Genomic DNA, 72089 nt, shown 5'->3' on the forward strand with positions numbered 1-72089 from the left:
TATTGATTCACTCTGTATATACGCGTTTATATTTCGTAGAATTTTCAATACGATTTTCACCACACTATGGCAAAATTTCCATCATGTGTGGGCTATTATTTCTCCAAACTGAAACTCACTTTCCAAATGTAACTGATATATCAATCGCAAACGTGTTATGATTTCGATATATTTTGAAGTAATAATATTTAATATTGAACGAATAGTCATGAAGAAAATTATTTGCATTGTATTCCGAAAGCTTTGGACACCGAATGAATTCCTCAATACCTGTTGATGATCTTGACCTTCCCTAATATTTATAAACATTCATATTATGCTGAAGTTGTAACTTTGCCCCGGTCACCGTACTACGACAAAATGCTTGATGTGCATTCATGCAACTGTATTTGAAGATAGTTTTATATTCCTATAAATATTATAATCGTATCAATTTTGATGACTATGAACTTGGTATAACGAAAGATGGAATTGTGAATACTGTGTGTCAACTTTCGATGTGACCACGCCCTACTTGATTAATTCGTCCTGAATGTAGTTTTAGTTTCTGAAATTTATAATCGAGATAAAAAACCCAATATTATTCATGAGAATATTTATCGCTTTAAACCACACATGATAACTCGATTCACCGAGTATTATAAAGTGGTTTCACAACAGATGAAAACTTTGATATGAAAAAATTGAAAAAATAGGTCACACAGAAATAGCAAAATATTTACTTCGAACTTGTCAAAAACCTGTAATCCGTGTCGTCATATCCAACTTTTTGATACGATCACACCTCGTGTAAAATGAATTCGTCGTATTTACTGGAACTTTGACAGAAACCCCCTCATAATGGACTAAGCCAACGCTCAACTTTCGATGTGGCCACACCCTGCGTGATAAACTCGTCCAGAATCTAAAAACCACAACACAAAATAAATTCCTGAAATTTATAATCAAGTACACATAACATGCATAATATTTTTCCGGAATAAATTCTAAAGGATATTTATAGCTGTAAAACGCCAAGTGATAACTCGAACGAAGTTGCCTGTCTACACCCGAGAATTTCGAAATTTAGGTTAAAACACTTTCGAGAAAATGATCACATGACATCTTTAGACCACGCCCACTTTTTATCTTTATAAAAATGATAGCGCGCTAGGGATGAGCTCATTGTGCTCTTACAGTATCTTCTGATAAGATCGCGCTTCGAGTAGAATTTTAAATTTCTCAAAAATTTCCAAAAATGGAGAAATTTTTAATTGTTAAAGATACGGTGAAGAAAATTCGTAAATTCACTTTGGCTGGTAGAACTTTAGAGTTCAAACTCAAACCCGCACCAAGGGTGTAGATCCTCTTATTTGGACGAAAAATAGCATAAAAGAGATTGTACAAGAAGTAACACAAGATGCAGAAGTTACGGACCAAGTCGGTTTTACATTTTGCTCGAAAGAGTTTAGCCGTGGTGAAGGATGGTTACAATTCAAGCCCGTTTCCGAAGTATCGTATGAGGACATATGGAATATGATATGCTCTGTTTATCAGTCGAACTCGACAGGTTTAGATACTGAGACTTTTTGTCTTGGGGCTACTACTGTGAAAATGCCCAAAGGTCAAGGAAAATATAATACATTTGACGAAGAATGTGCCAAACGCCAGGGAATTATAGTGATTAAAAATAATGACCATCTTTGTCTTGCTAGAGCTTTGGTGGTTGCTAAAGCATATGCAGACAAAGCCACAGATAAGAAAAAAATCCGACAGGTCATGAATGTGCAAACGTGTCTTACCCTAGATTTGTTGGAGAAGAGTGGTGTGGATATACCTAAAGAGGGTGGCGGCATAAGGGAACCCAAAAATTCCAGGATTATTTGTCAGATTACAAAATCACAGTATATGAATATGGAAATAAAGGTCGCACTGTTATTTACGAGGGTGTTGGCGGGACTGAAAAAATCAACCTCTTACATCACAATAACCACTACAATGTAATAGTTTCGCTGACTGCTGCATTCTGTTGTAAGAATTACTGTGAAGCATGCCACGTACCCTTCGATCATAAGGAGAAACACAAGTGTAACCAAACTTGTCCAGCATGTCAGCAAAGCCCACCCTGCCACAACGAAAAGAAAATATTATGTACCGCTTGTAACAAAGGTTTTAGGGGCCAAGAATGTTTTGACAATCATAAAACTGCCAAGATCTGTGAACAGATAAGGTGTTGTGAAAAGTGCCTTAAAAACTGTTCCTAAAAACAGACAACATGTTTGTGGGGAAGTTTTTTGTAAACTATGTAAAGAATTCAAAGCTACTCCACACAAATGCTTCATGTCTGTGGATAATGGCAAACCATCAATGTCAAGAGTACTTTTCATATTTTACGACCTGGAAAGTACTCAAGAAGAAATATTATCAGATGGATCTTTACGACATAAACCCAATCTGTGTGTATATCAACAACACTGTGAACATTGTCTGGGTACAAACATAAAAGTATGCTGTTGTGGTGTCAGAAAACAAGTTTTGAAGATACAACCTGTGGACCGGTTCATGGAGTACGTAATGAATCAACGTGTACAATTCAAACAAATTATTGTTGTTGGGCATGCCTCAGGTCTTTATGACAACCAATTCCTTTTGAACTATTTACTGACATCAACAAATCTGAAACCAGAGTTGATAACCCAGGGAACGAAACTATTGTTGATGTCTGTAGAAAATGTGAAATTCATCGACTCGCTCAATTATTTCCCGATGCCTTTAGCTAAATTACCCAAGGCTTTTGGGCTGGATGGTGTAAAGAAGGGTTACTTCCCACACCTTTTCAATAAAGCTGAAAACTGGAATTATGTTGGACCACTACCTGCTCTAGGATATTATGACCCAGAATCAATCAAATATACAACCAATCTTGAAGAAGACAAGGATCCTAAAAAACAACTCATTGAATGGCATAAACAATTATCTGAACAAGGCTATGTCTTTGACTTTCAGAAAGAACTGGTGGAATATTGTCAAAGTGATGTGGATATATTGTCTCGAGCATGTCTTAAGTTCAGAGAACTGATGATACAAGAAGGCGGCGTGGATCCTTTCACAGAGGCCATTACATTACCAGGGACGTGTAACAAAATATTCAGGAGAAACTTTTTGAAACCCAATACCATAGGTCTCATACCTAAAAATGGATATAGATGGTGTGACAATCAGTCGAAAATAGCCGTCCAATGGCTGCTGTGGGAAGAAAGACAAAGAGGTATTGAGATTCAGCATGCTGGTCGAGGGTCTGAAGCATCCATATTCAATATGAAAGTGAATGGTTTCTGTGAGAAAACAAAACAAATTTTCGAGTTTCATGGTTGTTATTTCCACGGATGTCCTAAATGTATAAAATACAAACGCAATGACCACACTTTCGAAGACCCTACTGTTACTATAGAAATGCGTTTTGAGGCAACCTTGGCGAAAACTGCACGTTTGCGACAACTTGACTATGAAGTCATAGAAAAATGGGAGTGTTCTTTTCGAAAAGAGCTTTTGGAAAATCCAGAATTGTGTATTTTCACCGAAAAACACCCCTTACTCGCTCAATTACCTTTGAATCCCCGTGATGCTTTCTATGGTGACCGAACTGATGCTACGAAATTATATTACAAATGTGAAGAAGGTGAAAAAATCAAGTACGTCGATGTGTGCAGCCTATATCCATTCATAAATAAATACGGAAAGTACCCTGTAGGACACCCGGAAGTTTTTGTTGGGGAAGAATGTAATACTTTGAATTTGAATGACGTTGATGGAATTATAAAATGTAAAGTTCTTCCTCCTCAAAACCTATATCACCCCGTATTACCGGTGAAAATGAATGGCAAATTGATGTTTCCCCTTTGTCGATCGTGTTGTGAACATATGGCTGTTGAATGTACTCACATATGTGAAGAAGAACGGTCTCTCTCCGGTACTTGGGTGATAGATGAGGTTTTAAAAGCTTTGGAAAAAGGGTACAAACTCATGGAAATCTATGAAATCTGGAAATACAAAGTTGTACAATATGACCCTGCTATCAAGTCAGGCGGTCTATTTTCTGAATATATTTCCAAGTTTTTGAAAATCAAACAACAAGCTTCAGGTTGGCCCTCCGATTGTATATCAGAACAACAAAAAAATAAATATATTCAAGATTACTATGACAAAGAGGGTGTTACCTTGTGTGCCAAAGAAATTGAATTCAATCCAGGACGTCGACAAATTGGCAAAAGTGTTATAACAAGTTTTTGGGGAAAATTAGGTCAAAGGGAAAACCAACAAAAAACTTCCATAGTTTCTGAGGCTGCTGAACTTTTTGACATGTTATCAAAACCATTCATTGTAGTGAACAGCATTTTTCCAGTGAATGAAAACACTTTAATTGTCAATTGGACTTTCAAAGATGAAGCTTATAAGCCTCTTCCAACTGTTAACGTTGTGCTGGCTGCATATACTACAGCCCAAGCAAGACTAGAATTATATAAATATTTGGAAAAACTAGATATAAGAGTTTTGTATCACGACACAGATTCAGTTATTTATATTTCACGTCCCGGAATGTATGATGTACCTTTAGGTAGTTTTTTAGGTGAAATGACTGATGAATTGTCTGAATATGGAAATGGTAGCTACATAACAGACTTTGTCTCTGGTGGTCCAAAATTATACGCATATCGTGTATATTCCCCAATGCGGAATAAAACATTTGATATAATCAAAGTCAAAGGGATCACCTTGAATTATAACACGTATAAGCAAGCTAATTTTGAAAAACTCAGAGACATGGTTATCAACGAAAACGCTTCCGACGAGTTTATAACAACAAAAAATATTTTAAGGAATCCTGATCACTCAGTCATCACAAAAAATGTAACAAAAGTCTTTCGAACCAACTTTACCAAACGAAAACGTGTTGAAAATTTCGATTCTGTACCTTATGGATATAAAAAAATAATAAAACATTTTAATTGAAATTACCAATATTTGAATAAAAACTCGCCATGTAGCTGAAAACACTTTTTTATTATCCATTTAAAGATTGATGTTGGCCAATAAAAACACTATTATGTTTTGTTTTATTCAAATATTATCAATTCTTCATCAAGGTGTACAGTGTTAACAAATACACCACATATATCCACACCTTTCTTCGTATGACTCAAATATCCACAATATCAACATTTCGAAATCACTCATTCTCAATATGTTGGTGATTTTTTCAATTTTCAGACATGATGGGATTTCCAAAAAAAATTTTTACAAACCTATTTTTCTCACTCTGTATAATTTTCATATTGATGTTATAAATTTCATAGTGGAGTTCAAAAACCGATGTACAAGGTTTGTTGTGTCACTCTGTATAATTTTGTTTAGGAGTTATTGGAAAATGTTGTTAATTGTACACTCTAACATTTTTTGTGGTTCTTTAAACTGATTTACGAGACTTGTTGGTGTCACTCTGTATAATTTTGTTGAGGAATTATTGAAAATCATTCTGAATTGTATACCCTAACATTTTATAGTGGTTCTCTGAACTGATTTACAAGACTTGTTGGTGTCACTCTGTATAATTTTGTAGTGAAATTATTGAAAAAAATGTACACCTCGACATTTTCGTTGTGTAATTTTTAAAAACCGATTTGTTGTTGACACTCTGTGTTGAAATTATTGTAACTGGAAATATAAAAAATGTTTTAATTTGTAGTGTGTGATTTTGAATACCTTTACCTTTTATTATTACTATCACCCAAATTCAAATAAACCAATCAAAAAGACTAATTATTATTATCATGAAAACTCCTTTCAGTTGGTTATTTTTCATAGTTTTTTGTTGTTTTTCAACAACTTTTCAATTATTATCCACTCTTGGAATACAAAAAATGCTACTTATAATTTCAATCAATCAATTTAAATATTTATGTTCAGAATATTCCTATACCTCAATTTATGTCACGAACATTGGTAATATAATTAAAATAAAAATCTAACTCACCTCAAATTATCCTCTGCGTTTTTCACTACTACCAAATGAATACTTTACTTCACCAAACTCGCGCACAAATGAATTTCATATTATCACACATACACACCAACAGGAAGTTATACGAGATAACTCGCTACCCGACGGATTTCTTATCAAAAGCCAACACGTAAATAACAATACATGGTCCGGCATCAGGACTTTGTACGAAATCCATTTTCCGGATTCAAATTTCTGCACACACAGCGTATACGAAGGATATGCTAAATACCATTCTGTCTCAAACGACACCCTATATACATTTTTACCTACAGTTATTCAAGCTGTTGATGGTACCTTAGTTGACGAAACTCTGTGTCCTTCTGACACACATGGAATCGTTACCTCCCTTCCACTCTACTAGTTCAAGTCCACAGTGAGTCCCCATCGCAACCCGCAAGGACTTATTGTGGCTCACATGTTCTAATGGATATGCTTAACTCTAAAAACCTGATTCAGTGCCCAGCGGGTCAATCATATGTAATGCTGTTTCGTTATTTTTTCCCCAAAAGCACTAATTTTTCTCTACTCTATACTGATGTCATCACCTTCTTCTCATATTACATCTTTTTCACACATCTACCTCTAGTCAGGGGTATTCCACAAGGTTCCGCTATGAGATCTGAAGCTCCAAAGCATAAATGAGTCAGAAACGGAGTTTTTTATTAAATGATGAGACACCCTGTACACATTGAAGAATCGCAGGCTAAAACGATAGAGCCCCATTGCCATGTTCCCTAAATAAAACACCCTATACACCCACATGTTGGGGAAATAGTCAAAAACGCACGAAAAACGTACGGAAAATGGTAACACGTAAAACGGTCACACGAAAAACGGTCAAAAGCGCACGAAAAACGGTCGAAAACATACGGAAAACGATCGAAAACGCACGAAAAATACGGTCGCACGCAAAAACGATAGAGTCCCCCTACCTTGTGACGTATTTGAGACACCCTGTACACACGGGAATCGTTCGCTGAACCGATACACCCTCTGACATTTTACACCCTATAAACATTGATTTGCACCCTGTATGACATGTTTATTCCGCCTCATGTTTTTTTCTTTAATCCCATTCGTGATTATGTCATTATTTTTATAACAGCCAACTTATCATTACGCGCTTATTAACCACAACCCATATCTACCAACTATTCGCATTCACTTTCAATATACCTCGCTAGCGATGAGATTATACTCAAAAGCTACGATACCAAACGTCCCGCGTTCAACTCCTCAACAAAACTTTTTTTTTATAGCGTATTAACTACCCGCTCATTCTGAATTATTCCACAGATCAAATCTCCCGCCACTATGATGCACGCTCTACGCGTGACAATGGTTCGCCGCTCTATTGGATGCCTGACAACCTGTCTCGCGTGACAATTTAGTTGTAAGCCTGGCTGTTGACGTCACTGTTCGTCACTGGTACACCACGCCACGGTTGGATGCCTGGCTGTCTGTCTCGCTCCGGCTGTCTGTCTGGCTCAATCGGGGCCGATTCTACTATTCTCCGTTACTCGTCTCGAATTTATGTCAAAAATTGTAGAAACTCATGAATATATCACGCAAACCTCACATGTTTCGAACGAATTCCACAATTCTACCAATAATTCACGCTTTGAACCCAAAATTAAGAAATTTCCACCAACTTCATTCAGTTTTGAGATACTCATCACAAATTGATATAAATGATAAAGAAACGTTTAAAAGAGTGAAATTGTGCATTTCTCACAATATTCACAAAATAATTCACCGAATAACACGAACTCGTATAAAAAAAAAATCCAATTTTTTTCTATTCTCTGTCACTCGTCTCGAATTCATTTCAAAAATTTTAGAAACTCACACATTTCTCACAAAATTCACAAGAATTCTTCAATTTTTCTCATGATTCATGTATCACAAAATCATTCACCGAATAACACAAACTCAAATGAATCAAAATTTCCCAAATTTTACTCTATTCTCTATTACTCGTCTCGAATCCATTTTGAAAATTATAGAAACTCAAACATATCACGCATACCTAACATGTTTCACACGAATTCCTTCATTCTTCCCATAATTCACGCTTCAAACCCAAAATTAGGGAATTTCCATAAACTTCCTCCAGTTTTGAGATACCATCTCAAACTGTTACAAATAATGTAGAAACATTTGACAAGAGTAAAATTTCGCATTTCTCACTAGTAAACTGACAAAATCATTCATCGAATGACGCAAACTCAAATAAAACAGAATTTCCAATTTTTTTTTCAATTCTCCGTTACTCGTCTCTAATTCAGTTCGAAAATTGTAGAAACTTATGAATATATTCAATTCTTTTCATAATTCGTGTATCACAAAACTAAGAAATATCCATACTTCCTTTAGTCTTGAGATAATCTTCTCAATATGTTACAAATAATGTAGAAACGCTTGACAAGAGTGAAATTGTACATTTCTCACATGATTATCAAAATCATTCACCGAATAACACAAACTCAAATAAAACAGAATTTCCCAAATTTCATTCAATTCTCCGTTACTTGTCTCGAATTCACTTAAAAAATTGTAGAAATGAATATATCACACATTTCTCACATAATTCACAGGAATTATTTGATTCTTCTCATAATTCATGTATCACACAACTAAGAAATATCCAAACTTCCTTTAGTTTTGAGATACTCTTCTCAAATTGTTACAAATAATGTAGAAACGTTTGACAAAAGTGAAATTGACCGAAGTGAAAAACCAGGCCACCAAACGCGCCTGCGATTCCAAGAATTGCATTTACTGATACCCTGCGAGTGCGGAGAATCATACATCGGTAAAACTAAGAGGCCTTCGAAAGTTCGCATTGCCGAGCACAAAAAACACACAGCGAGTGGGCTCAAGCTGAAATCATCCCAAAGGAGGAACACTCATTCAGGAGGAAATTCAAAGAAGCCGCATATATGTTGTACAACAACGCATTTAGCCAAGCCGGCGTAGAGATACGCAACATATGGAAACCACTAATCAAGCGAAACACTACCAACTCACGCCAATCGGTCAGCTTTCACTAAAACCGATGAAGCGGGTAGAGGATAGTCAGATCTCTGAGGAATAAGTCCAGTTATCACCCGAAGAAGATTATGGATAGTAACAATCGAAACGTCGTGGTATCTTTCGATTTTTAATTTCCATTTCTTGTTAATATTTGTTTATTTTCATCCCGTGTTATTCAATTTTTTTTTTACTTTTGTTGTTAGTTGTGAATTATATTATTGTAATTTCAGTTTTTTTGCTTGATATAATTGTTATTTTTCAGCTAACCTTTTTAATCTTTAACAGATCCTTTCAGGGATATCAAATCAATTTATATCATAATAAACAATGAACGTTCGAATTAATGAAATGCACAATGAAACATTGCCAACCACCTTCAAACAAACATTGAATTAGATTAATATCACTTTCCGTAATGGAAAATAAACAGATATAATCACAGCTTCATATATATCTGTATCTGTATATTAGGGAGGGTGAGTGTAAGCCCACAGCACTTAAGCCACATGTGACGCATAGTAATCCTCCCGAAGAGTTGTCCTCCTAGGTCATCGTCCATCCTGTCCTTTCAAGGACAGGATCACCTGGAGACATCTCCTTTATATCGGCAGGTGTAGGCCAAGACCCTTCGAACACACACTCTCTCATTGACGATAGCTCCGAGCACTCGCATAGGACATGCCTGACAGTCTCATCGTCATATATTTTTTTAGCGACAGCTTCCCAGAGTCGCCTAGGGTGATCCTGGCAGGATTGCATCCTGTGATTCCATCCCATCTCTTTAGGGATTAGGCATGGGTGTAACATTTGGCTAGTTCCGCAATTGTCGAAGTCATCAGGCGTATGTGCCACTGGGTCCTAAAATTCCCACCTCAGGATAATGTTATTTATTATTTAACGAGGCTTTGACTAAATCTCGGTGGCACTCAAGCACTAGCCCTGAGGTAACACTGTTCAAGGAAAATAGGGCTTGTCTGCTGTCAGTGCAGATTGTTATATTTTTGGCAGAAATTCCTTTCCTGGTTATTTCTTTTGTGGCGATTGATATACCAGCCTGTTCTGTTTGGATCACGCTGTTATTTTTTCCATTCCCCACTTAATCCTTAGGCTTAGTGACTTGGAGTACACTCCACATCCTGAACCTTCTTTGGTTTTTGAGCGGTCTGTATATATATACGTATTGCATTTGTAGCATCTGACTCTGTGTTCTGTTTTATTTGTATTTTGTAGGGTTTATTAAACACAAAACTGGGTTCAATTGCATCACTGGTTGCCTGCAGCAGAGGTTGAGCAGTAAGAGCATTTGTCCATAGGCTCAGCCTCAATTGACCCAACTTCATATGTAAAAGACTATTGATATACAATTCAACTCAAATGAAAAGTTATCAATCTCTGGTTCACTTCAAAGTTCATATCAATACTATTTCACATATCACATCGTGTGGCGTTTCTGTGAATAATATATTTTCATTTTTATTATCATTATCATTATTTCCAGTACCAACTGAATGAGAAAACACTTTTTCTTCATTCTATGTTCGTGAGTAGTTGTTCATGATGATTTTTTTCTTGTGATTTGTATCTGAAATGCTTTTCTGGGCGACATCCAGACATGTTTGTGAAGACTTCTTATTACTTACTTCCTATTTTTTTACAGTGATGAAGGAGTGGATAACAAAAAAGCGTTTTTTTAATAATTTCATTTTTGAGAAGTATCCTTTTTTCAATTTAAATGGTTAATACTCATTAATCAACAAATTGTTTGATTCATATGAGTCATTATTTATATAAACAACACGTCGATTGGTTCAGATTGTAAAGTTTGAATAATAATCACAAACATTTTTGTGGGTTTCTGATCATAAATTTTCGTGATTTGTATAGGTTCTCTTCATGTTTTAAACATGAATAGTTGATGTACTAACCCCTCCTATACATTCATTCCAGGGAATCGGTGAATTTTTTGAAATAGTTTATTTTAATTTTCGAAAATATATGGGTACACAGAAATATTATATTTATATTTGTTTCAATGACACTTCAAATCCTTGGTCTACATTGCGCTGCAGAGAACGAAACTGAACCTAGAAATCAGAACCGTTTATTTACCAAGAACTATAGTTACACGTTCATCGTTTTTTCGAAGTAGTTCTTCAGTTTTTTTTCTGAGAAGCCCCCTTAATTGTTTTCCGGGTGAATTTTGCAGGTATTTTTTTTGTTCCTTATAGAACGATTTATAAGAAACTTGAATTGAATTATTTTACGGTGTGGAATATCAATTTAATATTTTTTTGAAAAATATCATTAATTATATTCGAAACAATGAAAAATGACTGTCACTAATGAAAGAATAGAAAAATTAATTAAAATCAAAAAAATATCAAGTTCAATAAAAACTAAAAAGAGAAATCCGTAAGATTCCAGACGCTGAACTCTTCTACGTGAAAGCAGTAACCTTATTTAGATAGGATCATATCGCTTATCCTGTAGAACAGCAGGTTTTTCATCTTCAGTATAATATTCAACCAACTCATTTAGCTCAAACAGTTCATCATTGAGCCCATTCAAAAAAAGCTAGAAACTCTTCTGCATCTTGTTGTTTACCATCGATCCAGTCAGCCCGCATGTTATGCAACGTCGGACCGAATGGGATGCCAATGTTGATTGAAACTTTTTGGTCATTCTTGGAATTTGTATCTACTCTCCCGTCTTTTGTCAAAATGTAGTAAGGTAGGTGAACAAACTGTTCCACAAAACGGCACATTCAAAATATAACCGGGGTAGATGTCATTCTCTCGTTCGAAGAGATGTTTTTACTCAGACTGTTTAGTAAGTTGTTGAGTGGTCGACATGCGATCAGGGCTGGCAAAATCGGGTTGATATAACAGTAATTGTTTTGATTAAGCAGACTCTTTGGCTGCAAGTTCTCTGCCCTACCGTCGATCATGTAGATAAAAACATACCCATCCTATAACAGTCTGGATCTACAAACTGGTGGGACCTTCTGGAGAGCTTATAGAGGCATATAGGAAGATTGTCGTTGAACTCGTTTTTGGCGACCTGGTCAATAGCGACTTCGTCGAATTTGTTGACGGGTTCATACATAGGAGGATGATGGTGGTTCATCGTCGGGTATATTACAGTGTGCGGATAGTTGGCATAAAGTGGAGATTCGACTGTTTGATGAATCACTGCAAAAATTTTCTGAGTTTGAACTTTTTTTCCCTTCTGCATTCGTCCTTTCATGATGTTGGAACTATTAGTGTTGAGTTTTCTTCCACAATTTATTTAAAACTGAAGTCTAATTCACTCTCATTAACGTTTGGATAATTCTTAACAGAAGAAGCTGGGATGAAATCTGTTGTATCAGGAAACTCAGTTTTGTGGGCTGAAGAAAATTTCATCAAGACTTTGAGAAGAAGAATAGTGCCTCTAGAATCGTTACTGTAATTAGTTTTTGACCAATATCTCTGAAAAAATTGGAAGAAAAGGAACCAAAGCTACCAAATATTTCAATGGCAATTGGATATAAAATATATCGATCTTCCAGACAAATGTATTTTCGCTGTTTCATTTTTTCAGCGGCCCCACCAGATGTTTGCGAAGTTAAATTGAGATGAGAGCGAGCCAAGGTATCAACACACGTGAAGTCCCAACCAAAGGTTTTCCATGTCTCCAAGGAATGAGAGACATTCCATCACAGGTTCAATCACAGAAGGGACATTGGCTGTTGAAAATGCACGTTAGAAGATGTCATTTACTGCATGATGTCGGGAGGAGCGACCTGCACTAAATATACAACTGAGGCCATGAGTACCATTTTCATCAATAACGAAACCGCACCGACATTGGTGATTACCACAAATCAAACATCCTAAACGAATACCTATTGAAATTCTGAAACTTTCGTCGTCTAATAATGGTCCCAATGAAGCAATGGTAATTGCATTGAGCCAGGCGGCAGATTCCTTAGTTGTTACGGCTTTGAGACAAGCTTGATCTGTAAGGGAGTCCTAAGCTGCAACCATGAGTTCTGTAGATAACATATGCAATAAAGGAAGATCCCAAGATTTTTGAGAGCTCTTGTTATCAGGTATTAGTGCATTTGATTTTTCCATCCATCAGAAGCTTGCAGAAAGTGCTTGGAATCGATTCAAGGCGAATGACGCATCTATTGGAGAGAAAGGAGCCGCTTGGCTAATTACGAATATAATGAAGGGAAAACGGCGATTTGGTATGTGTTGCAAGTCACCATCTAAGCAGTCACGAATACAGAAAAAAAACGGTCCTACCAAGGAAAAAAAATCAAAAAAACTATTGAAAGATTCTGTGATAGGAATCGTTAAGAAAGTGCGTGATGTTCTACACAAAGCGGCCGGAAGTGAGTTTGTTGTCAAAAATTCTAAAAGAGCAGCTGAAATTGCACTAAAAGCAGCACGCAAATATACGAGGGCTGCGGGTAGGAAAAAGAAAATTCGCACATCGCGAATCATACCAATTCCTAAAATTGGTAGAATACTACTACTCATGCCAATTTTTGCTGGTTTATCGGCACTAGGTAGTTTAGCCGGTGCTATAGCTGGGATAACAAAAGTAGTACAAGCAGCGAAAGCGAGTAGGGAGCAATTGAGTGAGGTAAATCGACAAAATAAAATCATGGAGGCAATCGCTCTAGGTAAACGAGGAAGCGTTATGTACTTGAAGCCTTACCGTGAAGAATTAGGAGTCTATTTGAAACCTCAAATTTCAAAAAACTCAAAGATTGCTACCTCAAAGAGCTCTCTCCAACATCGACCTCAACTATTATGCTAAGAAAATGATGTTTCCATATTTTCGGGTGGTATATATGCGTGACGATTTGCCAAAATCGGGACCACTCCGATATGAATCTGCCATAGTGAATTTGGATAGTCGACATGGTCAAGGGACACATTGGGTAGCAGAAAAAGTGACACTTCAGTGGAATATTTTTATAGTTTCGGTGATTTACCCCCTCAAAAAAAATTGATTCACTATTTTTATAGGGTTCAAATCCTATCAATATTATCACATATAACTATGAGCATAAACAACAATTCAACACAGTATGGTGTGGTCATTTGTGTTCGGAATTTCTACAGAGCAAGACATGGAGATAACACCAGCGCAGGACAGGGTAAGTATCAAGGGGATGAGTCATTCATTGATGGCATATTCCAGAGTACGCACTTTACGAGAAATGAATAAAAGACAACTCGCTGATATGTCGAAAGAGGTGTTGATGGGTGTGCATCACATGAAATTACATCTGTATGTGAATACGTTACCACAAAATCTACAAATGATATTGATGTCTTAAAGTATCAGTACTGCGAAGACCATCAAAATCATTCCAGCGGCAATAGCAATAATTCCGATGTGAATGATAGGCCACCTACAATTTTCTGTTGTTCATTGTAAAGTGAATGATGTGAATGTAGTCACACATAATGCGATGGATCATCTGAACAGACCACCTAAAAACGACAATTACTCCACAATTTCTGCTGTCAGCAATGAAAAGACATGAATCAGTGAAAATTCGTCAGTCATGTCACGCACGTTTCATTGTCGAGACACTCTAGCGAGTTGAGCGCCAACTTCTACTCACCCATCGAATTGGATAGTGACGCTAATTATGGTCTGGGCTTGCACGGTTTCTATTCCTAAAACTACATATTCAATGTGGATGTGAAAAATAAGGTAATCGCCTATTCTAAAGAAGCTAACTCACCTCCTATCATTATGAAAATTCAATCTGGAGCATATGAAATTGATGAAATCAATAAGGTGATTCAAAAATTCATCAAATCCAAAGAAATCCAATTGGAAAATGGAGCTGAGGAGAATATCGATGAAGTATTTCTCATACACGCAAACAACAACACTCTGAAATGTGAAATGAGGTCGAAATATTACATCCATTTCAAACATGAAAACACTATTGCCGAACTTTTAGGGTTCGAAGACGTTGTGTTTGTCATCGATGGAACTCATGAATCAACATTGCCGGTAAATATCAATAAGGTGAGAATTATTCGTGTGGATTGTAATGTCACAGCTGGAGCATATTCAAATGGTGATGAAATCCATAGCATCTTTGAATTTGATATTGATGTACAAACTCACCAAGGAACCGCAAAATATTATTTATATGCCAATCCAGCCTGGTGGTCGTAAGTACCTCGACAATATCACTTTACGCATATTGGATGATAATGGTAATCTAATCAATTTCAATGGTGAAAAAATAATAGTTAAATTTGAATTGATTAGGCTTTACCGATCATCATTTCTCATATCTTGATTCACAACATCGACGACCGTCATAAGTGTATCACAAAAATGAGTGGTGGTAGCATCGATAAGTATGGTCGCAGAAGTAAGGCAGTTTCAAATACTGTTTTGCGAGGACAACCTGGAGTTGGTTTTGAATTGACTTCCGATGGAAATTTCGATATGAAAATGAACGTTTGAAAAATATAGCCGAGCCTGAAGTGAGTACGGATTGTGTTAATCGGGAATATGTTGGTTTTTACATCTCAAAGATCAGAGGAGAATTAGATTCTGATATTGATAAAATCAATATGAGATTGGATGGAGTAGAAAAATATTCCGCATCAGTCAGGAGAAATGGCATTACGTTTGGGCTGGAATTACTTGAAATTGTAATAAAGTGTGAACATATGGAAAAGGATAACACATCGATGCGATATGAAAAAACAACCCTCAATAAGCATTCAAACAATTGAGCAAAAACGATGGTGAGCGATGATCATCTGTGAAAAAATCAGTATAAAGCAGGAGTTGAAATTTTAACTCAGTATTTTTCTTTCCCTAACGCTGAGCAGATGATAATGATTGATAAAGCTATTGATTTCACCATAATTGTTTCTAAAAAATGGGGTTGTGCTTCAATAGCCAGCGATTACAGCAGCGGCAGCAGTTGAATCAGCGTAATGATCATAGACTGCTATTTATCATCGACTGCTCCCACCAACCAGATGCTATGAAATCATCTACTGTCGACATCAAAATAGAATTCGAAACACGCAAGGTGAAGTTTCCATCAAACACCAAATTATACGCACTCATCCTACACGATTCTGTTTTGTCCTATAATGCCCTTCATGGCTCTGTTCAGACTGGATTGTAATAAGATTGACATGTAATTCACCATGGAGTATTCGATATTGATAAATAATAAAATACTCAATAATTATCTTCTGCCTTTCTTCACCAAACAATTAGATATAGACAAACATAGATTGAAAACATGATTTCATTTATAACGTACATAATAAATTTCAAATATTCACAACACAATTATTTAAAGATTATTCCGGTTGTGGGTTGAGATTCTGTGATTCCAATTGATATTTCTCTATTATATTCTGTGGTAGGTAGACGGATATGCTGTGAAGGAAATGCTTCAAGTCTGCTTCAATCATTAGCTCACAGAACTCTTCCAAATTTCTGTTTCCATACGAATATCTATGGCACAGTGCCACATCTAGCTCATATTTCTTGCTGAATTCCAAAAGTTTTCGTATCTCTTCAGCACTTGAATCATAGTTTGATGAGTGAAGAGCATCAAAACTCAAGTCGGCTAATTCCCAGCCAACCTCCTTATTGCAGAATCCAAATTGACTGCTTCCGGCCACTCTTCAGCTGAATATTGCATCCACATGTTCGTACTCTGAAAATACACAAAATGCATTCATTAGTTTGGAAAAAAAGCACTCACTTGAAATCTGATCATGTTTGAAGCGCGGGAGCTAATCCATATTTTACATTGATATACCATATTTCTACTATTTATGAAGATATTGAAGTTATATTCAATCTAAAATATCAAATTTGACTAGTGAGCGGGTTTTGGCACCAGGATAATCCAAAGAACTTTGACCCCTATATGTAAAAATGAATTTGGCCTTGGATGAGTTCACTTCGTGAATCATTTCTTCGTAAAATGTTCTGTGACACGTTTTGGAAGCCATGATTTGAAAGAAGTATTATTTTTCTCGTCCAACAAAACTACTTGAATGGATTTACCATATCGCGTGGATAGCTTCGACATCTTCTCAATTTTATAACCTTTATCGATAGTCAAAGATATTAAAGGCTTCTGCTCCATAGCCACAGTTTGTTGAATTATTGCAGAATTGATCATTTCAATATTAAATTTCAAATGATCCATTTCGAATATAGTGGAATTATGGTATAGAAATATACTCCTGATGTAATACTCTCTGTCACTTTGCAATATTACTTTTACTCATCTATTCGAGTACGTTGGGTTATTTAAACTGAATGTGAAATGGTGATCCTCCCATTTATAGGGAGAAGAAGGGGGTATTTTTTGGGAAAGAAAGTTTTTGGCTTTCTACTACTCCATCTGATACAAAAAATGGATGAGAGAATCTTCCAAAGAAAGGAAGGATTAATCAATTTGAAAATAAGTAACTCTATACATGGATGTGTAGATCATGCAAAGAAGTAACTTTCAGACACAAACTGAAAGAAAGTCCTCCTGAAACAGCTACTTTCATATAAACATTGAATTACACGAAAGAAAAAATTCTTTCGAAACAAATACTTCTATATGAACACTGAATTATACAGAAGACACTTTTCTCTATTCAGCTTGTATATCGAACATTCGTGGAGGAATAAGAATCAGATATCATTCACATGAGTTTTACTTTGAATGAATGGTAATAAATTGTACTCACATGGAACACTGTCACCCTAACTGGTATATACGTGTTTCGCCTTAAGACACTTGCCCTAAGGCTCTTCAGTACCAAATTGGATAACATTATAGAAAATACACACACTTCATTCATGAATTACGATTTTGAATGTCACGGAATAAGCTTGATCTGCTTATGTCATCGATGACATCGTAATGACATTCATTCACCTATTTGATTTAATTCCAGCCATGAGGAATCTTATTTGATTTGAAAGGGTTATATTTTTAGGAGTGATTAATTTTTTGGGAAAGAAAGTTTTTGGCTTTCTACTACTCCATCTGATACAAAAAATGGATGAGAGAATCTTCCAAAGAAAGTTACTTCTTTGCATGATCTACACATCCATGTATAGAGTTACTTATTTTCAAATTGATTAATCCTTCCTTTCTTTGGAAGATTCTCTCATCCATTTTTTGTATCAGATGGAGTAGTAGAAAGCCAAAAACTTTCTTTCCCAAAAAATTAATCACTCCTTAAAATATAACCCTTTCAAATCAAATAAGATTCCTCGTGGCTGGGATTGAATCAAATAGGTGAATGAATGTGATTACGATGTCATCGATGACATAAGCAGATCAAGCTTATTCCGTGACATTCAAAATCGTAATTCATGAATGAAGTGTGTGTATTTTCTATAATGTTATCCAATTTGGTACTGAAGAGCCTTAGGGCAAGTGTCTTAAGGCGAAACACGTGTATACCAGTTAGGGTGACAGTGTTCCATGTGAGTACAATTTATTACCATTCATTCAAAGTAGAACTCATGTGAATGATATCTGATTCTTATTCCTCCACGAATGTTCGATATACAAGCTGAATAGAGAAAAGTGTCTTCTGTATAATTCAGTGTTCATATAGAAGTATTTGTTTCGAAAGAATTTTTTCTTTCGTGTAATTCAATGTTTATATGAAAGTAGCTGTTTCAGGAGGACTTTCTTTCAGTTTGTGTCTGAAAGTTACTTCTTTGCATGATCTACACATCCATGTATAGAGTTACTTATTTTCAAATTGATTAATCCTTCCTTTCTTTGGAAGATTCTCTCATCCATTTTTTGTATCAGATGGAGTAGTAGAAAGCCAAAAACTTTCTTTCCCAAAAAATCAATCACTCCTAAAAATATAACCCTTTCAAATCAAGAAGGGGGTACTTCTTCACCACAAGCTGGGTGTTCGAAAGCACTACTCCAAAATAATATTGTCTCTATCGCGTGACGTAGTTGGAGGTCATTCAAGGTCAGACACAAAATACTGCCTCAAAGTCACCTTGCCTGCATTGTGTAACGTTGATCAAGGTCGTTCAAGGTGAAACTCAAAACAATCTTTCGAAGTCACCTTGGTTACGTTAGATCGTGTAGGTGCAAAACTGGCTCATTGGAAGTCAAAGTCACCTTGTTAATATAGGAAAAGAATGAAGGTCATTCAAGGTTAAACCCAAAACAGCACCTCAAAGTCACCTTGTCTGCGTTGCCGTATGACGTAGGTCAAAGTCGTTCAAGATCAAACTCATAACACCTCCTCAAAGTCACCCTCGCTACTTCTTGTAACGTAGAGGTCATTTCAAGGTTGAAAGTGGTGGAAGAGGTTCTGAAATCGACTTGAACTAACTACTCATGTAATCTGCGCCGATTATGCATACTCAACCAACCTGTTTCATGAGTTTATGCAATATCGTGACTGTCCTCCCCAATCCTTATATTACTAATCACTTGAGTTGTGAGTCTTTTGAATTCGATGAGCATCAGGCTCTCGATGGTATGAAATATCGCCTGTCGGCAATAATTGTCACAAGTTCTCATTTGTATTCACAGGAGAGCAAATAAAAAAAACAAGTTCTGTAAATTGATATTTCAAATATAGGGCACAACCCAGCACAAATGTGCTGGGTTGAATTTTTTGGTGCATCGTCTTTTGACTTTCCCTCTAACACATGATAGGTTCACAAAAGAAAAACGTACAATACAGGAAATAGCAACACTAACGGTTTCTCGAGGGATTTTGTAGATGACATAATAAGGAAGAAGAAATAAGGTTATGAATCTCGACTTTCAGAAAGGACAAAAACCAAGATAAATACATCTCAGTTCCATACCACCAATATACGAAGAACTTAGGAAAGATTTTCAAGGAACTAGGTATGAAGGTGGTTTTTAAAACAAGTCATACACTACAGAGCCTTTTGGGAAGTCCAAAAGTCAAAGTCGAGAATTCAGAAAAGTCTGGAACTTACGAAATTGAATGTAAGAACTGCGATGCAAAATATTATGGACAGACAAAAGATCTATCAAAGTGAGATATAAGAAACACAGCACACTTAAAATATGGAAGACCTGAAAAATCAGTAGTCGCCCATCATATTTTGCAACAAAATCACTACATAGACTTCAGTTTATTAAGATTAGTTAGACAAGGTAACAAAAACGATGACGATGAATACCAAATAGTATACTATATAGCTTGTTGAAATAATATTATTGGGTTTACTGATTACAACATAAGGACACATTGTAAAAATATATTTAGATACGCAATACCGTGAAATTATTTTTTTATATAGGTGAAAATTGTTTCATATATAGCTATAATATTTAAACATTACATAAGGACATATTGTAAAATAATAGATAGGGCTAATTGTAAAATTAATTTAGGGTGGTGTACCTGTATGTGTGGTATTTCTGTATGATTCACCTGTATGATATATCTGTATAGCATAAGTAGCTTTAGTTTCGCGAAGTTTCCAGTTTTATCTTCCTCTTGAAGATGATCGAAACACGTGTCGAGGTTTTAAATATAACAATTTGGTGTTGGGGAAAAACTCTTCCGGTTCCGGAAGGTTCCAATCAGTTCATCATAAGATTCCATTCATGTTGGCGCATAAATAAATAAAAACTGAAAATATCGACTAGTAGATGTATACAGCCGAATTCGGGCTTCCCCCCACCACTATGACGTATTAATTGCTTTTTTTGGTGTTCAGTAACATCAAGTTGAAGTGTCTGGTGCATGGACCATTCAGAATTTTTCGAGATTTTGTGTGTCACGTAATGACGTAATTACATTTGGTTGGAGCGTGTGTTAGAATGCATGGTATAGGGTTTTTCATGTGTGTGTCTGTATACAAACATACGTCTGCATATTTCAAAGATTCTCCAAGTAATGAATGTTCCATCGCTGTGAGTCCACCAAGCGGTGTGACGTCACAGCAGGCAAGGTAAAGGATTTATCATGTGCATGTCTGTATACAAACATACGTCTGCATACTTCAAAGATCCTCCAAGTAATGAATGTTGCATCGGTGTGAGCCCACCAAGTTAGTGGTGTGACAGCTGCAACCGTTCAGCGGTAGGAGAGCGAGATGTGCACTCCACGGCGTATGGCTGAGTAATGCGTATTCATCGATGTGTCCCTGCCTCTCTCGATGCAGCGATGGCTGTGACGTAATCGCTCTACCCTCGCTGTCGATGTTGACACGCATGCGGTGACGACTATGAGTAGAGGGGATACAAGAGTTCTATTACGTATTCCCTAGGGGACTTACTTACGGTAGTGAGTGGGAAAGAGACGTGTGCGACGTGATCGACACATAGAAGGATGGAATGAGCATCGAGTAGATTCATTTGATAGATAAGAGCGCGGTGGAATTACAAAAATAACGCTATAATATTAATAATGAACAAAAAATCGGATTAAAGAAAAATAAACATGGCCAGTGGCGTTAAATAAAAAAAAACATGTCTGCCAACGTAATAGAAAAAAAAAATATGGCTGTCATACAGGGTGTCTCATCGTTTAGAAAAAAGCAAATACATCAGCGTGGAAAATAATGATATAATAATAATGAACGAAAAATCGGATTGATGAAAAAACATGGCCACAGGCGTTAAAGAAAAAAACATGGCTGTCATACAGGATGTCTCATCCTTTGAGAAAAAACATGTACGGGATGTCTCAAATACGTCAGCGTGAAAAATAATAGTATATTAATAATAATGAATGTAAAATCGTTTTAAAGAAAAAAATGGCCACGGGCGTTAAAGAAAACACCATGGTTGTCAACGTAATGAAGAAAAACATGGCTGCCATACAGGGTGTCTCATAGTTTAGGAAAAAAACATGTACAGGGTGTACGTCGGCGTGAAAAATAATGGAATAGTAATAATAATGAATGAAAAATCGGATTGAAGAAAAAAACATGACGTCAATATGTACAGGGTGTCTCAAAATACGTCATTTAAAAAAGTTCAACGAGGCTCTATGGTTTTGGTGTGTGATTCTTCAATATGTACAGGGTGTCTCATTTAGGAAAAAAAAACATGTCAGGTGGGGGGGCCTAACGTTTTAGCGTGCGATCCCAATGGTGAACGTTTGAAAATGGAGGCAATGTGGGTATTCAGCAATGACATTTCAAAATACGTCAGATGCGTTTTTTTTTCGTGCGAGTTGGGAAATGGGGGAGTGGGGGTAAAGAAAATACGTGGGAGGGTACTATTATTTTTTTCGAAATAATGTTAATGTCGTTAAACAGTTGAAATATTTAGTGACGAAATGATATCTGAAGAATACAGACGGAAAGTTGAAGAGTTTTGTAAACGTGTTCAAGAATTGAAGAAAGCCATTCAATTTTTCGAAGAAAAAAAGCTTGTTTTGAATCGGTTGGATAATTCGAATATTCAAGACAGAGTGTTCGATCGAAAAGTGCCTCAAACGAGGTATCCGCTGCGAAGAATTTAACCTCACAGCGTAGATTATGTCGCCGCCAATGCTGAGAATGAATTTTGTACTTTTGAGTGCAATAAAAATAATGTTTTGTATGTGAACGTACCAAAGGGCGTTAAATTCATGGCAATTTGTGTGAAGCCCACTAATTTCGATCATGGATGCAATAGAACACAATCGGAATTGATAAGTTCAACGTTTGTCAATGGCGACCAATTGGCAGCTTTTGCAAGCAAAGTCTCGAAAAATATCTCCTTCAAATACAAAATGAGGCTGATATTCCACGATCTTCGAGAAATTGATACAAAAACTGTCGAATTCATTCCAGAATACGCAAGGCTAGCCGAAAAGAAGTCACAAATGGAATTTGACCTTTACAGAATTCTCATTATAGTATCTACGATATTAGCATGTATTTTGATTAGAGTTTTCCAAGAAATGATTATGAAATTGAATGAAATGTATATAATTTGGTTCAAATAATAAATATTTGAATATTCACAAATATTCGTTTCATTTCACATTCCGAGTCAAGGATGAAATATAATATATGGGAGTATGGGGCAGATGTTTGCTACGGTTAGTGGGCCATCTGCATGAAAACGGTCGCTTCATCAGTTGTAACTGTGACTCTGTTGCGTTTGTGTGTGCATTATCTTCAATAAACAGAGTACGAAATTTGTCTTGAAAACAATGTATGATCATGTATTTTATTTGGGAAACTCAGTGAAATGATTTTAATTCAAGAGCCTTCAAAACTTTTGGCCAAAATTGCGTGTGTGTAATCGAAAAATTTCATTTTTCATTGCGAAACCAAAATATTTCATTTTCCATAAAATGTCTTCAAAATTTTTGTTCAAAATTGTGTGTACTACGGTGTCGGTGTAATCGAAAAATTTCATTTTTCATTTCAAAACCGAAAGATTTCGTTTTCCAAGTTGTTTGTACTTGTGATTACTTGTGATTATTTCAAATACAAAATATCTCGTTTTCCGTGAAATGTTTTAAAATTTTTACTTAAAATTGCATGTGTTTGTGCAAATAAAAAATTTCATTTTTTTTCAATTCTAAATGCGAAATATCTCGTTTTCCGTAAAAAGCTTTCAAAATTTTTGTTCAAAAGTGTGTGGTACAGTGTTGATTCAATCGAAAAATTTTATTTTTCATTACAAAACCGAAATATTTCGTTTTCCAAGGTGTTTGTACGTACTTATAATTATTTCAAAAAGTATTCAAAACTTTTGGCGAAAATTGCGTGTGTTTTTGCAAACGGAAAATTTCATATTTTCCCAATTCGACATATCTCGTTTTCCGTAGATTGTTTTGAAAATTTTTGCTCAAAATTGTGTGTGTACTCAAAAAAATTCATTTTTCATTGCAAATCCAAAATATTTCATTTTCCGTGAAATGTCTTCAAAATTTTTGTTTACAATTGTGTACTACAGTGTTGGTGTAATCGAAAAATATCATTTTTCATTTCAAAACGAAAAGATTTCGTTTTCCAAGGTGCTTGTACTTACTTGTGATTATTTCAAAAAGTATTCAAACATTTTTTTTTTCAGATTATGTGTTTTGAAATTTGAAATACAAAATACCTCGTTTTCCGAAAAATGTTTTAAAATTTTTACTTAAAATTGCATGTGTTTGTGCAAATAAAAAATTTCATTTTCTTTCAATTCTAAAAATACGAAATATCTCGTTTTCCGTAAAAAGCTTTCAAAATTTTTGCTCAAAATTGCGTGTATCTGTGTAAACAGAAAATTTCGTTTTTCATTTCAAAACCGAAATATTTCGTTTTCCGTAAATAAAATTTTTGCTCAAAATTGTGCGTGCAATCAAAAAATTTCAATTGTTTCAATTTTCAGTTGTAGATGGATCTCAACAAAATTAACGGAATTTCTCTTGTAGATACAGAGAATAAGAAACCTGTAGAGAAATTACAAAATCTTTCGCTAGGAGAGCCGCAGAAAATTTTCTCAGCCCGAATCGTGCAGACGAAATTTGGAAAGACAGTACTGCTCGAGTTGGAGAAGCATATAACGTTTCTACCGCAGAGAGTTGCAAAGACCTACGAGGGATTCATAAATCATTTCGAACAAGAAAAGTACGCCATCGTGTTCAGAGGACTGATTAATACTGGAAAAGCCAATCCTTCAACATCTTTCAAAATTGTAGAAAATCGAGGTCAGTATTGTTGTTTTTCATTTGTTTTTCTTTGAAAGTGGTAAGATGGGTGATTTGAAATTAATTTTTCTTCTTCGTTTTACAGATAGTTATATACCCTCCGCCCCTCAGTACAACAGAAACATTTTTCGTCAAGCTTTCCTTTGAGAATAATCTCCGTTCATCGCTTCACCACATTTGACCAAGGTTCGAGTTTCCTACAGTCCTTCTACAGAGTAGTACTTCAAGCTTCCTTCTGCAGTGTTCAGCAAGCATTCATTTGTATATTCGTCGCAGGAAAAAATTTTTTTTTGTAGGTAGAAAATGGTGTTTTCAAAAACTTTGTCGCAAATTGATAAATTGTTTGAAGCAATTGAACAAAATCATTCAATTTCCCTTGCACGAACGTCGTTGAATTCGATTGGTAGGCATATTAGAAAATGTGAGTTGGCAATGAATAAAATTAAAATTTTCAGTGGGAGAAAAAAAGAAAATTATTAGTAAAATTGGCGAATTGAAACGCATTAGATGTATAACAAATGTTATGAGAAACGATAAGTATATTGGATAAGGTTTGAAACGAAGCAGTAGAGTTAAATGGGAAAATGTAAATGCAATTTTCCGAGTTAGAGTGAGGACGGGTGTAATTATAAATTTAGCGCACAAAGAAGTGCGAAAATTTTTGAGTGACGCATATTTCCTTTCCAAATGTAAAATTTCCAAAATTTTGAAGGAGATGCAATGCCTCAAAGTGAACATGACATACTTGGGGGATTTCATCAAAACATCGAATGACGGGGAAATTATTGATAGAAAATATTTCAATACTCGTAATGAAATCATTGATTTGGGGACAGATTTGTCTGCTTGGTACAATGAACATGTTGTGAAAGTTATTTTGAATAAACTCGACGAATTTCAGGAAAGAGACTCTGGTTGGGCATTGAGTAAAATTCTTTTGCTTGAGGTAGCAATCAATAAATATGAAATAGGCAACGGCGCTCAAAGAAATTGCAAACAAGCATGCATGTGTGAATCTTAATAATCAAGATGATGCGTGTTTTTTCAGAGCAATCGTAAGTGGTTTGTACCCTCCCAAAGGAAACATTACACGTGCATCTTCATATCCAAATTATGATTACGTTTTAAATATAAAGGGTTTGGAAATTCCTATGCCAATTCGCTGAATCACAAAATTTGAAAAACAAAACGATATTTCTGTGAATGTATATAGTTTAGAAATGAATTTTGTCAAAGAAAAGACATTTTACGAAGTAGTACCTGCACGATTAACCAAAAATGAATTGAATAAACATGTGAATTTACTATTGATTCAAAATGTATATTTTCCTAAATTTAATAAGTATGACGCTTTACCTCAAGATACAGATGACTGAGAAATCAAATACCACTATTGCTATATTAAAAATATGTCTAGGTTATTCTCAAAACAAATGAGTAAATATAACGGACAAAAGTTTTTCTGTGATCGATGTATCAATTCTTTTTCAAGTCAGCAGAAATTGGATGAACATATTGTTTTGTGTGAGAGTGTAAACGAGTGTAAAATTTCATTTCCAAAATTTGATCATGTTGAATTCCGAAATTATGTATATAAACAAAAATGTCCTTTCGTTTCATACGCTGATTTTGAATCAGTCTTCAAAAATTGCCCTTGCAATTTTTGAAGACTGATTTCGGACAGTAGTAGAAAATTTCAAAAACATAAAGCGTTCAGTGTAGACTACTACTTGAAATGTTCTTATGATGACAGTTCGTCCAAATTTAATAGCCATCGAGGTGACGATTGCATACAATGGTTTACCGATGAAATGGCTAGCATTGCAAAATTCGTTGAGTCAAAAATTAGGAATATCGAACTGATGATATGTCCTCCTAATATTGTCACTGCCAAGGTATGTCATATATGTGAGAAACCTATTGCCAAAAAAGACATCATCGTCAGAGATCATTGTCACTTTCCAGGTTTGTCTAGGGGATTCAGTCATCAAGCTTGCAATTTATCGTTTAAGAAGCTCTTTATTGTACCCATTACATTCCACAATTTGAGTGGATATGATAGTCATTTCATCATAAGAGATGTAGCAAAAAAAGGAAGTGTGAGCATACTTCCCATCAACAAAGGAAAATATATTTCTTTCACCCAATACGATGATGAAACTAACACTAAATTCAGATTTATAGATTCTTATCGTTTTATGGGAGCCAGTCTCGATGAATTAGTTTCCACACTGGATGTTAAGAATTTGAAAATATTGAAGAAGGAATTTGCAGAATTGGACGATGAGAAGTTTGAGCTTCTCACTAAGAAAGGCGTATTTCCATACGATTATGTGGATGGTGTGGAAAAACTTCTCGACACTGAGTTACCATCAAAAAAACATTTTTATAATAAATCAAACGATTGTGACATTGATGATGCAAAGTATGCTCATGCTCAACGCGTTTGGCATCTATTCGATATCAAAACTTTGGGGGAATACAGCGATTTATACATGAAAACTTTCGCGAAATTGACTTGAAAACATATTGTCTGGACCCTGGTATTATGTCGAGGTACACGTGGGATTGTATTTTGAAATATACAGGTTGTAATTTGCAAATTTTAAAAGACGTCGATATGGTTATGTTAGTGGAAAAGGATATAAGGGGTGGAATTTCGGTTTGTTGTAATAGATATTCGGAAGCCAATAACAAGTATATGCCAACATATGATCCAACGAAACCATCCAAATACATAATGTAATTCGATGTAAATAACTTGTATGGGTGGGCAATGTCACAATTTTTGCCATATGGAGGCTTCGAATGGGTCGATACGAATATTGATGTATCTCAAATTCCCGATGACAATCCAGAAGGATATATTTTACAAGTCAATTTGGAATACCCTGAGGGACGATTTACACAAAGATTTTCCATTTTGCCCCGGGCACCGCGCTCCACCAAATTCCAAATTGACAAAATTGATGCCAACTCTCTATAATAAAACAGAGTATACGTTACACTATAGACATTTGAAACAGGCCCTCGAGCATGGATTGAAATTAACTAAAATTCATAAAGTTCTGAAATTCAAACAATCTGCATGGCTGCGTCCCTATATTGACTTGAATACTCGATTGAGGGCTGCAGCCAATACGTCTTTCGAAAAAAATCAATTCAAATTAGTCAACAACGCGATCTTTGGGAAAACTATGGAAAATATCCGGTTGCACCGAATAGTGAAATAAGTGTCCTCTCAAGAGGGTAGATTTGGCGCCAAAAATCTCATTTCCAGCCCTCGATTTCATAATCGTACAATTTTCGATTCGAACTTGATGGCTATCGAATTGAAAAAGGCCGAACTTATATTTAATAAACCGATGTATGTGGGCATGGCAATTTTGGATTTGTCAAAAACGTATGTTTCAATTCCATTACGAATTCATGTTACCTATTATGAGCATGGAAAAATGCGAGTTACTGTATACAGATACAGACAGTTTCATTTATGAGCTATCGTGTGACGATGGGTATGAAGATATTATCAAAAAACACATTTCAAAATTTGACACTTCTGATTATTCGAGAGATAACGAGTACAACATCCCCCTTGCAAATAAAAAAGTACCCGGACTCATGAAAGATGAAGCAAACGGCAAAATCATCACGCATTCCGCAGGACTGCGTTCAAAAATGTACACCTACAAAGTGCAGGATGGTAAAGTTGTTAAAAAGGCAAAGGGAGTGGAATATGGCGTCATTAAAAATAAATTGAGCTTTGAAGATTACGTAGATTGCTTGAAGAATTTCAAGCAGAAGAATATCACACAATGCACAATAAGATCATTTGCTCATAACGTTTTCAGTATACAGCAGACAAAAATAGCCCTTAGTCCGTATGACGACAAACGTCATCTTATCCCCAAATCATCCGATACATTACCTTGGGGGCATTATAGTTTGAAATAAGGTTATCATTTTTTTTGTTCTAGTTTGAATATGCTCGATAGACGTGTTATTCTGAAAATTTCCAACAGCGGTAGAAGTCCACCAACTTTGCAGGAATTGGCTGCAAACAAAATTTTTGGGACTGTTGGAGACATTTATAGATTTCGTGCTGATGAAAAACTAGGAATTGAAATTTGGTATTGTAAAAATATGACAAGTACTTGTTATTTCGATATACCAAAGAATTTTAAAAAATACTCAATGTAAATTGTATTAGAGAATTGAAGAAACAAATGAGGAAAAATTACCATTTTACCGATTCTAATTGGTCAAATTTTTTGAAATGAAAATTTGTAGCTCACACAAGGTACACATATTTTTTTTTTGAGTATTTCAGTTTTTGCATAATATTTATTATTGCACCCGCACAACTTTGCATTTCCGCCATTACCTCTACAATTGACAGAAAAAAAGTTATTTAAATGTCAAATATTAGGAGGAAATTTCTCAAGCTTCATCAATATGCGATAATCTACAACCAGAAAACACCATTTTTTACTGTATTCCAACAATCCATTATATGTAGTTTTTCATTGAATCATTTTTATAATTCAAATATATGTAGTTTTTTATTGTATCATTTTCATAATTCAAATATGTATAGTTTTTCAATGTTGTATTTTGAGGAGGGTATTTTGAATGAAGAATAAAAAAAAACAAAATAATTTTTTGTGTTTTATTAAAATATTTTCGTACAATATAAAGAATTTTCTTGGAAAATGTAATTATGTTCACAATTGAGGTGAACCATCAGGGCAGGTTTGTTGAACGAAAATAAGGTAAATATCATTTTCATTTATCACATAAATCATACACTAGTTTTTGTTTATAATAAAATGAATATTCACGTAAAGCATTAGCCAACATACTATCTAAAGATGAGGCTTGACAAAAACCTTCGATAATTTCTTCCGAAGTCAAATTGGTTTCATTTTCACGTAACCATGATGAATAATTTTGAAAACACCTCGATAATAGTCACAAAAGTTTATGGCATCTCCAGCATAGCGATATGATCAGACAGCACTCCCATATGGATGTTCAGGACATCGTTTACATCTTGTTGAAATAGCTCCATGTTCGTGGTTTCTTTGGAAATGGAAACTTGTTTGGTATTACTTTCGATGTACTGTGTGACGTAAATGTAATCCCCGCAACGTGTTGTGATTGGATCAAATTCGTCTACGTAGGCATCGATTTGTGAATCAAAGAAATTTTCCTTCGCTTGTTGCAGGATATCAATTAGGGTCGCCCATTCATAAGTTGTTAAATTGATGGAAAGAACGGATAATTGTTGCTTCAATATGATGAATGGACTAAAGTCTCTAGATGGACTTAGACCGCATCGAATTTCATAAGATGACACGGGGAATGTCATCAATAGTAATTGGTGTTCGTTTCGAGCAGCTATTTCGTACTGCCCCAACGCTAAATCGATTTCACTTAGAGTTTCATTGTAATTTCCACAATCACTGTCACACATTACTTCAACTTCACTACCATAACCACTGTCGAGAGACATTTTGTTCAAACTGAATATCCATCGCTGTTTGCATGCACTCTTATAGCTTCAGATCACATGATCAATTTGAAATATTTTGTGTTTGCGTTGAACACTCAAATATTTCTTCACAAAAGGCCCCCCTTTCAATACAATGTGAGTGTGCTTGTTTTCCATAAGATTCTATACAGAATCAACGTTTTCGATCCAACTGTTATGTTTCTTATCCAAGCCCAACCATTTGACGTAAAGTTTTTTACCTTTCCTCTTTAGAACTTTTTCCACGAGATATGTATCAGGATTTGAGTTTTTTGTAATTCTTCCCCATAGAAAGCACCCCTAATAGGTACACCCTGCATATCTTCTAGCATAAAGGTGGCGGGATTTGTAATATTGATTTTCATAATTTTGAATAATTCCGTAGTCCAATTGGGCGTGTAACCCTTATCGAAAACGTGTTTTGCCTTACTGATGCGCACAACATCGCCGACATTGAATTTTCTCGGTCCAGCTATTTTCAGATGGGTGTATATCGATTTGAGAATTTGTTTTTCGTTGGTTTTGTTGATTTTCGAGGGTTGAGTGTCGCGTATCATTGTAGGATTTTGTGATTTCAGGCAAGACATTCAACCACTTGTAGGTGCCATTCAAACTGAAATATTTGAAAAGTCTTTCTTTCAACGTCCTAATGGTACGTTTAGCCATAGAAGCCTTTGTGATGCTGTACGTATTGTGATGATTTATTTAATGTTTTTTCATCAAAGTTTGAAACTTATTATTATAAAATTCTGTCCCCTGTTCGGTTTATAGATTTTTTGGAAAACGTTTCGTATGTTCCAAAATATCCGAAAACGTTTTGGTAATTTCTTCGCCCGTTTTCGCTTTCAGCGGTCGAGTCCACACGAATTTCAAAAAACAATCGATGACGACTAGAATGAGTTTGAAATTTCGATTTTGGTGAGCGAACGATCTCATCTCAGCCAAATCCATCTGCCATAAATCATCCAGTCCCTTGATAATGGTACGGCGTCGAGGAAAATTTTTTCTAATTGGTTTATGCAGTTCACGGACAAGTTGAATCTTGTCTTTGGAGGTCATAACTGTGCATAATGTTGGGAAACAATTCAATTTATTACATTGGAGTTAGGTTTCGTCGATTTTTTTTTCTTTCTTTCTTTTTGTTGATGGCCAGCTCCAAAGTTTTGACATTCAGACCTTATGTAGATATTTGCCATTCGACGTTTGATCTGAATTCTTTCAATTCTCTATCCATTTTCTTGGTTTAAATGTCAGTTTTCTGCATAGATTGCAAAATTTTGGCATTCTTTTCGTGAACCAAACTGGTGAGTTCTTTCAATCCCTTTGATAAATCATTGGCGATACGTTCGATATCGATTTCATATTGACGATTGAATTTTTCATGTAACTTTTGGAATTGTTCCGTAGCATGTTGAGTCGTTTGCAAAATTTTGGCGTTAACTGCTCGAATTTTTTTATCGAATTCAATATTCAACTTATTAACTTCATTCTTGATGTCTTGATTTGGAAAATGACATCAACATGATGTGTTGATGTCATTTTCTAAATGTTGCATATCACTGCGCATTATTTTCGTGAGCTCAATCATTTTCCAATCACAGTTGGTCATTTTTCTTTTTATGAAAGAAGTGAGGTTTTTCTCAACTTCATCCGCGTACTCTTTGTTGACTCCATCTGATGCGTTCGTAGGTCTTTTCACATTACACAATTTCAAATTATTGAAATCAATGTCACCGTCAGGTGTATGTAGCAAGCCACTGACTACTGTTGGTGTTGTAGGATGCTTTCGTTTCCTATTTGAGCTACGCCCAAACTTGTCGATAGTCATAATGAAAATGCGACACACACAGATATGACTGTAGTAAAATGTGTTTTTGAATGTGGTTTTCGCAACTCAAATGACCGCATTGAAATTTTGCGAAATATTCCATGCGATAATCGCGGCATAAATGAACGTTTTATCGCGCTAAATTTTTGACATTTTTTCGAAGCGATTCTCATGTCATTTCTGCATCATTTTCTGTGACGAATTACAATGCAATTTATATGGGTTTTTAGAAGAAATGAGACTTAAAAAAATGCATTTTTTTCGATGCGATTCAAATGACAAAACTGTCTCATTCAACGCATCGAAATTTTGCAAAATTTTCAATGCGTTTTTCGAGACAAAGATGAATGTTTTATGGCATTATATTTTTAATAAAAAAATACATCTCATATTGAATTGTTTATTATTGAATAATGTTGGCTTCTTTGAGTTCATTGAATATAGCTGTGATTTTGTTGTCGTGAGAAGAAGAATTTTCAGCTTCTTTCGAAGCTATAAGCAGCTTCAATCTATCGCATAACTCGTTCGGATCATCCTAATACACATACTCGAAGGGCTTCTCATTATATATCCAACGATGCGTGTCGAGTGCAATATTCGAACCAACTTCTTCATTGCTCCCTAGATTATCGTAACCCTTACCAAGTGTTTGAGTACGGAACATGGGTCTAATTACATCGGACCATTTCCATTTTTGAGTTCCCTTCATGGATCCTCTGGCATTCAGGTGAGCTTGCGTTATCTCTGAAAGACGTTTATAAGAGGCTCGATCCTCTTTATTATAGTCTTCAGGTTCATCGAGAAAAATCAAATTATATAGTCCTGGAGTTCCTTCAGAAGAGAGTCCTTCAATTGTGATATTTCCACGTTTATCAAAGTCAATATACTTTCTACCGAGGATCCATTTTGAAGAAGACTCGTCATAAACTGGCCCATATATTTTATCAATCGAATCGTCTTTAGCCCAATGTTGCATAACATATTTGTGCGATATGAGCGGATATTGCTCCAGGTACTCCATCATACTCTGAAATATTTTCCATTGATGGTGGTGGTGAAGGTGACCTCATCATAATCCTTTCCCGTTTCAGCAACATCTTTAAGTGGCAAGAATTGTGTTTCTTCAAATGCTCGAGATTGATCGAACGGCTCCTTCTTCATTTCCTCTTTCTCTTCCTTCTTACTGACACCACACGTTGTCTCAAATGGTTTACTACCGATTTCTTAGAGATTTCAGCTATATCTTTCAGTGGTTTCGATATAGGTTGAAAAAACTTTTGAAACGACTCATCCTCTTCAGACTTTCCCAATTTCAGAGCTAGATACTTTTTTCTTATACTTTTTGAAATTTCGTTAATTTTGTTCTTGCGTACAACATCGTCTTCTTTACTGAGCGGTTTCATATTGACAAATAACGTTTCCATCTCTATTCACAGACACTTATGTATTTGTCGAAGCCTTTTCGATATCGCCCCTTATTCAAATCACATTCCTTGACAATGATAAAAGTTCCATACTTGTCGCGCCAACATTCGGCACACATTCTCTTGAATTCATCGAAAGACATGTCTGGAGATACATGTTCATCGAATACATGTTTCGTATTCATTTCGTCTTGCTTAAACAATACAAGCACGTTGCAATTGTCGCGTATCAATTGTTTGGGTATCTTGGAATACGTCTGACACAGATAGATGTCCTTATGTCCTTATGTCCTTATGTCGGCACATGGAATAATATTCGCGAATTTTATGCTGACCATCGCAGGCAACATCATCGGATATGAATATGGAATTTCGTTTAGCCGCCTCTGGACTGAGAATTTTTTCGTTGTCTCGAAATGTAAAATAACCGACTCCTTTGGTTTTTTCCAATATCTCTCGAAGCAACTGATACTTGGGTTGATACAATGACTTCGAGTACACGTAGACATTTTCAAATTTGGCTCCATTCGGATGAAATAATATCGATAATGCTGTGTTGGTTTTTCCACACCCTGACGGACCACATAAGATGGCGCGAAACGAATTTGGCAACAACTTGCCATGTTTATTTCGATACTTGACACCATCATCCAAATAGTCCAAATTGTCTATGGGTAATGTATTGTCTTGCGGAACGATTTCCATGTTCTGATCGATGATCGGTAGATTCACTTCAATATGTAGCGTGCCCATTGACGTCATCCATCATTCCAAATGTTGACTTATCACGAAGAAGGTATCGTCAATACGCTAATCAATAAGCTACCATTTGAATTACACTTACCTGGCTATCAGTATTGCGGTCCTGGTACGAAACTACAAGAACGTCTTGCACGAGACGATCCTTGTATTAATCCACTTGTAAACAACACGACAAGATACGCAAGATACGTCTCTTGAAGCTAGACATCGAGCTGATAAAGCTCTCGAAGAAAAGGCGTGGCCACGAGGGAAATCTAAAGACGCAAGACGCAAAGACGCAAAGTCCAAACGGAAATTAGGAATGGGTGTGAAATAATTTTGACGCAGCATTTTGCAAAATATAATCAAAAACTGGAAGCCTTTCGACGAATGACGTGAAGAAATCTGCGGCATCGGCTCTAAAGGCAGCAAAAATGGCTGTCCATAAAGCTGGAGGATGTAAAAAAATACGTATACCGCGAGTTATTCCATTCGAAGCAAAATCTGGAGGGATCCTACCACTAATACCCATATTTGCAGGCATTTCAGCTTTGGGTTCGTTGGTAGGCGGAGCGAGCGCCATCGCAAAAACAGTGATAGATGCAAAAAATGCCAAAAAGAAACTCGAAGAAGATCAACGCCACAATAAAGCTATGGAACATTTGGGTTCCGGTTTGTACTCGCGCAAAACACCTTGGGGATTTGGTCTGTTTCTAAAAAATCAACATCAACGCAAAGGACGAGGCCTCTACCCCATAGAGCATTATATGATTCGGAAATTCAAAAATGTACCCATCAATTGAAAATACCACATTTTCGTGGAGTCTTTATGCGTGATGCGTTGCCAACTTGTGGTCCTTGGCCGCGAGAATGTGCTGTATTGAACTTGGATTCTCGATTGAATAAAGGCACTCATTGGGTAGCTTACATTAAAAACGGCAATACTGTACAATATTTTGATAGTTTCGGTAATCTCAAGCCTCCGATGGAATTGGTGCGATATTTTAGAAGGGGTATAACGATTACATATAACAATGATCGGTATCAAAATTTTGACCAGAGTAATTGCGGACATCTGTGCCTTCACTTTCTACTTCATAATGTCTGCAAAAATGGTTGGAGGAATACGGGATTTAACCGATGCTGAATTGAAAACTCTAATCGATTAACTATTTGATTGAGAATGCTGAACCTTGGGAATTATCGGATGTTTGGCATAGATTACCAAAGGACTACCAACATCGATTCGCTTTGCAGATTTGCTTACCATGTTTCATCCATTATCGACATGAGGTGGTGTCAACTGCGTTATCGCTACAAAATGCAATGTAATGTGGTCCTGTTAGCTCACAAAGAGAATGTTATTATTGTAGGAATAAATGATACAAAATATTGTTGTTGTTGTTGTTTTCGTTCGTTCTTCGATACTTTCCATCGATTTCATTCCACCCATTCGATTGGATTCCGATTCAGAATACAGTTCGGCTTCGCTCAGTTTCCATTCGTACAACAGTATACCGAACATTGAACATTATTACGAAAACGATGACAAACAAAAAAATATCGATATGCCTTCTGGATCTCACGAAATTGGTGACACTGAAGCTTTAATAAGCAAATATATTGTGCCTAAAACGTACAAGGAAAATTCCCAGGAATTTTTCTATCTGAAACCGAACAATAATACGCTGAAAAGCGGAATATTTTGTTTGAAACACTCGATTGATTTCCGACCTGCAAATAGCTTGGCTCACATACTGGTCTTTTCATCTGCTCTTCTCAAACCCAACTTGCATTACGCATCCGATCTACCTGTGGATATCATTAAAGTACGTACCATACACAAAGATAGCAACATTACGTTTGGAGCCTTCTACAACGACACACCATCTCATACGATATACGAATTTGCCGTCGATGTTGATTCTGGTTACGCAATTGACGAAACACCCAATCATCTTATTATTCTACTCATTTCTCATACGAACGATCTTAACAACATTACATTGCGAGTTCTCGACCAAAATTCTAGGCTCGTTGATTTCAGAAACGAAGAAATAATAGTTCGTTTGGAATTGAAGCGAAAATATGGTGTTAACTTTCTATAAGAATAACTCATCACCCAGTCCCACGTCAGTCTTCACCAAGACTTTCAAACAACGTCAACAACTGTCAACGGTGAATAAATTATTTTTAGAATCTCTTGGCTACCATGTTGTCCAATCAAGTGTTCAACATTTTCCGAAAACCACAAAACGATGAATCCATACAAAAGGTAGAATGGCGGACCTACTACCCGAATGTCAAATCTTTTCGCAACAATGATGTTATTGAAATCAACATTAACCAATCCGATGCCTATGATGCTTTGTACGATAGCCTGCTATTCATCAGCGGAAAAGTTGAGAAAATTAAAGGAGATGGTCGGGTAACCTTCGTACCTTCGTAAACAATGCTGGTGGTTTCATGTTTCAATCTGCTACCTATGAGCAAAATGGTAAAGAATTGAAAGCAGTTCGTGAAGTTGGAATTGTTAGTACTGTCAGAGGTTGTCTCACCTACACCGATGAAGATATCAAACACTTGGCTATCTCAGGATGGAAATACCCCAACAGCTTCGGCATCATTCAAACTACATCTTTAACGTTCAACATACTTATACCTATCAAACATTAGTAGGTATGCTAAGTTCGTTCTGCCTCATTCACTTCCGGTGTAGTCGGATGGCGAGTCGGATGGCGATGGTCAGATGGATGGAGGGTCGGTGGTGGTAGGAGGAGCAAGACCAACCCCAGCGAGGTTTATTAGGGTGCGGCGGTGCAAAGAGCAACCCTTGCGTGTGTGTGTGGAGGGTTGTTGGTCTTTGTTGGTGGTGTGGGGTGTGGAAAAGAATGACAAGTGACAGAGGCGGCGTGACAGGTGTTTGGTTGGGGTGCAGGATTTCGGTATGGTTCCTTGATTTGGAGATGAGTCCTTGATTCGGACCTAGATTTGGGTCCTCAATTTAGGCCCTCGATTTGGACCTCGATTTGGGCCCTCGATTTGGACCTCGATTTGGGTCCTCGATTTGGGCCCTCGACTTGGACCTCGATTTGGGCCCTCAACTTGGACCTCGATTTGGGGCCTCGACTTGGACCTCGATTTAGGCCCTCGACTTGGACCTCGAATTGTGTCTTGACTTGGACCTCGATTTGGGCCCTCGACTTCGACCTCGATTTGACACACACAGACACACAAATTTTCATTTTATTCAAATGAAATATATCAAACAGTTTCTTCGCATATTCACAATTGTTATCATGTATTATTGATAAAACCGTAGTAAACAGGAAATGTGATACAGAAAATGCGATAAGAGACACTGAAATACATCATTTAACGACATAAGAGTATAATATATTTTCGATGGTTTGGTCAGTCATATGAGTGTGAGAGAGATGGAGCTTCGAACTGATCTATTTCAAAGATAGTAGTAGCGTAAACAGTTCGGTGTTGTCGGTTGTAAAGCTAAAGCATTGTGACATATGAGACGTTGCCGGTTTTCTAATAAGGAACGTATGAATTTCAGCGTTTAAGAAAAAAAATATGGCGGCGGATATTAAAGAAAAAAACATGGGAGTCCAGCATTAAAGAAACCATCGTGATTTACGTGGTATGCAGCGTTTAAGAAAAAACCATGGCGGCGGAAATTGAATGGAATATACAACGTTAAAGAAAAAACATGGCTGCCAACATGCAAGTAAAAAACATCCAAGTTGACGAAGAGAAAACAGATGGTGCGCGCGCAACACGAAAGGTTGGGAGGGTCTAATATTTTTTCGTGAGATCCGACATGCCAGACATTATTTGTCTTTGATAAATGTGTCAAATATATGAAATAATAAAGTTTCAGATCTGTACGAATCATCGAAAAATAAATACTTCCGGTATATAAGAATTGAGATAGAAGCAAAGTAATGGTGAATTTGGAATGGCCATATCATGTAGAGTCCAAATCTACAATAAAATGGACACTTCCGGTATTCACTTCCGGTCGTTCGATTTCGATAATTTCGGCATCAATGGATTCGTCTCGATGTAAAGAAACATAATTAGACATTTGCAGAAGTGTTGAAAGCATAGAGAGCTAACTTTGTTATTATTGAAGATCGCAGGGGGTTGCGGGTACTTCAACGTCACAATTTTCATTTGAGAACATGAAAATGAGAAACATAGGTTTGTAACATGCATTTTATTCATTTTGGTAATACATTATAAAGCCATTTGTATAGAATATCTGCGTTTTGGAGACTGCAATTATATTCAGTTCGATTGTGAATGTGGTGCATACAGGGTGAGACACCTTCGTTGTTGCCGAATGTGGAAACCATACTCTTCTAAATTCACAGCGTGTGTAGGTATATTCAACTCGTGAAATTTCGCAATTAGATAGTCACGTTTTTGATGTCCTCGCACATAAACGATATCGACTTCTCGTAGATTTTCCATGAGGATGGCATCTAATTGATTATATTCCACATAGCCGGAGGAATACCTCAATCCATGAACGTTTCGCTCCAGGTTACAGACGGTACGACGATCTTCTTTACTCAAACAGGAAAATGGTTTGTTTGGCAGCAATAAAAGTTACACTGATTTCCAATCCTAATGGATATCTCCTTAGGATGGAATTGTTGCTCGACGGTGAAACCTTGAATATCTACAACAGCTATTCTCATGTTGACTCTGTGATTGATACTGAAGCAAAATCACATCTTCAGTTCCATTTCTTGATAATTTCGCTGAGTGGGAGTTGCTCGATGACAGTGTCGTGCACAATGATGCAATAGACTCGTGTATTTTGTGGAAATCCCTCAGATGCTTCGATTTCAAGTTTTACATCGATAGTGGAACTTTTGATGCTCTCATCCCGTCTGGAACAATCGATGATGAAGAGAGTTTTTTGTATAAAGTCGGCGGTATTGATGAGAGGATTATGTTGATTAGTCAATTTGTAGCTAAGACTGAATTATGCGTAGTTGAAATAGGCTTGCAAAAAATTCATTTTCCCAAAATTCAGATGCATATTTTCTTTGGGGTAATTTTCACCGTTCAAAGTCAACGTTATATTGGTAATATTTATATGGTTGAATTGCGTTGGATCATTGTTGACTTTGGTGTAATCACGATCTTTTTGAAAACATACAATCACATAGCGAGGGCTTTCGAGAAACGAAGAAGTCTTGACGGCCCATATTTCATTTTTTGCACCTTGTGAGAGCAGGCAGCATATAAAGTTCCCATTTTCTGAACGGTATGAGAATAGGAGTGTCGGCTTGGATAGCTTTCAAAAGTTGCAATTTGATTTGATCATGAGGGAAGATTCGTTTAACTTTCAGTTCGATATTTTCAATTTCCAGCTTAACTTCAGTCTTTGGCGTACCAGGAGTCTCTTCTATTTTGAAACAGTTGCTATCATCTCCAGCTCGTACTAATCGGATGGTGTGTTTACCATAAGAAACACATTGATAATCATTGAAAATATTCAAGAAATGCTTGATAGGTATAAGCATGTTGAACGTTAAAGATGTAGTTTGAATGATGCCGAAGCTGTTGGGGTATGTCCATCCTGAGATGGCCAAGTGTTTGATATCTTCATCGGTGTAGGTGAGGAAGCCTCTGACAGTACTAACCATTCCAACTTCACGAACTGCTTCCAATTCTTTACCATTTTGCTCATAGGTAGCAGATTGAAACATGAAACCACCAGCATTGTTCACGAAGGTACGAAGGTTACCCGACCATCTCCTTTAATTTTCTCAACTTTTCCGCTGATGAATAGCAGGCTATCGTATAAAGCATCATAGGCATCGAATTGGTTAATGTTGATTTCAATAACATCATTGTTGCGTGAAACATGAAACCACCAGCATTGTTCACGAAGGTCACCCGACCATCTCCGTTGGTCCTCTCAACTTTTCCACTGATGAATAGCAGGCTATCGTACAATGTTGATTTCAATGACGTCATTATTGCGGAAAGATTTGACATATGGATAGTAGGTCCGCCATTCTACCTTTTGTATGGACTCATCATTTTGCGGTTTTCGGAAAATGTTGAGCACTTGACTGGACAACATGATAGCCAAGAGATTCCAGGAATAATTTATTCTCCGTTGACAGTTGACGCTGTTTGAAGGTCTTGGTGAAGACTGACGTACTGGTTGGTGATGAATTATTCTTATAGATGACCAGTACCATACTTTCGTTTCAATTCCAAACGAATTATTATTTCTTCGTTTCGAAAATCAATGAGTCTGGAATGTTGGTCGAGCACTCGTAATGTAATGTTGTTTATTTCGTCTCTATGTGCAATAGGTAGATAAATGAGATGATTAGGCATTTCGTCGATTGCGTAACCAGGATCAACATCAACAGCAAATTCGTATATCGTATGAAACGGTGTATCGTTGTAGAAGGCTCCAAACGTAATGTTGCTATCTATATGTATGGTACGTACTTTAATGATATCCACAGGTAGATCGGATGCGTAATGTAAGTTGGGCTTGAGAAGGGTGGACGAAAAACCCAAAATATGAGCCAAGCTATTTGCAGGTCGGAAATCCATGGAGTGTTTCAGACAGAATATTTCACTCTTTAGCGTATTATTGTTCGGCTTGAGATAGAAAAATTCCTGAGGATTTTCCTTGTACGTTTTAGGTACAATATATTTGCTGACTAAAGCTTCAATATCACCAATTTCATAAGATCCAGCAGGAATATCGATACTTTTTCGTTTACATTTATCACCATTTTCATAATAATAGAATTTCGTGTCTTCTTCAATGTTCGGTATACTGTTGTACGAATGAAAACTGAGCAAAGGTAAACTGTATTCGAAATCGGAATCCAATCGAATGGGTGGATTGAAATCGATGGAAAGTGTCGAAGAACGACTCGTTAGAGTTAATATCATAGACATGACTGATACATTCACCCACATGCACACACCTTAAATAATGATTGAAACAACAATATTTTGAATCATTTATTTCTACAATAATAACATTTTTTTGTGAGCTAACAGGACCATAATACATTGCATTTTGTAGCGATGATGACGCAGCTTCATGTCGATAATGGATGAAACATGGTAAACGAATCTGCAAAGCGAATCGATGTTGGTAGTCCTTTGGTAATTTATGCCAGACATCCAATAATTCCCAAGGTTCGGCATTCTCAATCAAAAAGTCAATCGATAGAGTTTTCAGTTCAGCGTCGGTTTAATCCCGCAAAGATTTATGTCTTGGCATTATGAAGTAGAAATTGTAGGCACAGATGTCCGCAATTACTCTGATCAAAGTTTTGATGTCCATCATTGTTATATGTAATCGTTGTACCCCCTCCAAAATATCGTATCAATTCCATTGGGGGTTTGAGATTACCGAAACTATCAAAATATTGTACAGCATTGCCGTTTTTAATGTAAGCTACCCAATGAGTGCCTGCATTCAATTGAGAATCCAAGTTCAAAACAGCACATTCTCGCAGCCGTGGACCAAAAGTTGGCAATGTGGTATTTTCAATTGATGGGCACATTTTTCAATTTCTGAATCATATAATGCTCTATGGGTTAGCTTCAACAGGAGTTTTTTTGCTTTTTCAAGTAAAGACCTCGTCCTTTGCGATGATGTTGTTTTTTTAGAAACAAACCATATCCTCGAGGTGTTTTGCGCAGGTACAAACCGGAACCCAAATGTTCTATAGCTTTATTGTGACGTTGATCTTCTTCAAGTTTCTTTTTGGCATTTTTTGCATCTACCACGGTTTTTGCGATTGCGCTCGCTCCCCCTGCCAATGAACCCAAAGCTGAAAGGCCTGCAAATATGGGTATTAGTGGAAGGATTCCTCCAGATTTTGCTTCGAATGGAATTATCCTTAGTATACGTATCTTCTTACGTCCTCCAGCTTTCTGAACAGCCATTTTTGTCGCCTTGAGAGCGGATGCCGCGGATTTCTTTACATCATTTGTTGTGGGCTTCCAATTTTTGATTATATTTTGCAAAATGCTGCGTTGAAATGATTTCATACTTCCCATTCCTAATTTGTGTTTGGACTTCATGACTCCGGTGACGAAGAGAGCGCTCGCTTTCTCACCAAGTGATGCGTCCTTAGATTTCACTCGTTGCCACGCCTTTTTTCCAGATCTTTATCGGCTCGATGTCGAGCTTCAAGAGACTTATCTTGCGAATATGCCAAGTCGTGCTATTTACAAGCCGAGTCTAATGGATTAATACCAGGATCATCTCGTGCAAGACGTTCTTGTAGTTTCGTACCAGGACCGCAATACTGATAACCAGGTAAGTGTAATTCGAATGGTAGCTTATTGATTAGCGTATTGACGATACCTTCTCCGTGATAAGTCAACATTTGGAATGATGGATGACGTCAATGTGCATGCTACTTATTGAAGTGAAACTCCCAAACACCAATCAGAACATGGAAGTCGTTCCACAAGACAATACGTTACCCATAGACTACTTGGACTATTTGAATGATGGTATCAAGTATCGAAATAAACATGGCAATTTGTTGCCCAATTCGTTTCGCGCCATCATATGTGGTCCATCAGGGTGTGGAAAAACCAACACAGCATTATTGATATTATTTCATAGAGCCAAATTCGAAAATGTCTACGTGTACTCCAAGTCGCTTTATCAACCCAAGTATCAGCTGCTTAGAGAGATATTGGAAAAAACTAAGGGAGTCGGTTATTTCCCATTTCAAGACAACGAAGAAATTCAGAGTCCAGAGGCGGCCAAACGAAATTCCATATTCATATTCGATGATGTAGCCTGCGATGGTCAGCAGAAAATTCGTGAATATTATTCCATGGGTCGGCATAAGCACATTGATGCCATCTATTTGTGTCAGACGTATTCCAAGATACCCAAACAACTTATACGTGACAATTGCAATATGATTGTATTGTTCAAGCAAGACGAAATGAATTTGAAACATGTATTCGATGAACACGTCTCTCCCGACATGTCTTTCGATGGATTCAAGAAAATGTGTGCCGAATGTTGGCGTGACAAGTATGGAACTTTTATCATTGTCAAGGAATGTGATTTAAATAAGGGGCGATATCGAAAAGGCTTCGACAAGTACATAAGTGTGTGTGAATAGAGATGGAAACGTTATTCGTCAATATGAAACCACTCAGTAAAGAAGTCGATGTTGTGCGCAAGAACAAAATTAATGAAATCTCAAAAAGTATAAGAAAAAAGTAACTAGCTCTGAAATTGGGAAAGTCTGAAGAGGATGAATCTTTACAAAAGTTTTTTCAACCTATATCGAAGCCGCTGAACGATATTGCTGAAATCTCCAAAAAATCGGTGGGCCATTTGAGACATGTCAAAAAGGAGGAGAAAGAGGAAATAAAGACGGAACTATCATTTGATCAATCTCGAGCATTTGAAGAAACACAATTTTTACCACTTGAAGATGTTGCAGAGACGTCGGGAAAGGATGATGAGGTATTCCACGAGTCGCCATCACCGCCACCACCACCACCATCAATAGAAAATATTTCAGAGGAGAGTATGATGGAATATCTGGAGCAATATCCACCCATATCACACAAATATGTCATGAAACACTGGGCTAAAGACGACTCAATCGATAAAATATACGGACCAGTTTATGACGAGTCCTCTTCGAAATGGATTATCGGTAGAAACTACATTGACTTTGATAAACGTGGTAATATTACAACTGAAAGATTCGCATTTCAAAGGAACTCCAGGGCTATATAATTTGATCTTTCTCGATGGACCTGAAGACTTCAATAAGGAGGATCAAGCCTCTTATAAACGTTTGTTGGACGTAACACAAGCCCACCTGAATGCCAGAGGATTCATGGAGGGAACTCAAAAATGGGAATGGTCCGGCATAATAAGACCTATGTATCGAACTCAAACACTTGGTAAAGGTTACGATAGCAATGATGTTGTTGGTTCCAGCACTCTACAAACGAACGCCATCGATACTCATCGTTGGATATATAATGACAAGCCCTTCGAGTATGTGTATTGGGATGATCCGAACGAGTTATGCAATAGATTGAAGCTGCTTATAGCTTCGAAAGATGCTGGAAATACGTCACATGACAATGAAATTACAGCTATATTTAATGAACTCAGACAAGCCGACATTATTCAGTAATAAATCATCATCCATAAATGACATGTATTTCATTCCAAAAATATGATGCCATAAATGATGCATAACTGACTGAAAATCGCACCAAAAAAATGTCAAAAATTTGATGCGTTTAAATGTATAGTTTCGTCAAAGCAATGGCATCGAAAAAAACGTATTTTTCGAACCATCATTTCGTGCAAAAACCCATATGATTTGCATTGTAACACGCTATGAAAAATAATGCAGAAACGACGCGAAAATCGTGTCAAAAATGCCTAAAATTTGATGCGATAAATCGTTCATTTTCACCCCGAAAAACGTATCAAAAATTCAACAAAAATTCAATGCGTTGAAACGACCATTTTTGAACACCGTAATCACATTGAAAAAACACATATTATTGGATCATATCGATGTGTGTCACATTTGCATTATGACTATTGACAAGTTCGGACGTAGCTCAAATAGGAAGCGAAAGCATTCTGCAACATCATCAGTAGGCACTGGTGTGAGTGAAGTATTTGTTACATTCGATAATGGTGGACATAAAAATGAATCTTGGCCCTCAAATTGGGTGAAAATGATTTCATCTACAGTCAATGATGGTCAATTGACAGTTTTGGGTGTTGAAATCCCAAAAACTTCAAAATTTTGGAAATTAAGACTCATTTTTGATGATAGAACATTTGGTGATTCACATTGGAGAAATGTTAAAGAAAGATTGATTTCCACCATAGACTTATCACCTCTAAAAGTTTGTGCTGAATCTGATAAGAAAACAATTTCTGGTCTGATCTACTTCATTACAAGTGTATCATTGCTGCAAATATCCAAATTTAGTCTCAAATATCTACATAAGTTGAAACCGTTAATTTCACAATGAAAATGGTCACTACACACGAAGAACATACCAAAATCCATTATATATTTGTTTGGAGGTTTGCCTACCATGAATCGAGAAGAAAATTTTGGGAATATTTGGCAGTTGATCGAATGCGTTTCAGGAGGCGTATTGAAGAATCTGCGAAACTTATTAATCCTATTTTAAATCAAATACATCGAAAAAATATTTATGAATCAAGATTTTGAATAAATGTTTGTAATGTGTTTAATTTTTTTCATTCCAAATTTTGTTCGAGGCTCAAATCGAGGTCTATATCAAGACCCAAATCGAGGTCCAAGTGGAGGGCCCAAATCGAGGTCCAAGTCAAGACCCAAATCGAGGTCCATCTAAATGTTTACCCAGCTATTTTGACATTGGCGATGGTATACTTGTTGACGATGGTCCCGGTATATCTCAAGCATTCTTGACTGGATTAACTATAAATCGGTTCCATTCGTGAGGTTGCAGTCAATAGCTGGGCTGTTACAAAGAAAACTCTTTGTTATATGTCAAGCTTTCGGTATATTTCGTCAGGAGAACTACAATGATAAGATTATATATCTAGTAAAAAATATATAAATATGGAGAACTTACTAACGTGAGAATAAAATATAAAATGGTTCAAAAACAGATAGAAAAACATTAAATAATTACAGTTGATGAAAATTTTGGCTGACAATGTCAAGTGGGAAAATTCTGAATGATACTCGAATTACTAGATCTTTTATTTTCTTTATCATATTTCAGTAGGTACGTGTAAATTTTACTAAGACTATCAATATCAGTTTATTCATTGAATGTTCTTCGTTATTAATATGTATCATTTCCAAAAATATTTTTTTAGTTGTATTGGTTTCTCTATCTGAAATATTTGGATTTTCAAAATTCATTTTATGATCCTCCGAATTAACATGTTCTGTTAATGCACAAGAATTAACATTTCGTCTACAGTCGCTCTTATGGGAAGTGATGCGACTACTTAAAGGTCTAGATGTTTGTCCTATATATGTTTTAGAACAATCCATACAAGAAATTTTGTATACTAAATTGGATTTTTGTTTATTTGAAATTGGAGCTTTTAGTTTACTGTATAATTTAGATATAGAAGTGACATTTGTTTAAGATATTTTGAGGTTATTATTTCGGAATACATTAATTAATTTTGGTGTTAATTCTTGAATATATGGAAGTGATTTATATATGAATGAAGGTATAACGTTGTTATGTTCAACTTCTTCATTATTATTTTGAAAGTTTGTTCTTTCACAAAATTAAATTCTGTTTACTATAGATTCAGGATAAGAATTTTGGATCAGAATTTTACTGAAATGAGACAAACTTTGGTTTCGTAAATCGGGATGGGTAATTTTGATGATTCTGTTTTTTAATGATTTTATTAAATTGATTTTCATTTTATTTGGATGATAGGAATGGTAATTAATAAATCTATTACTTGATGTTGGTTTTCTGTACCATTCAGTGATGATAATATTTTGTTCTGATCTCAATAACTTCATATCGAGGAAAGGAATAGAGTTGTAACCAAACCATAGAGACTGAAATATGTGAAAATTTCCAACGCCAAGGCCAAGGCCTTCGATACAGTTGATCACGAACTATTATTAAAAAAATTGAATAACTATGGTATTCGAGGCAATGCTTTGGCTTTGATGAAGAACTACCTATCAAATCGAATCCAACGAGTGAAAATTGGAAATAAAATAAGTGACGAACTGATTGTACAAATTGGTATACCACAGGGGACAGTTTTGGGGCCAATACTTCTTCTCATTTACATTAACAGTAAAACAAAAATTAACAATTTCGAAGGTGATATAATAATATGCTATGCCGATGATACTGCTCTAATTTTTACGGGAACATCTTGGAATGAAATAAGGGAGACAGTAGAAACAAATTTACAAAAAATATACATGTGGTTGAATAATTCTAAACTATCACTGAATGTAAATAAGACAAAGTATCTAACCTTCTCCCCTACACTTCGTGATCAACCCAAAAACTACGAAATGAAAATGCATATACCGCTCTGTGATAATCAAGGTAGTTGTAACTGTCAGACCATAGAACATACTACATCTATAAAATACCTCGGAGTTATACTAGATCAGCACCTAAAATGGACGGAACATATCAACTTTGTTACAAAAAGGCTCAGAGTATTAATGCACACATTTCATGAACTACATGACATACTATCAAAAAAAAATCTTATTATACTCTATAACTCTCTTGTCGAATCTATATTAAAATATTGTATTCCTGCTTGGGGTGCAACATTCAAAAATGCTATTAGCCCGTTACAAACTGCCCAAAACATTCTATTAAAAATCATCTTTGAAAAAAATAAACTATTTTCAACAAGAGAGTTATATCGAGAAACCAACATGTTAAATATTCATTCGCTATACGCTTATCACTGCCTAATAAGAATGTTCTATAAACGAGCAGATTTTGCGCAGACACATTTAACAGAAACTCGTTTAAAAATGAACCAGGACGTAAAAATTGAATGCTTCAACAAAACAGTCACCCAAAATTCTCTCTTCTTTCATGGTCCAAAAATATTTAACATCTTACCAAAAAATATAAAAGATATTACATCCTTCAAACAATTCAAAAAAGAAGCAAAAAAGTATGTATATAATCATCCAGAAAAATTTGCAATTTTATAATGTAATAAATACTTACCTTCAATTGTTCCTATATATTGTGTATCTAGGCTCTTCACATACACTACCGGAAACTTACAATAATACCACACCAAGTTTGAGGTTAGGTTATACCCCAATCGAAATGTTCAAATTGTCCAGTCTCTTTCGAATGCTAATTTTGGAATTTTAAAATGATATGTATATATATATATATATATATATATATATATATATATATATATATATATATATATATATATATATATATATATATATATATATATATGTATAATCATAAATAATGTAACTGAACTGCATATGCCATCTGAATACAATTACATAAGACATACAATTGTACGAATGACATTCTGATTTGGACATCACAAAACAGGGTATAATTGCCTAGCGTGAGTCTAATTCAGTGAGTCATTAAAAAAAAAATTGAACTGACCTATGTTAGTAAACTTGAGAATTTAATGAAAAACTTGAGATCGGATTTTTATGGCTAGAAGCTACATGAAAATGATTTTTTCAAATTTTTATCTGATATTCTTCGAAAAATTGTTATAAACAAATGCTTTGTGTGTGTATAGATGTTCAATTCTGCCATTTGTTAGGATAGGTTAGTATGTCTTGTATTGAGAATAGTTATCATTATTAAACACTATTAAACAATGTTTATTTCCTCTTCGATGGTGAATTGGATATTGAGATCATATGAATTAAATACATTCAAAATTTCTTCTTTTCCATCTGCAGATATGGTCAGAATCAAATCATCTACAAAACGATTGATGAATGGAATACGGAAAGATAATTTTTGAATACATTCATCAATTATATAAACATATATATATATATATATATATATATATATATATATATATATATATATATATATATATATATATATATATATATATATATATATATATATATATATATATATATATATATATATATATATATATAAGAAAGTAGTCTTTTTGCTGACTAGTCAGAAAATAAGTGAAAACAATATTTGGGTATGCAGCAGGCCAAAAATTTAGTGTACTCTTTTAACACAGATTCCAAGCTTTCGATAATCTTTATTATCATCATCAGGGATGCTACAATAAGGATAAAAAACAGTCATATTTATAAAATAACAATTCAAGCCGACTTACAGTGTATATGAGGTTATGTGGCAGGTTGAAAGAAATATGGACGTAACATATATGAAAAATTACTAAGATGTCACTCAGGATGTTACAGACAAACAATATATAGTAGATTCAATGATATATCATTATATTATCAAATTTAAAAACCACCTGTTCCTTGAAGAGGAAACCACGTGCATGATTCAAAAAAATGGGATATGACATGTATTTCAAAATTAGCATGCGCTGTATACGCCAATTACAGGGCTTAAAACGAATTGACATTCGACATCAAACAGATTGTTTGATCTGTGGCATAAAACCTTAACATTGTTGCAAAATTGATTTTCGGGCAATGTCTGGCTGTAGACATCGCATGTTTAAATTCCATTACATTTTAAAACCAAGTAATTTTTGTATTTAAACAATATCTTAAAACGTATCCTAATGGATTTTATAATAAACAGTAATAATGAGAAAAGATGATGATGTATTGTATATGAAAGATTCAATCTGTGAGACGAATACCATTAGATGAGATTTGATGATTTCTTGTTTTGTGATTATCCATACAAATTAAATAAGAGTAAATTTCACTTAGGTGATTTAAATCAGTTTTTTTATTCATGGAGTTTTGTGAGTGTGCTATATGTACCATTTCTAGGAAAAGCCTCTTGGTAGTGTTTTTTTCGGTTGATAAAATTTTAATTGAATTGTAATCCATATAGTGTCCTTGTTTAGAGACATGTTCACTCAAAGCACATCTCTCCGGGTGTAACCTACTGTCACTTTTGTGTGCTGTGATCCGATCTTTCAATAATCTAGATGTCTGTCCTATATATTCTTTGTCACAGTTTGTACATGGTATACAGTAAACTACATCCGAACAGTTGTTATAGGGAGTTTTGTCTTTTGATTTTGAAAAAATCCTATTGATTGTTAAAACATTTTTGTTTGCAATTTTGATATTATTATTGGCAGACTTCAGGATTCTGGATAATCCTGGGTTGATTTCTTCAATGTTTGGAAGAGATGCATAAAAATTGGAAATTTGACTCACAGTGGGACCTGCAGTTTCTGCATTCAATGAAACATGTGAATGATCATTCACATTCAACGATACTTTAACTAATGTGAATGATCATTCACATGTTTCATTGAATGCAGAAACTGCAGGTCCCACTGTGAGTCAAATTTCCAATTTTTATGCATCTCTTCCATACATTGAAGATATCAACCCAGGATTATCCAGAATCCTGAAGTCTGCCAATAATAATATCAAAATTGCAAACAAAAATGTTTTAACAATCAATAGGATTTTTTCAAAATTAAAAGACAAAACTCCCTATAACAACTGTTCGGATGTAGTTTACTGTATACCATGTACAAACTGTGACAAAGAATATATAGGACAGACATCTAGATTATTAAAAGATCGGATCACAGCACACAAAAGTGACAGTAGGTTACACCCGGAGAGATGTGCTTTGAGTGAACATGTCTCTAAACAAGGACACTATATGGATTACAATTCAATTAAAATTTTATCAACCGAAAAAAACACTACCAAGAGGCTTTTCCTAGAAATGGTACATATAGCACACTCACAAAACTCCATGAATAAAAAAACTGATTCAAATCACCTAAGTGAAATTTACTCTTATTTAATTTGTATGGATAATCACAAAACAAGAAATCATCAAATCTCATCTAATGGTATTCTTCTCACAGATTGAATCTTTCATATACAATACATCATCATCTTTTCTCATTATTACTGTTTATTATAAAATCCATTAGGATAAGTTTCAAGATATTGTTTAAATACAAAAATTACTTGGTTTTAAAATGTAATGGAATTTAAACATGCGATGTCTACAGCCAGACATTGCCCGAAAATCAATTTTGCAACAATGTTAAGGTTTTATGCCACAGATCAAACAATCTGTTTGATGTCGAATGTCAATTCGTTTTAAGCCCTGTAATTGGCGTATACAGCGCATGCTAATTTTGAATTACATGTCATATCCCATTTTTTTGAATCATGCACGTGGTTTCCTCTTCAAGGAACAGGTGGTTTTTAAATTTGATAATATAATGATATATCATTGAATCTACTATATATTGTTTGTCTGTAACATCCTAAGTGACATCTCAGTAATTTTTCATATATGTTACGTCCATATTTCTTTCAACCTGCCACATAACCTCACATACACTGTAAGTCGGCTTGAATTGTTATTTTATAAATATGACTGTTTTTTATCCTTATTGTAGCATCCCTGATGATGATAATAAAGATTATCGAAAGCTTGGAATCTGTGTTATAAGAGTACACTAAATTTTTGGCCTGCTGCATACCCAAATATTGTTTTCACTTATATATATATATATATATATATATATATATATATATATATATATATATATATATATATATTGTTATGATAAGTTTTTTATAAGATTATTCTGTTTTCAAAGTTAAAGATTTTCATATTTTGATTAGTTGAATGTTAAAAGTTTGCATTTATTTTAGTAGTTAAAAGTTGAAAGTTTGTATTTATTTTGATAGTTCGATGTTAAGAGTTTTTCATATTATTATTAATTTGATGTTGAAAGTTCACATATTTTGTTAGTTCAGTGTTGAAAGTTTGTGAAAATCAAAGTTATTCTTAGATGTTTAATTTTATTAGAAAGCCAGATACTTTACCTTTATTCAAATTCTTATCTGTATAATTTGGAGTAATGTTCATTCCCAGATCAGGCAAAGTTGTGACTTATCAGTATTAGAGTATTTCAGATCATTTCCAAACAGCACAACTAACCAGAAACCATCAATCATCGGGATAAATACACTGAAAACGGTAAAGACATTAATACAACATAATAACATACAATAAAACAGATTTACACCACAAATTAATAACAAAAATTCAATAAACACTGACATTAGGAATTTTATCTGAAAAATGGTAAGAACACTCAGTACATGATTTGGATGCAACTAAAGAGTGGCCAATCAGATTGATAAATTGAAAAGGAGGTGTTAACTTCTGAAAAATGATGAATTTTGGATTCAAAATTAGAAAAATTCAAAACTAAATGTGATGAAATGTAATCAAAATTAATCATTATTAGTATTAGTGAAAATTGGGTAACAGAAATCGTAGATATAATATGTGTGAACAGTGAAAAGTGTCAAAATTCAAGAAATTTCAAAATTATTGTCATGAAGAGTGGCAGGCAGGAAAATTTTGTCTGGTTGCCAGGAGGGAATCAATAGAGACGAGAGAGAGAAGCTTTTGAATTGTCCAGACGCGAATTTTTTTGAAGAACTGTTTGAAATAAAAAGGGAAAAGAAAGAGAAAAGGCCGTTTTGCATATTCTTATCAATATAAAACCATCAATAGGAGCCAGAGTATAAATAATAATAACGAGAAAGGATACTTACTGGAGATTTTAGAGTGTCTGGAAGAATTCAAAATTCCAATCAGGGGAAAACCAATCCAGGGAAGCTGTACCAGTTTTGAGGTATTACAATATCATTTATAATCCCCAATCCATAAGAAGAATACATTTTTGAAAATCTTGAACAATTCATAACCTCCAAATCGAATCAAAAGTTTTCCAGTAACAAGGAACTTCCAGTGTGAAATTCTGAACTTTTATTTATCAACGAACTTCATCATTTCATTTACAAGAACTATTATTGGATTTAGTATTAGGAAAATTTGAAAAATTCACTGACATTTAGCACAGATATTTTTAGAATCGTTTCCCACGCACGAACCACAGACATCTTAAGTTTTCAAGTAACTAATTTGCCGTTACACGTAAATTTAACTGTACGGAACACAATTCTAAGAATATTTTTGTTTCAAATTTAACATTTACTGGAACATTTCTTAGCATAAGGTATTTTGGCGCAGTTTTAGGGTAATTTAAGTTTGGTTTGACAAAACATTTACAAAATTTTACATTCATTATATTTTTTTTTAACTTTGAGACAAAGTTTTATTTTCAAAAACACAGACATACAAAATTTCATTCATAACACCTTTCCAAGAATTCTACTTTGAGAAAGAGAGCTGCATGAGCTTCGATTGAGCTGAGCAACCTTAAAGAATAGGGGTAAGATTTAGAGGTAAGAACAGGTATCTGCCGGAGCACTAAGAATTTTCAAATTATTTGAACTATCAGGATAACAATCAAGAATCAAATTAATTGAATAATAAATACTCATCTAATTTTATATTTCAATAACAATATATATAAATATATATATATATATATATATATATATATATATATATATATATATATATATATATATATATATATGTATATATAATTCGTGGACACAACACTAAAAAAATACACTTGTTTGCCGAAAGCAGGAAATAACACATATGCACGGAGTCAACAACAGAAGCCAACCGCACATTTGTGTGGTTCCAGTTAGAAGACCTAGAATTCCCTATTGTGCTTGTCAAGTTGACTTGTCACACCAATAGGTAGTTCCATTTATGTTTCGCTTGCGTTTACGCAGCTATTTTTATCAAGTACTTTTCTGGTTTTTCACAATTTGCCTTCAATCGAGGACCGCCTGCCCGGTACTGACGATGCCCAATAGGCTGAAACAGCTGTTTATCGGTGGCTTTTAAATTGAAATCAATATGGGAATGATCAGAAAGTACTTATCTATTCATATTTTGGTTTTTATGGAATTATTTTCCAGCAGCTGACTGCATTAACCTTTCTCGATTTAATATTATTTCTAGAAACATGTTTCCCGATGGCATTTCAGGTTAGCTTCCCAAATTTCTGCTACAGCAGTTGTCGGTTGATTGGTCAAACCACCAACACTGACATAAAAACTTGTTAAGTTGACTTGAATGTCACACCAATAGGTGGTTCCACTTATGATTCGCTTGCGTTTACGCAGCTATTGTTATCAAGTACAGAATGATTAGTGACTGGATTAACTATAAATCGGTTCCATTCGTGAGGTTGCAGTCAATAGCTGGGCTGTTACAAAGAAAACTCTTTGTTATATGTCAAGCTTTCGGTATATTTCGTCAGTATATCGTCGGTATATATCATGTCTGACTACCTGTTGAGTTCAATTTTCAAATTCATTATTTCATATTATTCGTGTAATCATCTCACATTATTGCAAAATTCTGAATGAATATTACATGTTTTTAACCAATTTTAATCTTGACATACATATATGAGGATCCTCTTTGTTACTTATGTGTTAACTTCTTTTTAACCTCACTTTCGTAAGTATGAACACGTTGTCCATAACCGTTTGTTTATTCAATAATTATTGTAGAGTTCCCGATGAAGAGACAATAAACGCCTCGAAAGCTTGAACAGAAAAAAGAGTTTCACAATCTTTCTGCCTCTGACTGCTATACCCGATTCATTCCCTTCGTTATTCCTTAACTTAGCCAGTCGAGCTAACCTTTCCTTCTATATATATATATATATATTTGATGTTTTCATTCGTCTTCAAAAATCTTACGCTCGTTACACCATAGCATTGATGGATTTCTTCTTCCTAACGAAGGTGTGAAATGTACCGAAACCTTTGTAGCAACCTAGCTATTGACTGCAACCACACAAATAGAACCGATTTGTGAATTATCCAGTCACTAATTCTTTTGATATACAAGGATGTATTCTACCAAGAATCTTATCCAAAATTTTCATCTCAAATCTTAGGTAAACAAAATCTTATTTTGTGAAAGAACAAACTTTCAAAATAATGGAGAAGTTGAACACGACAACGTTATACCTTCATTCATATATAACTCGCTCCCATATATTCACTAATTGACACCTGAATTAATCAATGTGTTCCAAAATAATGACCTCAGAATCTCGAAAACAAATGTCACTATTGTATTTGAATTATACAGTGAACTCAAAGTTCCATTTTCAAATTAACAAAATTCCATTGTAGTATACAAAATTTCGAGTATGGATTGTTCTGAAACATATACAAGATCATCATCTATATCTCTGAGTAGTCTCATTACTTGATATGAGAGCGACTGCAGACGAAATTTTGATTTTTGTGCGTTAACAGAAACCGTTAATTCGGAGAATCATAGAATGAATTTTGAAAACCCACATATTTTAGATAGAAATTGATGCAATTAAAGAATATTTCAAAAAATGATGCATATGAATCACGAGGAGCAAAACTTCACTCACGCCATTTAAGTACTCAACTCGTTGCCGTTTCTATCCCCACTGATCCAGATGAAATCATAACTGATAATACTCGGTTCCAATCAGCTTTGTAGATAAATAAACTGATTAGTTCTAATTGAGGTATAGCTTCAAGAGCTTTTTAAATTCATTCACTGGAATTTTATCCTTGTAGTTCAAAAAGCAATCTCCTGATAATGGCATGTAGAACATCGTACACACTAGAGAAATGTTAGAGACCGACATATCAAACGGCTACTCTGTTTCAACTCCATCCGAGATATAAATCGGGGGTTGCTTGCAAGCTGCGAGCCAATTCTGGATTCTGGCGCCTGTTCAGTATATTCTTGATGTCATTCGGGAGAGGAGATCGCTCGATTCTAAGCAGTTTCCAGCGTTTATCGAACTTTTGAACTCGTTTCGACCATAATACCACGTAAAATTATTCAAGTGATTTCGTTCTTGGTGAATAGACGTGAGAGATCGAAGGTTCTCAGTTATATCACTCACCACTCATATAAGGAAATATTCCACCGGACTCTTACCAGGTATGTTGATTCAATTTAATTATTTTATATCATAGAAATAAAAATATTTCTGGTCGAAAATCTTCATAAGTGCAATGTCCGAAAAAACTGTTGAACTGAACGAAATGAATTCAGTTTTGGAAGTTATATGAAAAAACTTTTCACATAACCTAGCTCCATGGCTGGTGGTGAATCAACTGGAATCTCGAACAGTTTTCATTAGGATGTTTCCTTTAAATCAGATGTCAATTATTTTGTATTCGTCATTTTGAAGATCCGAATCCAGTTTCAACTGGTTGAACGATGAAAAAATCATATCAAGTATTAAAAATAGTGATATTAAGGAACTGAGAAACATCATCAGAAGCCAGACTAGAGTGTTAACTGATAGGGTATCACTTATTTAAATTTCTTGTATGGAACATTTTTCCATTCATTATGTTCAGTTGTTACCAAAAATATAAGTGACTATTGAGCATAAGCTTGCTGGTGACTAAAAATGTTCTGGATATTCCCCTCACATAAGAAGATCTAAAATGTTTCGCAACAACGGTCTTATATTTTCTCTATCATTAACACCTCTATTATCAACCGGGTACCGAATTGTGGATTTTCAAACAATTGCAGAAAGACAATTTTTTTTTCAGTTGATACTTAATTTGTCATTACATAAAGTGATACACTGTTTGGAACCTATGGTGTTGTTAGAAATAACCATTAACAGTTGTTAATTTTTCAATAATTATTCATATTTCTTATTTTTTTTAAACCCGTTGTAGAAACTGATTGGAGCATTTCAATTTTATATAATATATAAAAATCTCATCTGACAGGAGAAAGTTGTTGGAGAAAAAACGTCAAATTGAAAGAAAGAGATTAATATTGAAATTCTTTTTTGAGATTTGTTTGAATTAGGGACAATCGTAAGTTGAATAATGTTTGTTTAAATTGTTCATTTTCTTATTTGCGTTCTTTTCAGGAATTTGAGTATATAGAGATATACATTATACATTGTTATGTGTTGAATAAAATTATTTGCTAGTAAAACTAGTTACAGTGGTTTATTGATATATACTGCAAATTGGCCTCTCAGTAACCTATTCAAACTAGGTAATCTCAACAAAGCTCAAATTCGATTTGGTCTACAGTATAGGTCCAGCTATAAATGAAAGAACAAAGCAAGGCCACTGTCTTATATGTAATAGACCATATCGCAATGAAAGAATGGTTGAATGTACAAATTGTATGAAATGGTTTTGCTACGAATGCGTCAAGGTGACAGAAGCTGTGAGTTTAGATCAACATTGGAGGTGTCCTCTTTGTGGTAATACTGATTCGAAAGCTGTAAAAAATAAAATGTCAGAAAATTCCCGTCTATCCCAGTTAGACAATAAATCAGTAGCTTCATTAAATTCTATACCTTTGAGAAGCGTGAAAAGTACAAAAAGTAGGTCGAGTACAAGTAGCAGACGTAATTTGGAATTGCAATTATTACAAGAAGAGAGAGAACTATTAAGGAAAGAACGAAAATTGTTTGAAGAGTCGCGAAGATTTTTAGAGGAAGAATCTGAGGATAGTCAAGATATAAACCATGAAGAATTAGAAAAAGCTGAGCCATTGGCAAATGAGTTGTTGTCGCTGCAAATAGAAAGTGGTATAGTACCAAATGAAAACAAAAAGTAGAAATAGAAAATATTCCTCATAGGAAATCTGAAAATCAAAAGAAACAGGAAATCAAAAATCCAACTCTTAGTCAAATAGGTACGATGCCCTCGAATATCCTTCAGTCACACAACATCAATACGCTGCACGACGATCCACTCCTAGTGAATTGCCACCTTTCAGTGGAAATTCATATGATTGGCCTCTTTTCATCAGTAGTTTTGAAAGATCCACAGAGCTTTGTGGATTTGACAATAATGAAAACTTATTGAGGTTGCAAAAAAGTCTCAAAGGTACAGAAAAATGTGCTGTATCCAGTTTTCTAACGTTACCTGAATGCGTACCCCAAATTATTTCCACTCTTAAAATGCTCTTCGGCAGACCAGATCAAATTTTGGAAACTTACATAAATTCCATTAGATGTCAAGCACTCCTAAAACAAGAAAAACTGGAAACTCTAGTTGAGTTTGCCTTAGTAGTCAAGAATCTATGTGTTACATTACAAGTTGGTAAAATGACTGAATACCTAAATAATCCCATGCTAATGCACGAGCTCCTGGATAAGCTTCCTTCACAAATGAAGGTGAACTGGGCCTTACATCGCAGTACTCTGAAAAAATGTGATGGTCTGATAGATTTCGCAGACTGGATGTATAACTTAGCTACTAATGTATGTGCTGCCCACTTTAGCCATTGCAGGGCGTACCAAGCAAAATCATCACAATGAGCAGACAAATATTCATAGTTCTGGGTCTGCATTAAGAAATGATGTGCAGTCACATGACAAAATAATAAAGTGTAAAGTATGTAGTGAAACCTGAAGATATATATCGGATTGTAAACAGTTTCAAGAATATTCCATAAATGATAAAATGGAAAGTCGTCAAAGACTTGAAACTGTGCAGATTGTGTCTGAAACGACATGGATTTCCCTGTAAATATCCAGTAAAATGTAATGAGAATGACTGCCAACGGAAGCATCATCCACTTCTTCATAAAAACTTTGAAAATGTTCAACAGAATTCATTATCCCAATCGAATGGAAACATAAGATCGGAAGTCAACGTTTATCATCAGAACTCTTCACTAAGTGTTCGTTTCCGAATATTACCCGTTACCCTCAAGAATGGAGATAAAGAAGTAACAACGTTTGCCTTTTTGGATGAAGGTTCATCAATATCGATGGTAGACGAAGATATCGCAAAAGATCTCGACATACAAGGAGAAACGGAACCTTTGTGTCTGAAATGGACCGGTGAACAGAATCGTATTGAGAAGAACTCACGAAACGTACTTCTTTCAATCATGGGTAATTTTACAGGTGCTAGGCTATTCAATAATCGTTCTGTACGAACAGTAAATTCCCTCAGCCTCCCGCAACAAACTCTAGACATGGCAAAACTCACCGTTGATTACCCTTATCTGAAAAATTTACCCATTAAGTCTTATGACAACGTCAAGCCCCGTATATTGATTGGATTAGATAACTGGGACTTAGCTGTATCGCTTCGTGTCAAAGAGGGATGTCAAGGCCAACCTATCGCTGCTAAATGTAGATTGGGGTGGACAGTATTTGCGCTGTTTATCCAATCTTCAGTTAGGTGAACAGTTCATCAATTATCACATCTGCGAATGTGAAGACACCAAAGTGAGTAATGAAGTACTCCATGACACAGTAAAGAAATTTTTCACAGTTGGAAGTCTTAGAGTTAGAGCTACAAATACTATTTCCTCCAAAGAACTCAAGAGAGCAGAATACATCATGCAGTCCACAATAGTTCAAGAAGAAAAATTTTATAAAATTGGCTTGATATGGAAATATGACACCGTTAAGCTTCCTGATAGCCGTGAAATGGCCCTTCAAAGGCTGGAGTGTATAGAAAAGCGAATCAGGCATGTTCCAGAGTTGGGTGTGAAAATAAATTCACAACTTGAAGACTTCATTGAAAAAGGATATGTGAGAAAACTCACTACAGGAGAATTGGCTCAGCAATTTGAAAGAGTTTGGTACTCGCCCATGTTTCCTGTTTTTAATCCACCAGGAAAGTTCAGACTCGTTTGGGATGCTGCGGCAACAGTAAATGGAATTTCATTGAATTCATTACTCCTGAAAGGTGACGATCAATTTTCTTCGTTACTAGGAGTATTACTAAGATTTCGAGAGAGAAGAATTGGATTTACTGCTGATATAAAGGAAATTTTTTTGAGAATTGGAGTGAGAAACGAGGACCAACATACGCAACGTTTCTTCTGACGAGATGGTAATCCTAATAAACCCCTGGATACATATATCATGAGAGTTTTGACTTTCGGTGCAACATGCTCACCCAGTTGTGCGCAATTTGTAAAAAACACAAATGTACAAAAATTCTCTTCAGATAACCTGAGAGCTGTCGAATCCATTACTAAAAATAATCACGTAGATGGCCTATTAGATTCCATGGTTGATGAGAAGAGTGCTATTGAGATTGCGAAACAGATAGCTTACATTCATTCTCAAACCAACTTTGAAATCAGAAACTGGCGTTCAAATTCACAAATATTAATGAAGACAATGAATCGTTCTTCTCAGAGCCCAGAAGAAATCGACATGAATATGGATTCCGAAGAAACTACAGAAAAAGTTCTGGGCATGTGGTGGAATTTAAACACGGATTATTTAGTACTCTCTCTGAATTATAATAAAGAAAACAAAGAAGTTTTTCAAGGCAGAAAAAAGCCTACAAAACTGTATTTGAAAATTCTTGGAGCCACTTTCATTTCTCCATTTACCCATACTGGTGTGGACTATTTTGGTCCGATGAATGTAATGATTGGAAGACGTACAGAAAAACGTTGGGGAGCATTATTCACATGTCTAACAACTAGGGCAGTACATATTGAAGTAGCTCATAAATTAGACCATGATAACTGCATCCTCTGTTTTAAAAATTTTATGAACAGACGAGGCACACCAAGACATATACATTGTGATCGCGGAACTAACTTTGTCGCAACCGAACGTATTCTTCGTGAGGAACTTCAAAAACTCAAGACGAAAATGATTGCAGAATCGTTCATAAGCCCTGAATTATCATTCCATTTCAACCCATCAATATCACCACATATGGGAGGTGCCTGGGAGCGATTAGTCAAGTCAATCAAAATTGCATTATATGATGCCTTGCCAACCAGAAATCCAACAGATCCACTGCTGAGAAGTTGTTTGATAGCTGCAGAAAATATTGTTAACTCCAGGCCGTTAACCTATCTTCCACTGGACTCTGAAGAATCAGAAGCACTAACCCCAAATTACTTTTTAGTTGGTTCTTCTAATGGCGACAAACCCATAGTGGATTTGGATGTTAATGCAAGATTTTGAAATTTAGATTTTTATGCCGGGAGCAGTTCGCAAATAAATATTGGCGACGATTTGTTGCAGAATACATACCCGACCTATTGCTGCGATCAAAATGGTATGAACCAGTACGACCACTACAAAAGGACGATACAGTAGTTATTTGTGATAAAGATCTACCCCGTTACAATTGGCCAAAAGGAAGAGTGATAGAAATCAAGATGTCACGTAACGGGCAAGTAAGAAAAGCCAGTGTTCAAACTTCGGATGGTATTTTCGAAAGACCAGTAGCTAGCTTGGCTTATAATGTGTGGACAAACCAAAGGATGGTACACCGTTTCATTTCGAAAGCGCTGTACCGGGCGGGAGTGTTAGAAATAACCATTAACATTTGTTAATTTTTCAATAATTATTCATATTTCTTATTTTTTTTAAACCCGTTGTAGAAACTAATTGGAGCATTTCAATTTTATTCGTTCAATGTTATAATTCATCCTGTATATATAAAAATCTCATCTAACAGGAGAAAGTTGTTGAAGAAAAAACGTCAAATTGAAAGAAAGAGATTAATATTGAAATTCTCTTTTGAGATTTGTTTGAATTAGGGACAATCGTAAGTTGAATAATGTTTGTTTAAATTGTTCATTTTCTTATTTGCGTTCTTTTCAGGAATTTGAGTATATAGAGATATACATTATACATTGTTATGTGTATAAAGGTGCCCTGTTGAATAAAATTATTTGCTAGTAAAACTAGTTACAGTGGTTTATTGATATATACTGCAAATTGGTCTCTCAGTAACCTATTCAAACTAAGTAATCTCAACAGGTGTAGTAATGATTACTGGAGTTTTTCCCCAACACCAAATCGTTATTTTTAACACCTGTTTTAACACGTGTTTCGATCACAAAGTGATCATCTTTAAGAGGAACATTAAACTGGAAAAACTTGCAAGGCTAACGCTATTTATCTATACAGGTGTACCATACAGGTATACCACACATACAGGTATACCACACCTTTGGTGTCTTAAATTAATTTTACAATTCGCCTATCTTAGACAAATCAAATTCTACGCGGATGAAGCCGCGGGCAACAATTATTAGAAATAACTCGAAATTGTCTATTTGTCCAACAGGAATCAAAAAGTAATAATTGAGAGTTGATATTTTGAAATAAGTGAAACCCGATTTGCTTCAAATAAAATTCTTTTGAAACATGAAAAATAATAATAATTTCGGTTCGAATCTGTATATTGAATAATTTGCAAGTTGGCTGTAAAAAATGTGGAGGAAGTATTGAATATCATCTAATTTAGCCTGTCACTTGAGTTCATTCTACGGGGCTCTACGGGAAGTGCAGGAATTTCTTCGTCTATATGGAAGTTGCAGAATGATGATTTTCATAAAAATCAAAATAATGTTGGAAGATAGAAAAATCAAATAAAAATAATCGAAGCAAACATTTCCTGTGTAAAAATAGAGAGCACTTATACATAGAATTTATCATTGATTTTAATATTCATCACTATTTTCAACGAAAAAAGAGAATTTGAACTTTGTATGTTTTTTACCACTTCTGTTTGAAACTAACGTTACTGTAGTTTTGTCCTATAAAGACATTTTCATTTTTATACATAGTTTAATGCTCAGATTTGAAAATGTCCTTATAGGACAAAACTGCAGTAATGTTAGTTACAAATAAAAGTGGTAAAAAACATAGAAGTTTCAATTCACTTTTTTTTCGTTATGATTTCCTACCACGGCTACATCCATCAATTTATTGATGAATAGATAAATAAGTACTTTTCTGATCATTCCCACTTCGTTCTCAATTCAAGGGCCACCGGTGGACAGCTGCTTGTACGTGTTTGTACGTATCCGATTGGGATGATCCGTCGCAAGTTATTTACCACTATGAAAAGCAGGAAATAATCCATATGGTCGTTAAGACCAACCGATAGACCGGACATGTCTCTTCAGAACGGTGTGAATCATCTGAGTATCATTACCGAACAAATATAATTCCAGCTAGTCATGAACTCTTTCTGCAATTGATTAAGTGAGATGTCAAATGCGCCACCTGCAGACAGAGCCAGAAAACAACTCCACAAACACATACTCCGGGGTGGAAGTCGAAATAATGAATAATATTCCGGAGAGGTGCATATGATATGCTCCAGGTTCAGGTAAAAACACCTTACCCCTTGCCTCTCATGTAGACATACGACTTTGTAGGTACGTGTGGCAGATACCCAACGGAAAAACAACAACTAACCCAGCTAATTCCGCACAGAGAGTTGAAGTAAAACCATCAGGCACCTGTGCAAAGTTTTCGAATCTTCCGAATCATTCCCATATTGATTTCAATTCAAGAGCTATTGGTAGACAGTTGTTTCAGCCTATTGGCCATCAATATGGAAATGATCAGCATGGTACTTATCTATTTATCTTTTGATTTTGATGGAATTATTTTTTAGCAGCTTGACTGCATTAAACCTTCTCGGTTTCAAATAATTTTTAGAAACATGTGTATTCGTTTTCCGATGGCATTCCAGAATAGCTTCCCAAATTTCTGCTATCGCAGTTGTCGGTTGATTGGTCAAACCACCAACATTGACATAAAAACTTGGCAAGTTGACTTGCATGTCACACCAATAGGTGGTTCCACTCATGTCTAGCTTGCTTTCACGCAATTATTTTCATCAAGTAGTTTTGTTAGTTATTCAAAAACTCAGAACACGGAATGGAACCCGAAAAAATAACAAATCATACTCCGTGAAGATCTCCGATTTAATATTTGTATATATGATTTTCAGTTCTTCTGATGGAAAAAGCCAAAGGTGTCATATAACTCGCCGCGGAGAAGAGGTTATCAACTTTTTTTTCAATTAGAAAGGTAGGTCTTGTGACCATTCGCTCGAAAGGTATTTCCATTATTCATATAATGACCTTCACTCTATATGATGGAATCGGCCGATACTTGATAAAAATCCATAACGTATCCAAAAAACACTTTATTGAGAGATTTTCACTAAACAGTTGCACAGAAACACAACATGTGTTTCGTAATACGATGGCTTCTTCCGGCGTGTCTTCACTAACTCAATCTACATATTCAATTTTTTATATACTTTTACAATTTGATGTACTTGAATTTCAAGTACCTGAGTCATACCTAGCCAATTAATGTTCAAAGTGTACCTGAGTTTGTAATGAATGAAGTGACGTAAGTTCATGACTAGGTGAGTTATTTATTTCTTTTTGGTGTTTCGGTAAATTACCTGAATTCTTCAATTTTTTTATTTATGAACATTCTAAATGACTGAGTTTTGAACTCTTCTGAATGTAACACGTCATATTCATGATTAAACTTATGTCCTTCTGATAGAAAGGGGTTTGCAAATGTGAAACTGGTGTTTCTTCAAGGAACTACTTCGATGTTCTTCAATTCTTCAGAAAAAATTCTCCATGTTTGGTCGATATAAATTTTTGTGCAAGACTGAAGTTTTATCTTGTTTTCAATGAATTTACTCCAACTATTGTTTGTTCGAAAAAGCCATTGTATGGAGAAACATGTGTTGCGTTTATTGTAAAACTGTTAGTGAATATCTCACAATGAAATGTTTTTTGAACACCTTCATCGTTTTCAATTCCGATTTTGGTGAAGTCATATATTGTTTTTCTCTTTCATGCATATTTTTTATGATATTAATATGATGCTGTTCAAAATATTCAGAATTATCTGAACGCGCCTCTGTAAATTATTAGTCACTGAAATCATAAAAAGAATAGACCTACAAGATATTAACAGGTGAAAGCTCTTGAAATTGCATTAAATGTTCTTTCCAGAAATAATTCCAGAGGCAATATAGTAGATGCACATCGTATGTTCTGGCCCACTTGGGAGTGGGGGGAAACGTCATCGAAATCGACGCAGGATGGAACGAGTATAGTAGCGATTTGAGCGTGGAACTCCGCCCCTCGGCCCCTTGGTACTTCACCTAACCTATCGGCCCCCTTGGTACTCCACCTAACCTATCAGCTCCCTCGGCCCCCTTCAGTCACGTGATTTTAATTGAAAAAAGTTTATAGTTATGAGATTCGAACCTGGGTCGTCCGCGCTGTAGACATTGTCCTTAGCCTCTACACCATCGTAAGATATTGAAGTTAACTGCGAATGTTGGGTATTTATAGCGTTAGTTTTGTCATGACCGAAATTGACTCATTCATTATACTTGACAGCATTTTTTTTAATTTCCGTAGATTGTAATCGTCATTATCATATTGAAGATAGGAAAATATACTTAGATTTGGGAAATAATTGATATTTCATGTAAAGATGTGTATGTGTGTGTAAGAGCGAGAGGCGCGTGTGACGTAATCGATGCACAAATTTACGTGGCTTTGCTTATATTGAGAGATTCATTATAATAATTTATCGTACAGAATTGTTTCATGTCCTGTTATCAGTAACCGCACAAAAATAAGCGCTCGATTCATCGATACAAAAGTATATGGAAACAACAAAAGTTATAGAACACACAGAGTCATCTATGAGTCACTAGCTGAACTATCTATTGGTTGAAGGACACTGTAAACACTAGACTCATAAGACGGCATCTGTCAAATGTGAATACATGCCAGCATGGCAGGTTCGGCGTTGCCAGTTGTACAATAAATCAATGTTTAAGGAGTAATGTAGCGTTGCCGGTTTTGGAATTATTCGTGAACTACTCGACGAAAATTGGAAGCGCGAAAATGATAAATTTTATAATAATGAATCAGATTTAAGAAAAAATATGACAACCTGCGATCCGTCATTGTATACGGGGTGTCTCAAAATACATCATTGAAAACAAACATGACGTCGAAGTTTACAGGGTGCGTCAAAATATATTTAAGAAAAAACATGTCGGTTCAACAGAATTCTAGCATTCCAACATGCCAAAAGGATACTACGTCTCGTATCTTTGTTAACCAAGTTAGCATCATCAGGAGAAAGAGGAGATCCAAAAGTGTCTCGAGAGGTTGAGCGTTGTGGACTCAACGTGAGGGCAATGGGAAAGCGAAGTATTCGACAATGACATTTCAAAATACGTTGTTTTGCATGAGTTTCGAAGGAAAACGATGTTCCGTACGTCGTTGGTAAACAAAAATTAGTAGTATAATGGCATTCAGAGAATACAGACGTAAAGTAGAGGAATTTGAGAGACGTGTCCAACGAATAAGTAAAGATATTCAATTATGTGAGGAAAAGAAAATGGTTCTCAAGCAGTTGAATAATTTACACATTCAAGACAAAGTGTTCCAGCCTCAGAGTGTAGAATATGTCGTCAACGGTGCTGAAAAACAAAATTTTGTACTTCCGACTACAATAATTTCTGTTCAATATGTGAACGTACCGAATGTGGGTGAAATTCCAAGGAAATATGCGATGAGGCTAGTGTAAATAATGGAAATTGATTCGTTCGACATCAGTCAATGAGGGTCAGTTAGCAGTATTTGCGCAGGCGCAATTCCAAAGAATACACCATTCAAATGTGAATTGAAAAATATATTTCAAGATCTTCGTCATTTAAAAAAAAACTGTTGAATTTGTTCCAGAATACGCAACAAGGCTAGAGAAAAATTTTTGATTAGAGTTGTACAACAATTATGAAATTTAATAAAAAAATGAAATACTTTTATTGAGTAAATGTTGTTTTTATCTCAAGTTGATAAAAATATATAATATAGGTATGCAGCATTATCGCTATCACTTATTGATAAAGCCAGAAACGTGGCTCAAAGTGACGAAACAAAGGCTCTTTGTTTGATTGCATAATATGTCATCACCTATTTTCCTATTCTTAACCGAGGTGACATTGATCACTGTCAATGCCGAATCAGCAACCAGAGATATGCAGTTCTCAGATGGCTCAAAAACCAAAGAAGGCTCAGGATGTGGAGTGTACTCCAGATCACTAAGCCTGATTAGGTGGGTGATGGGAAGGAATACCAGCGTGGTCCAAACAGAACTGGCTGGTATCTCAATCGCCACAAAAGAAATAACCAAGAAAAGAATTTCTGGCAAAAACATAACAATCTGCACTGATAGCAGACAAGCACTATTAGCCTTGAACAGACACCGTGTTACTTCAGGGCTAGTACTAGAGTGCCACCAAGATTTAGCCAAAGCCTCGGTAGATAATAACATTATCCTGAGGTAGGTTAAAGGGCACGACAGGAGTAAAGGTAATCGCATTGCCGACTCTTTAGCCAAGGAAGCGGCTGGACTAAGAATTTCAGGACCAAGGTGGCACCCACGGCCTGATGACTTCGACAATTCCGGAAATAGTCAAAATTAACACCCATGCTCAATCTTTAAAGAGATGGGATGAAATCAAAGGATGTAATCTTGCCAGGATCACCTTGGGCGACCCTGGGAAGCTGGCGCCGAAGAAATATCTGGCGATGACCAGGAAAAATCTACGCCTTACAGTAGGATTTCTGACTGGCCACTGTCAGCTAAGGAAACACATAAATAATATGGGGCTGCACCTCTATGCAGGATGTGTGAACAGGAAGATGAGACTGTCAGGCATGTCCTGTGCGAGTGCCCGGAGTTATCGTCAATAAGAGAGTGTGTGTTTGGCGAGTCTTGGCCTACACCTGCCGATATAAAGGAGATGTCTCCCAGCGACCTGTCCACCTTCCTGGAAAGGACAGGATAGACGACGACCTAGGAGGACAACTCCTCTGGAGGATGATGCAACGAAGAAAAATATTTTTCACAACATTATCGGCTAACCACTAGTTGACAGAATTATTCCAACAGTAGCAAAACATGGAGAGTCAGTTGAAAGAGTTGATCACTGTAACACTGCAACATGCCATATATTTGGAGACTCCACTTAATAGAACTCTAGCATTTTTGTTGAGACTGGCACTAGATTCTTCAAAACTTGTAGGTTTTCGCTGCCATCCCAAATAATTTCAAGCTTTTAAATTATGAGTAAAATTTTATTCATCATTGAAACCGATATTTTCACAAACGATATTAAACTTTCATGACAAAGAAAAGTTTTCCATCAGCTTGTGAGGTGAAATATTCTCTAATTGAGTTATTTAAGAACTTATACTAGGAAATTCTCTTTGGTTGATAGAAGAGAGGCATTACTCTTTGAAAAAATATCTGATTATGCTATCATGAAACGATGAATCAGATTATGAAATAAATATTTATTTGGTTTGATCCCTGATATAACTTTTGGGGACCATGACTCCTTTCAACCTTCAGAATATTTTTATCAAGCAACTCTCTAACAAAGTTGGAAGAAATCTAGAAAAGATGTGATCTTAGGTATGACTACAATGTATACCAGTATCCCACAAATATTAATTCACAGCCACTTACATATACATACAAATCAACAACTCTTCACAAACATACACGCAATTGAAAACTTGCACATAATTTCAACAACTTCACCTCCAATACCTTCGACCTCGTTATTCTTTGGTATCAGACCTTTTGAACTTTTGATCAAAATATTATAAATTACACTATGTCGCAATCTGAGGAAAATCGGTTTAGATCCGTTTTCCATTCGATTTGAACGGGGACCTTTAGAGATGAACTTTTCAAGTAATGAGATGTAATTTTAATATTTCAGTTTGATGTGTTCCAGGATTTTCATGAATATGCACAACGATTAAAATACTGAATTCACTTAATTTAGCTGTCGAATGTTATATGTAAAAGAACTTCGATTATTTTTTTCCTTTATTCTAATGACCTGATTTTGACTCAGTCTTATAAATTTCGCCAATCGAAATATAACTCGAGAATCTTCGGACCAGACATCAATTAATCATGCACTCAGCAAATAAACGGTATCAGGTACTTCCCAATTCAATATGATGTCCTCCAAAACCTTGGTCGGTAGGGTCTTTCGGGTGGAGCTCACAGTCCAGCCGGGTATGCTGGACGTCCTTTTCCCACGACCCATACGCTTCGGTGTGCGCGGAGGCGTGCTCAGCAACGCCGACTCCGCTAAACACGTCAGCTACCGCCTCAAGACGTCGAGACAGCCGGCAGGCCTCCCGGACCTGAGTCCCAGGGATTTCGGGACCCAGACTCTGTCCGAGCTCGACGGGAGGTTGTTTTGTTGCGTTGACTAGCTCATTGTAGGTCTCGATCTGTGTGAGCAACCTCGCCCGCCATGAAGACATCCCCAAGCTACAAACTGCTTCAGGATGCCCCCCTGGCATTCCACCTCCCCCTAGCACTTCCGCTAAACACTCTAAACACCGCCCTGGGGGCGTCGCGACGCCTGGCGTCGGACGACCTGTCCTGCTTCCTCGCTTCTGCGGTTTTCGCCCGCCGGCGACCCATCGAAGATACATCCCTCGGCGGAGTACCCATCTCCAAGGTACTCATCCCTGATGTCGATCTCCTCACTTCCGAAACACCTAGTGTTTCGGGAAACCTCGTTTCTACGTTTAACGCCCGCCGGCGATTCTTTCCTGAAGATTTCTTCGTTGGACTCGAAACGTCCTATGTTTCGAGTGTACTCGTTGCTCTGGCACGAACTCTTTGTCGTGGTTGACAATGGCTTTGTGTATTCAAAATTCGTCAGTGGTACAGGATGGCTGTACACCCTGTACATATTCACTTTAGGTGTTTCTACATATGTAGCTAACACCTCTCGTTGTCTGAAATTCTCATAATTGTCAGACAGAATTGTCCTGTTTGGAGGGATTCCATTCTCCATCTGTTTCATCGCCACCGATCTTGGTATAGCGGAATTTCGTGTCGACTTTAGCATAGCGCGGAGCCCTAACTGGGGCGCGCTTTGAACTTTCGAAGTTTTTCCCTTATTGGGACGCTTCTCGAGAAACATCTCCTGACGTTCTCTAGCAAAGATTTCGTCGTCCATCCTTCTCGTGTTTGGGGTATTTAATGCTCTAAAAAGATTCAACACAATCTGACTTCCCGATAATTTATCGCGAATTGAGGACTGAGTCCTTTGAGAATTTTCGCTTTGTCTATCTAAACGACTTGCAATGGAGCCGAAAGTGCCACGGTTTTGTCGCTCTGCGACCACGGAAGAGGTGCTAATGTCCTCATTGGTAGAAAGATTTCGAATAGCATGAGACATCCTCAGACTAGATGTCTCAGCTGGAGTTCTGGGAATACTGTGTCCCGCGAACACAGATTCCATTGGGGGTTCTCGCTGTGTCGTAGAAGTCGCACAAAGGCGACTGAAGTTGTCTGAATTAAGAATGTTTCGGTCGAAGGGGTTGACCTCGCGATTGTGCACTGTCGTATCCCTTGCAAAGTTTGCTCGCGCTTGTGCCCTAGTCTGCATTTTTCGGTTTCAAAAATCCCTACAATGACTCTGGCTTGGATATAGACAGAGGGAAGGATTCACGGAAAGCTAAATATTCTAAGTTCACTCTTGTTCGCGAAAACTAAGTTCCCTAACAAGGCCTACAGAGTGAACTGAGCTAAATATAAGGATCAAGGAGCCTAACGGTTGAACCGCACCCTAGGATGAGGGCCGTCCGCAGGAAGTTTGGAAAAAGGGTTTCGTTGTCCTGGAGGGTCCCAACGGTAACGTTGAGTCGACAGCCCAGAGGCTAGTCTAATGATGGCTTGACTCCCCCGAATTTAGGCTCTAAACACCTCGATCTTTAACACCGCTAGGTGATCGGGTGGACTGAGCCCGGGCAACTTTAGTGGAGACCTACTCTTCCTTTGTAGGATTTTGGACTGCTTCCCCTGGCGTGGCGTAAGGAACCGTACTCTGGAACGAAAAAAATTCCGGCCACCAATCCGACCAGATCTGAGTCCACTTGACTTTGGGAACGCAGCACCTCCAAGTCTGCTCAAGTCAAACCAACACTGTGTCGGAATACGGAGGAAATCCCTGAAACGTCTCCTAGAAAAATCCTCCTGTAAATCCCTATTCGAAAATTATCTCTATCGAGTCCTGAAAAGGACCAGAGAACGAATTCTTTTGAAGATCCTAACAAAATCTAAAAATCCTCCAAGAAAATCCTCAATGTCCAGAACTAAGTCCAATTGACTTTTCTGCTCCTATCCTCATGTGTCTCTTAACAGTTCTGAAAAGAACCCGAGACTACGAATTCATTTAAAGAACCCTAAAACGAAAAAAGTATTTCTCTATTTGGGTCTGAAAAGATCCAGAGAAATTATACGAATTCTATTTGACTCAAAAGCCACCTGAAATCGGAAAAAATGTATTAGTAATTACGAATTCCTTTTAGTTCTAATAAGAACTAATAAAACAACGAATTCTCCTAGTTCAAAAAAAAACTAACAAATATCAGTAGATCCTTTGAATTATTCCAGAAGAATATCCAACAATCCAATAATGTAATCGCTTTCAAATGTCAGCCAAGTAATATTTCAATCGCCAGTCAAATAATCGCAAGTATATGAGTCTTTTCAAATATCAATGTTATGTGCTCTCAATCTGAAAAGTATCTGAACGAATAATGCAAAACTCTGCATATTTATATGTTTGTGGACGAGCTCCAATCGGCCAATCATATCCCTCAAAAAGTCACGTCCACTTCGATCGACTAAAAAATCAATAATCACACCATTCCTTCCAGCCAATCAGAAACCGGCTAGCCGGTGGGGTGAGTATGCCCTGAGGCGAAGATCGTTGCAAACAAACAACTTGCCTAACGGAAGTTTAACGGAAATTTGCGATTTTCCAACTTTTTCTCTGAAAAATTTCACCTTCATATTCGAATAGTATTCAACAATTCGAAACGAAACTACTGATGAAATTTTTTTGATATCTCTATTCCTTCTATTACTTTTGGCTGTGAAATGCATTTGAAATTCTAAGTCCAAGATTAGGTAGAAGCTATCGGAAATCGATTCCTCCGATACTTCAAATTCCCAATCTGACAAAAATCTAAATAAAATCTGAAATCGCTACAGAAATCGCTCGGGAAACAAAGCAAACAGTTTTGTTTCACGACAATGACACTCGAAAATGACTGTCTTTCATTATATCTTTCCAAAACATTCCACCTATAGATACTAATTCAGCCTTTTGTATTTCGCTAGTTCGCGTAAATAACTCATTGAGATACTGACAACGCAGAAATTAAATGTCGCCGTTGAAAGTCCAACTTCGTTTGGCCCACGGCT

General features: G+C 35.9%; 1 protein-coding gene and 1 long non-coding RNA gene across 2 annotated transcripts; one reads left to right on the forward strand and one right to left on the reverse strand.

Annotated features, from left to right (window-relative positions):
• Positions 1-2759: 2759 nt before the first annotated feature.
• On the forward strand, positions 2760-5141 carry LOC141480180 (uncharacterized; the record flags this gene model as incomplete). The annotated part of the gene is given in 1 exon segment (XM_074170063.1): positions 2760-5141. A coding segment is annotated over 1 exon segment (2230 nt), but the record flags the coding sequence as incomplete, so codon positions are not given.
• Positions 5142-16237: 11096 nt separating this feature from the next.
• LOC141480181 (uncharacterized) lies at positions 16238-53281 on the reverse strand. Its single transcript, XR_012464219.1, has 3 exons — positions 52615-53281; positions 51874-52018; positions 16238-16793 (listed from the first exon to the last, which is right to left on the reverse strand). It is a non-coding gene; the product is annotated as an uncharacterized lncRNA (long non-coding RNA).
• Positions 53282-72089: the final 18808 nt, after the last annotated feature.

The sequence above is a fragment of the Leptinotarsa decemlineata genome, unplaced genomic scaffold, assembly GCF_025532065.1.
Source record: "Leptinotarsa decemlineata unplaced genomic scaffold, Ldec_3_MD MMD2_P_RNA_scaffold_6, whole genome shotgun sequence".
Taxonomy (NCBI): domain Eukaryota; kingdom Metazoa; phylum Arthropoda; class Insecta; order Coleoptera; family Chrysomelidae; genus Leptinotarsa; species Leptinotarsa decemlineata.